Below are 72089 nucleotides of genomic sequence, written 5' to 3' on the forward strand. Positions count from 1 at the left end.
TTGAAGATGCAGGACAACCATCTAGAAGTGCATTACAATAGTCCAGTCTAGAGGTCATGAATGCATGAACTAGCTTTTCTGCATCAAAAACAGGTAACATGTTTCGTAGCTTGGCAATGTTTCTAAGATGGAAGAAGACTGTTTATGTAACATGGGAGATATGATTTTCAAAAGACAAGTTGCTGTATAATACCCAGATTTTTGACTGTAGAGGAAGTAAGAGTACATCTGTCTAATTTAGAAGTTTCATCTGGTCTCGTTGAGATATATAGTTGAGCATCATCAGCATAACAGTGGAAACTAATCCCGTATTTTCTAATGATATTACAAAGGGGCAACATGTATATTGAAAATAGCAGAGGACCTAGGACAGATCCTTGTGGCACTCCATATTTTACTGGTGATAAATGAGATGACTCCCCATTTAAATAAAGTGGTAGCGATTGGACAAGTAGGATCTAAACCATCTTAAAGCCTGCCCTTGGATACCTATATAGTTTTGTAATCGATCTATGAGTATATCGTGATCTATGGTGTCGAACGCAGCACTAAGATCAAGTAAAACTAGCAATGAGATGCAGCCTTGGTCTGAGGCAAGAAGCAAGTCATTTGTAATTTTAACAAGTGAAGTTTCTGTGCTATGATGGGGCCTGAAACCGGACTGAAATTCCTCATAGAGATTATTTTTTTGCAGGAAGGAGCACAATTGAGCAGACACAACTTTTTCTAAAATTTTAGACATAAATGGAAGATTTGAAATGGTTCTGTAATTTGCCAGTTCACAAGGATCTAGTTGTGGTTTCTTAATAAGAGGCTTAATGACCGCCAGCTTGAATGGTTTTGGGACGTGACCTAAAGATAACGACGAGTTAATAATATTGAGGATCGGTTTTTCGGCTACAGGTAACAACTCTTTCAGTAATTTAGTGGATACAGGATCTTATAAACATGTTGTTGGTTTAGATGCAGTGATAAGTTTATTTAGCTCTCCCTGTCCTATGGTTGTAAAGCACTGCAGTTTATCTTTGGGTGAGATGGATAAAACTGAAGTATTAGACACTGTAGAATCTACATTTGTTATTGTATTTCTGATGTTATCCATTTTATCAGTGAAGAAATTCATAAAGTCATTACTATTTAAAGTGAGGGAATATTTAGATCGGGTGGCATCTGGTTATTTGTTAATCTAGCCACTGTGCTAAATAATAATCTTGGATTCTTTTGGTTATTTTCTATGAGTTTGTGGATATGCTCGGCCCTGGCAGTTTTTAGAGCCTGTCTATAGCTGGACATACTGTTTTTCCACGCAATTCTTCTTCCAAGTTAGTTTTTCTCCATTTGCGCTCAAGACTACGACTTTCTTGAGAGAGTGGGTATTACTGTTGTACCATGGCACAGTACGTTTTTCTCTAACCTTTTTCAATTTGATGGGCACAACAGCTTCTAATGTATTAGAGAAGATAGTGCCCATGTTGCCAGTCATTTCGTCTAGTTCATGTGTATTTATGGGTACACAAAACAGTTGAGATGAATCAGGCAGGTCATCATGAAGTGCTTCCAACGTCTAGTCAAATCCCACATCTGCTCCTCTCTGCCTGACACCTTGGATCCATTACAATTTGCTAACCGCTCAAATAGATCCACTGACGACGCCATTGCAATGGCCATACACTCTGGCCTGGAACACTTGGAAGGAAGAGACACCTATGTGCAGATGCTGTTCGTTGATTACAGCTCTGCATTTAACACCATCATCCCTACCAAACTTATAGCCAAACTGAAAGATCTGGGTCTTAACAGTAACTTATGTAACTGGGTCTTGGACTTCCTGACCGGCAGACCCTGGGTGGTTAGAACTGGCAATCACACATCCTCCTCACTTACACTCAGCACTGGTGCCCCACAGGGATGTGTACTCAGTCCCCTCTTGTACTCCCTGTTCACTTACGACTGCTCTGCTAAGCAAAGCTCCAACATCATCCTCAAATTTGCTGACGTTACTACTATCCTAGGACTCATCACTAATGGCGATGAGACATCCTACAGAGATGAGGTTAATGCACTCACAGCATGGTTTGCTAATAACAATCTCTCTCTAAACGTCAACAAGACCAAGGAGATGATCGTGGACTACAGGAAGTCACAGAGAGAGGGTCAGGTTCCCATTCACATCAATGGAGATATAGTAGAGACAGTTAAGAGCTACAAGTTCCTTGGCATTCACATCTCTGAGGATCTTCCCTGGAGCCTACATTCAGAGACCATAGTGAGAACAGTCTGTCAGCTGCGGAGGCTGAAGAGGTTTGGCATCTCCTCTAACATCATGTCAAATTTCTACCGCTGCACTATTGAGAGCATTCTGACCAGCTGCATCACTGTATGGTACGGCAACTGCTCTTCTTTGGACTGCAAAGCTCTTCAGCGAGTGGTGAGAACAGCAGAGCTCATCATTGGACATAAACTCCCAGCCTTACAGGACATCTATCAGACTTGCTGCTTGAGAAAGGCTCGCAGCATCATCAAGGACCGCACTCACCCTGCTCATCACCTGTTTGCCACACTGCCATCTGGCAGACGTTTACGATCCATCTGATCACGGACAACCAGCTTCTATCTTCAAGCCATCAGACTGCTTAACAACCAGCTATCCTTCATCTAAAACTGGAATATATGCTGCTCTTATGTTTACTTTTATTGTACTTGCACTGCCACTTTTTTAATATTCCTTCATGTAGTTCTGTGACACTTTACAATGACTTTTTGGACATTGCTCTACTCAGGAATACAATCAGAATGTGTACTGCTCTTAAGTTTATTTATTGCATCTGCACTGCCACTTTAATTTTCCTTAATGTAGCTCTGCGACACTCTACAATGACATTTTAGACACCGCTTTACCCCAATAATCATATTAGTACCTCAGGATTACTTATGAAAACGTATTACTCTTAACACTGTCTACCTTTATTGTATCTGTTACTGCCACTTATTTGTATGTAATGCTCTGTTCCTGTCTTTTCTGCCTATGGGCACTGAAATCACTCAAAAATCTCAGTGCTCTCCACGTACGTCTATGTCTTTTATGTCTTGTTATTGTCACTGTATGCCTGAGCCTTGTCACAAGCATTTCAATGCCCAGTTTTCCCCAGTGTTAACTATGCAAATGATAAATAAATGCCTCTTGCTCTTGCTCTTGCTCTTGCTTGTTATTTGCAAATCTGTCTTTGGTGGCTGGAACAATAGTTCTGCCAGGACGATAACACGAAGCCATATAGTTAATATCATCAATATGCAGATTGAACGATACAAGGAAATGGTCAGTAACATCATCACTTTGAGGTAAGATATCTATATCAGTAAGATCGATTCCATGCGATAAAATTAAATCTAGCGTATGATTAAAACGATGAGTGGGCCTGGTGACATTTTGCTTTATTCCAAAACAGTTTATTAAGTCAGTAAACGCAAGTCCGAATGCATCAATTGTATTATCAACGTGAATGTTAAAATCTCTGAAAATTAGCACTTTATCAGCAGTAACCAACAGGTCTGAGAGGAAATCTGCAAATTCTTTAGGAGTTCTGTATACGGCCCTGGTGGTATATACACAGTAGTGTACTGTATATACCAGAGCAAGAGATACAATAGATTTCTTTTGCATATCTGACAGTGTAACATTAAGCAGAAGTATTTCGAATGATTTAAACCTGTATCCTGTTTTCTGGGTAACATTGAGAATATCACTACATATTGTTGCAACACCTCCCCCGCGACCAGTCTGATGGGGCTCATGCTTATAACAATAGTTTGGTGGAGTAGACTCATTTAGACCAATATAATCAGTCAAGCAGAGTACATCAAAACTATTATCTGTGATCATTTCATTTACAATAACTGCTTTGGGTGTGAGCGATCTAATGTTTATGAGCCCAAACTTTAGAAATTGTTTTTGTTTTATTTTATTTTTTTATTTTATTTATTTTATGTTTTTCTGGTTTAATCACGATAAGATTTTTTCTAGATCCTACATTAAATTTATATTTTGACCTTACTATTCAGGGAACAGACACAGTCTTAATAGATTGGACAGTGCAAGTACTTCTAACATTTAAGCGGGTAGAACAAAAGCCATCAAAGCAGTTATTTGAGAATTGGCTTACTAGTCATATGGAGCGTAGAGTCCTGGAGATGTTGTCCGAGAGGAGTTCCACTCTGACTCTGCTGGGGTGCAGGCCATCAGCATGAAAAAGCCTACGACGCTCCGAGAAAAGATTCCAATTATTAACAAAGAGCAGTTTGTGGGGCAGTTGTGGCTTAATGGTTAGAGTGTTGGACTTGCAATCCAGGGGTTGCAAGTTCGACTCTCGGGCCGGCAGGAATTGTAGGTGGGGGGAGTGAATGTACAGCGCTCTCTCCACCCTCAATACCATGACTGAGGTGCCGTTGAGCAAGGCACCGAACCCCCAACTTCTCCCCGGGCGCCGCAGCATAAATGGCTGCCCACTGCTCCGGGTGTGTGTTCACTGCTGTGTGTGTGCACTTTGGATGGGTTAAAAAAGCAGAACACGAATTCCGAGTATGGGTCACCATACTTGGCTGTATGTCACGTCACTTTTTTTTCAGTTTCTGTTCTTTACACGATGACAATAACCATTCATTTAAAGCTAAAAGTCTACTGAACCTTTCGTGTCCTCGTCGATACGTGGGCAGTGGTCATGACACGATGATTGTCGCCGAGGGCGTTGTGCTGCGCACTGTCTCAATCAGGCTCCTGAAGTCCCTCTTCAGTGTCTCCATCTGCTGCTGCGTGGTGTCGTTAACCTCGGCATGAAACATGACCGCTCTGGGGCTCTCGTCTGCCTTCAGGATCGCGAGTATCTGCGCAGAAACATCGAGAACACGAGCACCAGGGAAACAGTGAGTGTGCACTTTACCTTCGGCTAACGTAGCAGGGACGTGTCGGACGATGGAGTCTCTGACGATCACACCGTTGCGTTCCGTCTCGCGGAGGGGAGCGAATCGGTTCCGTGTGGAGATCTCGAAGACCGGAGGGGGAGAGGTCATCGCCCGGGGCCTAGCTCGCATCATCCGCTAAGGATGCACCCAGGGTCCATGGTGTCCCAGCGGCGGAGTGAAGGACATCTGGGAAGATTGCGTCCTGGGTGCACTGGGCCTGTGCAGAGAAACACACGGGGTAGAGGTGGTGGGACTGTTAGCAGCGCACTGTATGTGTGAATAGAGTATAAGCAATGCACGCGGGTTTAGCGGCAACCACGCTGGCGATGCTAACGGGCTCTAAACTACTAGTGGACTGGGGAAATCAAAATTAAACTAGTGATAACAAGGCGCTCTGATTGTTTTTGTTGTAGAATATGATTATAGCTTCACACATTATAGAAACAAAAATGATGGTGTATAAAATAGATTTCAAGATTAAAAAATAGACGATAAAGAATTAACATGACGGAGCTCAAACTCGAGGCAAACATATGTCTAAACATCAAATTCATTTGCCTTTTCTAGAAAATCTGGCATGAAGAGGAACTGCCGCACAGTCGACAACAGTCAGTGCTCAGTGGTCTGCGGACCATGCCATCGATGGTGGGAAGGAAATCTCAAAGTCTTCTGCTTCTTGTGCTGCAACCTATGTGGAGGCCAGACCGTAGTGGAGGCTGGATCTTCAGGCTGCGTATCGAGTGAGCATCGTGGACGTCACTTACAGAGGAGACTGCTGTCCAGACAATAGGAAAGACTTTCAGATTCGCTTCAGCAACTCTCTGCAGGACGAAGGAAACGACAATCCCAGGTGAGGCACCTCAGCGTGAGCATATTTCTCATATAAGCTTGTTTAGTTAGTAACTAATTACATTAGATTAGCCACAGAGAGGACAAGTTCATCACAGCTTTGAGCTCTATAACTAAAACAGAACCAGATCACAAAAGAATAATTTAATACATATTAGGAGAAAAAAAAATTGCACGTCTGGTAAGATTTTGTACGTGAACTTTATAAGGTTTTCAAATTTAATAATCGTGGAATCTGAATGTGTAAACAAATTGTATGCTACATTGAAACAGACTATTTTTCAGTTAAGTACAGTTATTTCTGATGTAAATGCATACAGTATATAGAACAACAAAACATATTTACTGCATGTTTTTAATTTAACCTTCTCTTTTTATATACTTTGGTCAGTTCAAGAACAATTTATGCAGTTTTATACTATTTATTTGAAAAGAATTAAAAGAGTAGTTTCATGTCTATTCTTGCATTGTTCAACTAAATTTAGTATGGGAATTAAAGTAATTAGTAATATGTAATGCACTACTTCTTACAGAGAGTAATTAGTAGCCTACAGTAATTAAATTACACTGTTGAAGATGTAATTAGTAGCTAGTAATAATTACTTTTTTTTAGAGTAACTTACCCAACACTGGTCTCATCAAGGATATCATTGATTTTTTTTTTTATTGACTGACTGACAGCGCTTGTAAGTCACCCACAAGCTGACGCCAAAGCAAGGAGATGGGCCGTTTTAACCGATAAGGGCCACAAGTCAGTCGAACTGAGCGGCTCAACTGGGGGCCTTTTTAGAGCCCCTAGGACCATGGATAAGTCCCAACACGGCACAGTCCAAGGGTGAGGAGGATTCAGTCTCCTCGTGCCCTTCAGAAATTTAATGACTAAGTCATTTCTGCCTATTGAATGGCTGGCCTCGAGAGAATGATTTGCCGCGATGGCCGCCACATATACTTTTAGTGTGGATGGGGCACGCCCCTGATCCAGCAGCTCTTGCAGAAAAGTAAGCACGCAGGACATGTCACATGAAAATGGGTCCACTTGCCATGCAGAGCACCAATTGAGGAATACTGACCATTTCTGGCCATAGAGCCGTCTTGTGGACGGTGTCCTTGCCTCAAGAATGGTGTTGCTTACTCTTGCTGGGATCCTATCAGACTCCTGTCAAGGCACCAGACATGAAGACTCCACAACTCTGGGTGGGGATGCCAAATCATGCCTTTCGCCTGTGAGAGAAGGTCCCCCCTCAACGGGATGGGCCACGGGGTCATCGTCACCAGCTGCATCAGCTCTGGAAACCAAGCCTGGTTCTTCCAGTGCGGAGCTACTAGGAGGAGGGAGCATTTGTTTTCCTTGACTCGCCTGATGATCTGGGGAATCGGGGCGATAGGAGGAAACACATGCAGGCGAGCCCTGGGCCTGTCGTGGGCCAGGGTGTCTTTATATATTAAGAAAAATGTTGAGCAATGAGAGTTGTCTTCCGAGGAGAAGAGGTCGACTTATGCCTTCCCAAAGACCGCCAAAATTCGCTGTACCATCTGAGGATGCAGTGCCAAATCTCCAGGGGCTACCTTGCCTCTGGACAGCATGTCCACTCCCAGGATCATCTTGCTCGGCACATGAACCGCCCTTAGCAAGAGGAGTTCTTTCTTTCTTTCAGAGAAGGAGGCGACAAACCAATCTGTATAAGGAGTGAGACCTGAGACTGCCTTGGTGATTGATATAAGAAACCACTGTCATGCTGTGTGAACGGACCAGGACATGGTGGCCTTTGATGGCTGGAAGGAAGGAATACAGGGCTAAGGAGACTGCCAACATTTCCAGGCAGTTGATATGTAGGCATCACTGCTGAGCTGTCCAGGAGCCGAATGCCGGATTGCCCTCCAACAGCGCGCCCCGCCCGGAGTTGGACGCATCTGTCGTGATCACTTTCCTTCTGGAGGCCACGCCCATCCTCACTCCTTTCTGAAACAGGCGAGTGGTCCTCCAGGGGGCCACAGCTTCGATACAGCAGTGGTCCACCCTGACCCGAAATCTCTTCAATCGCCAAGCGTGGGGCGGGACTTTGGCTTTTTGCCAAAATTGGAGGGGCCGCATGTGGAACAGGCCCAGCGGAGTTACAGAGGTGGCAGTGGCCATGAGGCTGAGCAGCCTCTGAAAAACCCTCAGGGGGCGTGACTGAGCAGCATCTCTTTGTGAGCGTTCAGTTCCTGTTCTGATCTGTTTAAAACCAGCCAATCGTCAAGGTAGTTCAATACACGGATTCCCATCTGCCTGAGAGGGGACAGAGCCACGTCTATGCACTTCGTAAAAGTGCGTGGGGCCAGGGACAGTCCAAACGGAAGGACTGCATACTGATAGGCCACTCCCTCGAATCTCAAGAACGGTCTGTGATGGGAGGCTTTGTGAATGTGAAAGTAAGCATCTTTCAAATCCACTGTCAGAAACCAATCCTGGGGTTAAAGTGAGCTGTTCAGATGTCTGAGATCGAGAATGGATCTGAGCCCGCCGTCTCTTTTTGGGACGAGGAAATAGCAGCTGAAAAAGCCTGACTCGCTGTTCACTGGGGGCACTATTTCTACAGCGCCTTTTGCAAGCAGTGCTTACACCTCCTGCTGGAGAACAATAGCTTCATTGTCCGGGACAGATGTTTGAACAACGTCTTCTGGAGACTCCCAGAATGGCTGCCCAGGCCGTATAATGGGAGGCAAGAGGTTTTATTTTCTCGAACGAGAGCTCACCTTAAAAAAGCGGGGAGTCTATGTTCGTATAAGTGATTGAGAGAGGATGAGGAATTTTGCTTTTTAAAGTATGTGGGACTGCTATCACAGCGGTAAAATATCCGGGCACAAGCTGCACCTGCAGGACATGACCCACTGAAAACTAAACTCTGTCTCTCAGAGGTGTTCGAAGAGGTGAGGAGTTAAGACAAGCTGTTTTTGGGGGCGTTCCAGCCGAGGCGAAAACGGGACCCCTCCTTTTCCTCTCTAGCGCCTCAGGACAGCTTTGGCTGCTCAGGGTCCAGCGCAACTCATGGGTGGGGACCTTGATGCTTCGGGAAGGGGAAGCGTTTTGCCAGCCTGGATTGCTGTTTCAGCCCAGGCTCTGTCTTCCGCTGAGGCTGATGCTGCGCTGGCTTTGCATGTTGAGCCAGTCCCAGGGCATTTAGAGGGGAAGTGACGCAGCTCCTGCGATGTCTTCTGAGCCCCCGAAAACCGAATAGCCCTTTCAGCGAGACTGGTGAGTCGAGGAAGGCCATTTTCTCAGAGTCCCTGATCTTTGTCAGCGTTAGCCAGAGGTGGCGCTCCAGCACCACCAGGCTGGCCATGGTCTTGCCGTTCGCTTGCGATGTGGCCTTTGTTGCGCGCAGAGCGAGGCCTGTTGCTGTGCGCAGCTCTTTAAAGGCCTCCTGGTGCTCTGGGCCAGACTCGTCCATACTACGGAGAAGTTTGGCTTGAAACACTTGAACGATCGCCATTGTGTGCAGCACCGAACCGGCCTGTCCGGCTGCTGCATAAGCCCTGTTGGCAATAGACGAGGTGGTCTGCAGGGCTTAGATGGATGTGCTGCATGGCCCTTTAAGCCGAGGGCAGATGGTAGGCACAGATGTGCAGCGATCGCTTCCTCCAGGGGGGTAAGTTTGGTGTATCCCCTTTCGTCAGCGCCGTCAACGGTAGAGCTGTAATCGGGCCTTAAAAGTTAGGCCCGACAGGACCCGAGCCTGACAGATTTCGGCCTGAGCCCGACAAGTACATTTTGATTGACAGCTTTTTAAAAAGCCCGAACCCGTTTACAGCCCGACATTATTCAAATGTGTGCACGCACACAGCTCTTTTGCCTTTTGTCAAGAATGAGTCATTTATACATGTTTTAACATAATTTATTCATGACTAACTTAGGCTATAGGCCACTTGGAAGTTGGAACAAAGAAATAAAATAAGTCCTTTGTAACATCGTAACATCTCAGCACTCTAAATAGGTCTAGGCATAGGCTCATTTAGCCTTTAAATAGGCCAATGCACCAATAAAAATGAGTCTTTCTTAACAAATTATATTAAGTTAAATTCTAAATTAAGATGGCTATTTGGCAATAATGAAATTACGAAAAAGGCTCCGCAGGATTTGCTTCACCACTAGCAGCTGAAATTTAATAAAAGAATAATGCCAACATTAGCCTATATACTCTGTCTACATTAAGCATTTAAGACTCAATTAATATTTAGTTATAATTTGAAAAACCTTTACTCACCAAGATTAGGCTAGGCCTACATGTTTTTGTGGAGGAAAATTATTGAATCCACTGTAGATGGCTTCAGCGTTCACTGATGGTTCGTCCAGCAATATAACCCACTGGCTCATTATTCTCATTATAAACATGGTCATAACTTTTCCACACCTCAGACTTTGCTTTAGTTGCTGGTGCAACCAAAACGTAATCGCCAGAGGCAAGCCTCCGGTTCACCTACTCAGCATACCCTCCTCAGCAACTATTTTCGCATCTTTCTCACGCTAATCAAAACACATCAACCGGAGCGCAAGCCCGAGCCCGGCCCGAGCCCGTGTAAAATGATATAAATTAAGCCCGATCCCGTTGGGTCCCATCGGGTCCCGTGGGGTTCGGGCAAAGATCTTAAGCTCTAGTCAACGGTGGTGAGAGCTGCTGCAGTAGAGGGGTTTACCCGTGCCGAGTAGGGGGCTCGCCATGTCTTGGTGAGCTGGTCATGGACGGCTGGCAAGAATGGGGCTGAGAGGTTGGGGGAAGGATTGATGGCAGGTCTCTTGCAGGAACCATTCATCCAAAAAGCCATGGGCGAGCTAGTCCAGAGCCGACCACTCGTGGCCCAGATCCTCCACGGCCTTTGCGAGGACGCGGATTAGCTCGGCGTCTGGCTTTGGCCTCGGCACCTGAGGAGGAGGGGCTGCTTCAGGCTCCTCGCTGGAATCAACCCATTCCTCCGTTCCTGACGCCGCCAAGGACACTGAGTCGTCGGCGGTGATGTCATGATGAGGATGTCCTCCTCAGACGGGCTGAATGAGACCAGTCCGCTCGCAGCTGAAGAGGAGCGCTGGTCCTCATTTGCGAAGCACAATGGTATGAGAGGATGCGGGGAGGGTGGGGCACGCAGGCAGTGAGCCGACGTGACACTGCCCGGGCTCTGCTGGAAAGGATCCGCTGTTTTTTCCTCTTAGTGGAGGAAAAAGATGGGAGGGCCTGGTGGGGAGGAGTGTAGACGGGAAAGGCTCATGCTCTCGCAGAAAGAGCACGAGCCATCTGCTTGGGCACGGCCGAGGTAGGTGGTGCACTCGCTGTGCCCGTCTTTATCATGCAAGAGTCCCCTGCACGAACCACACTCGCGGCAAGACATTTGAAGCAACGCACACTGAAATTTGCTCTAGGAAATTTCTCTTTGCTCAAGATAACTGCAGTGATGCTTACTTCGCTGCTCTCGGCTTCTTCCATGGCGGTGGGCAGAGCAGGAGCTTCTTCTACGGCTTCTTTCCTGCAGAAGAGTCAGCAAAGAGATGATCCTCGTCGCTGAAGGAGAATAATCTGATGAATGGCACTTTTGTAACGGGTTGTATATATGTTCTGTTAAATTCCTGCATAAATGGGGACAGCGCCGTCTGCTGGCGTCACGTTATATTGCGCTGTGGCGCTAAAAATATAGAATTATGGGTAATTCACAGCAGAACTTCTGATAACTGCTGTGGTAAGTCACATGTTAAACGCTGCAGAGACAATATTAGCCAAAATGCTTTAAAGCTCACAACACAATGTTTTATTTTGCTGTATTTTTGTTTTAAAGTAGTTAAGAGATGAATGCCGTTTGTTTGGCGTCGAGTGAGTTATTACATTAGGCTCAGAGCTGAATGTTAAATGTAGCTTATGTTGCATGACTTCTAATGCTATTTCTCCATCTGACTTACTGTGCGTTGTGTAGGGCTGTTTATGTCTCTGTCTGCGATGTCGTCATGCTTATCCTGATTCAGTTTGGTTTCCCCATATGCAGGTAACTGATATTGAGTTTGATGTTGACTTTTGTTATGTGAGAAATGTATGATGTTATTATAACAACTATAATGAATATACATTGAAGATATTGTACTGTTTAACATACTGAGTTTTCATATAGCAGAAATGTTTTAGAAGCTTTTACATTTTACTGTGAAAAAGACAAGGTAATGTAAAACATGTATGACTGTACTTTTGTTAAAAAAATAATAATCATACCACTATACGATCACAGTTGAACCAGTTTAATAAAAAAACGGCAGAACTTCTGATAACTGCTGTGGGCTGTTTATGTCTCTGTCTGCGATGTCGTCATGCTTATCCTGATTCAGTTTGGTTTCCCCATATGCAGCTCCACATACACAACACAACGAGGCTGATACAGGAAGAATGATAACTGCTGTTGGCTTTTTTTTTAGTGAGTGGACATCTGCCTGCCATTGAGGGACCGCTGTAGTTGTGGCTTCGTTTGGACATCGTGGACTGTGGTCTCCTGAAGAGGACATCTCTATGTTATCCTTTGCACATTAAAAAAAATAGAAGACTCTAACTGCTCTGATTTTTTTTCATTTTATTATTATTATTATTATTATTATTATTATTATTATTATTATTTTGGGTCAGTTTTCTCTTGTTAGTTGATTTTTTTTTTTTCTTCTGCTCTTATTGTTTTGAAGTGTAGTCATAATGAGCGAAACTGGACTTGATTCGCCAGCTCGTACTCCAGCTTCTGTTGGTAGGGGGAGAGGTGTACTGCAGTCCTGTTGTTGGTAGTAACGTTGCTTCAGGAGTGAATAGGATTGACTTTTCACCTGATCCCCCTGACATTACTGATATGCGTAACCCATATAGGCAACCAGTCACTAGACAACACCACAACACCACACACTGAACATGTTAGATCAAGTAGGCTCAATTGCTTTAATGATTGGAGAGCAGATAGCCGACAGTATTATATCTCGTCTTAACACACCTAGCCTGAGGTCAGACACACACAGCAACCCACATACTGGCAGTACCATTCTGACTCGACCTTCTAACATTGTGGATGTATCCCAGGCTCACTTGGTCACACACAGGAACGTCAAAGAGCCTCCTTCCTTCAGAGGGGATGGATCTGACTCAGTTGACATAGAGGAGTGGGAAGATCTGATGAGGGCTTTTGTTAAGAAGGGAAACATGAATACTGCCGAACATGTTGAGGAGATACTTGTTCACCTGCGGGGCAGAGCAAAAGACGTAGTAAAATTTTGGATTAGCAACAGTGACTCTGACACCCAATCCAGCCCCAATGCTATTTACAGTCTGCTCCGTAAGCATTTCAGTTGCAGTCAGTACTCAGCAGTTCCCCTCTCTGACTTTTACACCACTTTGCCTAATGAGAATGAGGAGCCTTACGATTACTGGTTGAGGTTAAACAAAGCAGCAGATGTAGCCTCTGAATGCCTGAGGGAGCAAGGCAAATCGTTTGATAATCCAGGAACAGAGATTGCCCACATGTTTATCCGCCATTGTCCCAGTAAAGATTTGGCTCTGACCTTTCGATCCAAGTCCATTGACAATTGGTCCGCTCATGAAGTGCAAGCTGTGTTTAATGCCCATAAATCAGAGTCCAACTTCAAACCTGCTAGCTCGACATGTGGTAGGACTGATAAAACAAATGTTTGCAAAGTTGATGTTAATGCAGTTTCTGTCACGTGCAAGGACTCTGGATCACAGCAGTGTGGATCTACATACCAGGCTAATCTAGAGAGAGTGATCGACATGCTAGAGAAAGTTTTAATGTGCAATTCCTGTGTACAACAGCCTTACTCAGGTCGACGCTATGCCAGACTCCCAAGAATTGATGGTTTAGATGCCTTACCTTGTGCTATCTGTAATGATGGAGCTCACTCTGCTCTAGTTCACTGCCTTGAACATCATTTATGTTTTCAGTGCCTGTCACCCGGCCATTCCCGACGCGACTGTCCTGTGCCACAGACTACTCTACCTCCGTCCAATCAGGGAAACTAACAGATCTGCGCGAGGGGGAGGGCAGTGTAGATCTAATTAGTCAGCCTCCCATTTGTGATACTGAGGATTGTGAGTCTGTATATGAGGTACATAAAAGTATTGCCCCTTCTGACAAGACTGTTATTTTTCAATGCTTACAGCACGTTCCCATGATTGACAGTCTGTTCTATACCCCTGTGTCTGTCGAAAATGGTCCAACGCTGAAAGCACTGATTGACAGCGGCTCTATGGCATGCACCATAAGCGAAGCAGCTGAAGCTAACCTGTTGAAAGCCAATCCTACCTTGATAACAACTTCAGCAGATAATGTCATCATTGTTGGATGTGGAGGTCACAGAGTTAACCCCAAAGGGATATATGATGTCACAGTCTCCGTTTATGGCTGTAAAATGATAATCCCTGTTCTGGTTGTGACAGGTCAGACAGAAGAACTTGGCAGCAATGCCATCAAACCGCTGTTGACTTTATTGAGGACCACCGTTGGCTACTGGAAGTTCATGAACATGCCGAGCGGAGATGGAATGGATGAATCCTTTCATTTTTTGTCTTTACTCTCCAATACAGAGAGGTGGAAAGGTGATATTGTGCCAGACAAAGTGGGTACAGCCAAACTTAAAGGCAGTGTAACATTACAACCACAGAGTGAATATCTAGTTTGGGGTAAACTCCCTAGCAAGGCTATGGTGTCTGTGGGTAGTACTGTAGTCATAGAGCCCACCCAGTCTAACTCCAGGTCTAAACAGATCTTGGTCGGCAGAGTTATCGCACCACTATTTGGTGATGGTTTAGTTCCAGTTAAACTAGTTAACCCCACTAATCGCCCTATTACACTGAGAAGGAATGCAAAAATCGCTGATATATCCCCATGCATTGAAGTAGAGGATTTCACAGAGGCTGAAAGTGTCCAGTATAACATCCAGTCCAGTGCCCAGTCCTGTCACATCGCCGAACAACCTCTACAGTCGGAAGAGGAGTTGACCAAAATTCTGAGGGACCTGGGATTGTACGATTTAGATTTAAGTGCATGTGAAGTGTCTCTCGAGTGGAAGAACAAACTCTTCAGCATCATCACAGCTCATGAGTCTATATTCTCGAGGAACAAGATGGATTGTGGCCTGGCAAAAGATTTTGTTCACAGGATCCGTTTGGTTGACGACAAGCCGTTTCGTCTACCTTATCGTAGGATACCACCAAGTCACTATGAGAAGCTGCGGACGGCCCTGAATGACATGGAGGAGAGTGGCATAATAAGAAAGTCTAACAGTGAGTACGCATCACCTTTAGTAATTGTGTGGAAGAAAAATGGTGACCCCAGGATCTGTAATGATTTCAGATGGCTCAATGCCAGGACAGTAAAAGATGCTCATCCTCTCCCACACCAGTCGGATGCACTCGCTGCTCTTGGCGGAAATGCCTTCTTCTCCACTATGGACCTGACATCTGGTTTCTACAATGTGCCACTACATGAGGAAGATAAAAAGTATACAGCTTTCTCATCACCATTCGGACTCCACGAATACAATCGCATGCCCCAAGGTCTCACAAACAGTCCCGCTACATTTATGCGCATGATGATGTCGATTTTCGGTGACAAGAACTTCACCAGTCTGTTGTGTTACCTTGACGATCTTTTGGTTTTAATAAAAAAATGGCAGAACTTCTGATAACTGCTGTGGGCTGTTTATGTCTCTGTGAATGAATCGTTCCTGTAGTTAAAGTCAGTGCTGGCTCTGAGAGGAATCACTAATGTGTCTCTGAGCTGGTCTCAAAAACTTGAAGAAGCAGTGATCCATAATCGACGTGAAAAAGGTGAGTCTGTTCCTAAGACCAGTGATCTACAGAGAATCTACTCTGTAAAATCCCCCAGTGATGTGGTTAATAAGGAACGTATGAAGATCTGTGATTGTTATTTCCAGATGCCTGCTGAAGCAGATCCCTGGAGCTTCTCTGAGGAGTAACAGCCATGAGTTACGTTTTCATTATATTATATTCATTATAAAGTTAATGCAAGATGCCAGACTAAATATGCTGTTTTTAACCCTCTGATCCATGAATTATTATGAAGGAAAAGGAAAGGTTAATTTTTAATAAAAAATACAATAACTAAATAAATGCGTAAATAAATAAAACCTTACATTTTCCCCCTCAAAATTATGCATTTTGTTATAGGGGAAAAATAGATATATAAAATAATGCTTTTTTTTTCACCTAAATTTCCTCAAAATTATGTATTACGAAAGACACATGTCTGTATTGTAACAAACAATAGCAGCAATTATTTCATGGGTACTTGATGCATCACCACTTTGATCAGCCAATTTGATTTTTGATGCTGTCATAAAGAAAATAATACTAAAACAAGAGGACCGTGATATAGAATTTTGAGTAGTGATGTAACATCACAACCTGAAATGTTAAAAAGCTGTTGAAGACCTGTCCATTGTAGTGGACATCATGTACCAGAGGGTTAAACAGTGTTTAAACAATGTAAATGTAACATCTGGTGTGTTTTCATTATATATATTTCTGGTGATAGTAAGATCTTCACTTTTGTTTTTGCTTAATATACCACTTGGATCAGGCATTTGTCCTTTACTTCATAAATAGTACATGATGTCTTCTCAACTATAACTTTCTATTATCTGTTAAATGTTTAAAGTTTAGTGTAGAGAGAGAGAGTCTTGTATTAAAGTCTTTTTAATAGTCAACACCATAACATTTATATATTGTGTGTTCCGGGTTTAAACAAGGTGACTCAGACAATCATGCAGCTTATTGCTTAAATGAAAATTTTATAGTAATAAATGTACTGATACACAATCCCAATAAAATAAATATATTGTCAGTAGTTATCAGTAAATGAGAGTTATTTCAATTGTCCTTCAGATAAAATGCTATGAAATGAGCATGTGTTCCTTGATGAAATGAAAATATAATACACACACTGTATGTACACTGATACATTTAGCTAAGTACTTAAGGATATTTATACAGAATGTTTCAAACCAATTTTATGAAGCATGTAGGACAAGATGAATATGAATATGTCAGCAGCCGGAACAATTACAATAACATCTAAAACATCTAAACATCTAAAATAAACATCTGCTTGAAAGATTCAGTCTGTGGTTCCAGATTAGCATTTATCAGCACGAGTCCTGTGAATAAAACATAAATACTGTAATAATCATATTCTCCAGCAGGTTCTAAAGAGCTTGCTGAGCCTCAGTGGAAGTGAGATTTATCATGATTCATTTGATTAACTGAATCCTAATGCAGTTATTATAGATTAATGTTCCTACCTTGTTGTTTTTTTTCTCCTCGTGTGTTACGTCCCGGTAGGGGAGTCTCGTCCAGGACAGTTTAACATCACTCAACCCCAGAGAGGACTGCAACTAAAACACACTGACAGCTATTAAAGCAGGTTTCATTAAGTGTAACCAGACTGGCCTCGTGATGTGACACACAGCAGCCACAATAGCACTTTATAACTGATATAGGCTTATGTTTTATTTATTTGTTTCTTTTTATTTGAAATATTCCCGAACATGTTAACTATATCATGAAATATTTCGATTCTCAAATATATGTAAGTAAATGCACTGAACTTTTTTACTTTTTTCCATTACTGCCACCCACAGGACAAACTGCACATTGAACCCAAAATAGTTTGGTGTGATAAGATTCCAAATTTAGGGGCCCACCCCAGAACTGCCCCTGCTGAAAAGTGGAACGGAGTATTTCTTTTTTGATGTTTTATCTTTTAAGATTTTGTCCATTTCATTTTAATAGTTTGATCTGTTGCATGTTTTCTTACCTGATTTAGAAATGTTTTGTTTACTGCAGCTGTGTCAACACTGGAGGTTAATTTCATCCTCAGAAAAACTTTTTTCCTATTAACTGCTAAAATGCAAAACATCAAACACAGAAATAAATTGTTTTTGTTTGTTTGATTGATTGATTGAATGAATGAATGATTGATTTGTTTTTTATTAATTTGATGCTTTCAGATGCAGTATGTAGGCCCAGTTTAACACAATGATTAAATTAGTCATTTAAAAAAATAAAATCAGTGCAGATTCTATGTTGGCCACCTGTGGTACGGTGGTCACGTGAGTGAAATTTTCGGGCAAAAAATGTCCATCGTCAGACTCAGTACTGTAGCGACATATGAAGCACAACTCACTCACATATGAGTCACTTTGAAACAAATCAGCTTTCTGCTGGTCAACACCGCAAATTTGCAAACTTTTATTATAATGAATGGAATCTTCCAGGCAGTGTTGCCAACTTAGTAATTTTGTTGCTAGATTTAGCAAGTTTTCAGACTACCCTTGCAACTTTTCCCCCAAATTTAGCCATTTTTAAAATTTATTTGCCAACTTTTAGCAGCCTTTGAAAAGTGACTCAAATTATAAAGACATGTATTTTTCCTCTAAATCACACAAAGAAGAAACCATTGAACAGCTAACCAACCAAGCAGCACCTCAGCCTGGAGAGAGATGTCTAGCAGTACACACATCACATGTGAATCAGTAGTTGCTACGGTAGCTGCAATAGTTCAATAATAATTGTTCATTTATGATAGACCTTGTTATTAGTTTGTACAAATAATTGGTGCTCAGTTAGGAAAGATCTGTAGGAAAATGGAAAAGATTTTTGTTTTATCATGTTTGACTGAATTATTTGGCAACACTGCTGCCCGCGAAAACTCAACTGTACTTCCAATAAGATTCCAATAAGAATCTGTGTGATATTCCCCACGCAGATTTCACTGCATGTTCAAGTTGATCATCCAAATTCAACCAACAGAAAGATGCTGGGCTTGAAAGTGACATCTTTGTGAGCTGTGCTACACTATTGACAATGGACCTATTTTTTTTTCCACGTGAAATTTCACTAATGTGACCGCACTTTAACAATCTAGAATGAGGTGTCAGAAATTACCTGTTCCATAAACCTCCACTTCACACAGCGTGAGATGTGCCTGGATGTTAGGAATGTACATGTTCACATAACGACCTTCCATTCCACCGCAATAGAAACTGACAGTACTGCGTGCTGGAACAAGTGAAGTGACAGCACATCTGCAGAGAGAAAGAGAGAAACCACGACACAATCAGCTGACCTGCTCAAATCCGGTTCTCCTGACACGTTCATAACTGTTTTCATTACTTCACCTGGGATTGTTGTTGCCGTTGTTTTCCAGAGAGTTTCCGATGCGGATCTCTACTCCAGTCGTTTGATCCAGACAGCAGTCGCCTCTGTTGGTGATGGTCACTTTGTAAATGTAGTAATAATCCAGCAGGTCCAGCCTCCACCACGGGTTGAGCTGGTTTGATGTGATGGAGCAGTATGTATGGGTTTCGTCTGGATGGGGTGTACCTGAAGGAGAGTATCTGATGCCGTCAATGGCCTTTGTAGCTCCAGAGGTGTAAAATGTGCTCGACTGTACAGCCGTTCCTTTTAATGCCAAATTCTCTAAAAACATTTAAAGAGACAGAGGGTCAAGACTCAAATGTGTGATGTTTCAGTAGATTCCAATTGGGTTAAAATATTAAATTCCAATCCAAAACACTCAATTCCATTTACTACTACATTAAAATCTGAAGTTAATATTTTTAATAGATCTGTACATACATGAACTAACTATGAGCGGTTGTATTTTATTAACCAACATTAAAAAAGATTAATAAATACTATAAGTTGTGTATTGGTTAATGTTAATTAATGCATGTTAACTAATGGGACATTAGTTACTACTTTTTACCTTCCAAGTTTTCTGAACTGCCCTGAATGGAAAAGACACCTGTTACAAAAACAAAATATTTCCATTGCTTTCTGGGATGTGGATCAAGTTTATGTTGCAAAATATTATGTAAATATTTTCATAAAGAATAGCTAAACAGGATTTATAATTGTACATCATTTGATTGAAGCGTGTCATTTTTACTCACCCAAAAGTAAGAACAGGTAAGAGAGTCCTTCCATCTTGTTTTTTAAAGACCATTAACCAGATACGTGTGATGGTCAGATATGACGAGGGTGTGAGTTTCTCCTTCTGCTCTCTCTCTCTTATACCATAAATCCCTCTTTTTATTTGTGTTTCTCTTAGCAGCTTGAGTCTCCACCCTTAGGAAATTCTGACTGGATGCTTGCTGAATATGCTTGCACACCTGATCCTGACTCAGCAGGGCTCCGGCCCTCCAGGAATTGAGTTTGACACCCCTGCTCTAGATGAACCCACAGACCTTTAGTTCATGATTTCCACTCCATCAGTCTGATCACCGATCATTTCCATGTTGTTTTGTGTGTATTTGAATGATCTCAAGCAGGATGTAAATCAGAAGCTCCACAGGAGCCCATCATCTGCTCAAAACTCAAACAAAGAGCCGTCACTCCATACAGACATCAGACTGTACACATTTCTGGCTGTTTTGCCTCAAACTCAGACATAAGCACTGCTGTAAGCTATTAGTGTTCAGAAAGACACTTTTTTTTTAGAAGGATCAACTGGAATGTTTTCTTTCAACATTATTTTCCTTCACATGGCTGATATCTTATTTTGTGAGGTCAATCACCCAACATTCAAAATATATTTAGATCTAAACTGAAGATTTATGTATTTGGATTACAGTTTTAACATTAACTTAAAAACAAATTTGTGATGCCTATTGTTTTATTCATAAATAAAACAGTTCCGTTTTTTTTTTTCCACTAAAAAAAAACATATTTTATTATTTACTATTTGCATCTATTTTATTCAGTTAAATATTAAGAAAAAAATTAATTAGTTAAACCTCTTATATTTAAAACATTAAATTTACTAGTACTATTACAGAAATCTGACCTGTGTGACTAACAAATATGCATTACGTTAAGTTCCTTAATTTTTTAAAACTGTAATCCAAATGGATGGTAATTTTATATGCAATTCAAATGCATAAATCTGTGCAACATTATTCAGATTTGATTGGTTTTCATTGTTTTGTTAATTCATATAACCAAAAGGCATAATTCTCATGCTAGCTTGCGCTTTTCTAATCATTTATAGAACAATACTGAGGTTCTTCTCATGTTATTATCTTGGGTTGTAGTATTTCTCATTGGTACGGGTGCGTTTTCCATCCTACAATCAATTTCAGATGTAAAAGAGAACTCTTTTGAAGAGATCCTATGCATTTTTGCAGCTCACAATAAAAATCATTGAGAGAAAATCAAGCTAAAGAGGAGGGGTCTGTGAGCATCAGTACAGTGTTAATTGCATCATTAATGCATATCAGAATTTATGCAGCTAGATGATTTCCCTGTGAAACTGCATCATTAAATGTGCCTTGACCCATGACATTGCAAACCGAAACTTGGATCAAGTCTTTGATCAGCTGATAAATTATGTGTGGATCTGAGGTGATTGTTTAAAGCCTGTGATGAGCAATGAAGTATCTGCTGACACAAACAGATTTGTTCTCAGAAACAGTATTCACATTCTCGAGTTAAATTGCTGACTCTGCACTTAAATTAAGGAAAAGGTATACATCTTGTGTCTCTTCAGCATGTCATCACCAGTCCTTTTCTCAGCTTGCTTCTTAACTATCAGTAAAGGAATTGAACATTATTTACATAGGCAAAATAATTTTAGCTGTACTTGTGCATCTAGTCCAATCAGGTGAAAAAAAACAAAAAACGAAAAAAAAAAAAAAAAAAAAAAAAACCTTCCCACCCAGTGAGGACAAGACAAACTTCTTGAAAGTTGTTTTCTCAGAAGGTCTTCCAGGAACCTTCATGTAAATGTGTAGGGAAATGTTCACATGCATTAGTGTGGCCAAATGAGGATGAGTTTCACAGGAACCACCTGATCATGCTGCATTTGAACAAAACTGAAAACACACCATCAGAGCACATTTGCAACCGAGTGTACTGACTAAGGTGTATGAAGGATCATGTGACACTGAAGACTGGAGTAATGATGCTGAAAATCCAGCTTTGATCACATTAAGTGATAAAAATATATTTAGCAAAATACACATACTCATCTCTGCACCAATAAAATGTCCAAGACCCTACAATTTTTTTGCCAAATTATATGTAATACCTAATGAATATAACTACTGATGTAAAAAGGAAGCCTAAAGAGTTTGTAATTTATTTAGAATTTAATCAATCTGTCAACCCTTTAAACCACATCAACAGTTCTATTTTAGCTCGATTCCATGGGAAAACTGCGAACTTGACAACCATGCGACTGGAAACCATTTGGTAATGGTTTTAATAATATCGTGAAATATTTGTGTTGAAAACGTTTATTTTGACACAGGTCACTGATTTTTTTGAAGATCTGTCTTTATTTTGAGAAAAAAATAATTGCCATATTTGTAGTTCCATCATCTACCAGCAGAGGCTGCAAGGCGCTCACTAACCTGCTGCCTGAGTGCACTGTAATGTTCACAGCTGGCTCAGTGGTCAGTTCATGAGAAGATGCAACACAGCGAGTTACAAAGTTTTAGAACACAACAGGGTGTAAAGCTGAATTCAAACCAGGATGATTTTATTTTTTTATTTTTTTTACTAGGATGTTTCATCTCAGGACAGAAGCAGCGATCAGCAGTCTGCAGAGTCTGTCCTTTGCTGGATTGAATCAGTGCTGTTAGTCTTACAGTTACAATTATTTCTTATTGTACTACTGTATATGCATGCTTTTATACGAAAATATAAGGCTTTCTGTGATGTTCTGAAAAGTGATCAGTAAATTGTTAAATTCGGCTGATGCCAGGGTGTCACCAGTCTCGTGTTGTTGACTGATATAAAGTAATTAAGTAATATAATAATAATAATAATAATAATAATAATAATAATAATAATAATAATAATAATAATAATAATAATAATATATTATTATATGGTATATAATATACAACAATAATATTAAAACACTGATCCAGCTTGTATTTTAAACATGGCGTTGTGTACTGCAAATATTGCTTAGAAATTGCATGCACTGATGCATTATGATAAATTCCTCATTTAAAATCACTTTGAATGAAGTCTCATCAGTAAAAACAATGTAATTGTCATTTCATAACAGTATACAATGTGCCTTTAGTACGCTGTGTAAAAGGTCAAATGCTTCACTTAGAAATAATTTAGCATTATAATAGTAAGATTTTCATATCATTATTATTATTATTATTATTTTTATTTATTTATTTTTATTTTTTAGACCATTACTCAACGTAATGTAAAGTCAAGTGACATTTATTTCTATAGCGCTTTATACAATACCAATTGGGTCAAAGCAGCTTCACAGTAAATGGAAAGAAACTTTTTTCTGGAAACTCAAATGGCTGCAAAATAAATCTTATCGTAATCTTTGATCATAATCACGATTTCTGCCTCACTCGATTTATTAAACCTAAATTAATCTGAAATATCAAACACAGTATGGCAAATTAACTATATTACTTGATGTATTAATTATATTTAAATATCTATTGTTGTGGTTATAAACAGCAATAAACCATTTTATCATTATTATTTATAACTAGGACTATAATGAGTGCAGTGTTCTTGTAACAGTCTGCGTGGATTTTTTTTTTATCCTAATAAATCCTAGAATTACTTCATGATGGGACATCAGGTCATTTTAAACTTAAATGTGGAAATTATCATATAATTTAAATGATGTATCCTCATCAAGTGGTATGTAAAGTTAAACTAATGTGTCTCTCATCCCTCTCATCTCTCTCTCTCTCTCTCTTTCTCTCTATCTCTCTCAGTACTCATTCATTTAAACATCCCCAGTTGAAAGCAGAATGAATCAAGAAGCGCTTGATACCAGCATGAGGGTTTTCTACAGGAGTCTGTTGCTTTTACTGGGTAAGTAAAACTCACAAACAACTTCAGTGTGTCTAATATCTTATAGTGATTTCAACTTTTTTCTTTTACTACTGTGTAAGTATTATGTTTATTTTTCTTATCTTACACTCTCAGAAAAAGGTAAAACTGGAGCAGTACCCTTTCAAAAGGTACACATTAATACGTTATTTACCCAAAATGGTACATGTAAGTACCTTAAAGGTACACATTAGTGCCTAAAGTGTACATTTTAGTACTTTTATAGCACGCAAGCAAGCACATTTTATTTATATAGCACTTTTCTAAACAAGTTAATGCAATTCAAAGTTCTTTATAGTAGACATATGTGAACCTTCTGAAAAGGGACCACCCCAGTGACAGCTTTCATACCTTTTTCTGAGAGTGTTTCCTTATAGTTTTAAGCATACCTCATTTAACAAAATATAATGAAGTTTATGATTATGTGTTTGACATTTCTTTTAGGGTTTTTCTCAGTTCAAATGAAGGTGAATGGAACAGAAGGTTAGATTTCCTAAGTTAAACACTATTACATGTCTAATTTAATTCATTTTAGTCTAACCAATCTAACTGTGAAAACTTATTATCTTCATATCTAACTGTGAAAACTTATTATCTTCATTCAAACAGTATATTTTATCTATAGTAGACTTGATTAACCCAAATAATTCAATGTGTGTCAGGAGGTGTTTATGGAGGACTGTTTCCTGAACCTGGTAGAGTAGGACGTACAGTGCCGGCTGTTCTGATGGTAAGTTATGTGTTTTTATGTTTAAAGAATTTGCCACTGATGATTTCAAATGCGAGTTTTGAGCAGGCTGGAGTAGCAGCTGTTTGTTTTATTTCTCGGATCACAAATGCAGACATAGTTTTATGTTTCGTTGCGTGATGCAACGCGAAAAAGACAGTATAAATCATTATAATCTGTAATTATGTCGCCACTGGATGCAACAAATGCCTCGTTTTATGAGGGGTTTAATGTTTTTGAATCTTGCTTTGCTCCGTTTCAGACAGTGCATCTCAATATGGTTAGTGCGTAACATTTCCATCACAGGGTATTCAGCCAATCACAACACACTGGATAGCTGGCCAATCAGAGCACACCCTCGCTTTTCAACTGATTAAGCTTGTAAAAATCTAGGCATTTCAGAAAGGTGGGGCATAGAGGAGAAACAATAATGTACATTATGAACCATTACAGTTATGGAAGTTGTGGGCATGGTCCCTGAGGGGGCACAGAGCTCTTAGCCTCTGATCTCTCAAACTGAGGTTGTTTGAGACTATACTCCAGTCCAGAGCTCCCGCCACTAGGAACACAGTATGCCTTGAAGTGGAGACTTTTCACTTCATGTTGAGACAGTGACTTGTCACAATTGGTACAGTTCTGGAGTTTCTGCAGGAGCGATTCTCCGCCACGGCTATCTCCCTCCACTCTGAAGGTATACGTGGCAGCCTTAGCTGCTTACCATGCCCTTCTGGGTGGTCAGTCATTGGGAAGGACCACCCACTTAGCACTTGTTTCCTCCGTGGCACCCTGAGGCCGGTACAGCGGACCTGGCTGTGGTTCAGGAGGGCTTATGCAATGGCCCCTTTGAACCCATTGAAGAAGTTTCAGTCAAGTTTCTCATGCTCAAGACTATTTTTCTCCTCACTATTTCCTCACCTAAAAAGATTGGGGATCTTCAGCCATTTTCCACCAAAGAAAGGATCTCCGGTGACCACGCAGACTATGAGTAGGTGGGTGGTTGAGGCCATCTCTCTACCTACGAGTCGTCTCGGTCTCCAGTCACCTATGGGGGTCAGAGCGCACTCGACCAGGAGCATGGTGGCCTCCAAGGCTTTTAACTTGGGTGTGGCCTTGCGGACATTTGTGCTGCGACAGGCTGGTCCTCTCCGGACACTTTTGTCCACTTCTATAACCTGGACCTGGCATCTAGCCCAGGTTCCCAATTTCTCTCTTCGCGATGTGCTCATGAGATACACACACAGGCAGGGACTTGATAGTATGGCGCAGTGGTTATTCTCGTTCCCAACGCGATTCTCGACGCAGCGTCTCGTTCACTCGGGGAACCATGGTTACATGGTTTATGGGGAAGTCGTGGCCTAGTGGTTAGAGAGTTTCACTCCTAACCCTAAGGTTGTGGGGTTCGAGTCTCGGGGCCGGCAATACCACGACTGAGGTGCCCTTGAGCAAGGCACTGAAGCCCCAACTGCTCCCCGGGCGCCGCAGCATAAATGATGCCCACTGCTCCGGGTGTGTGTGTGTGTGTGTGTGTGTGTGTGTGTGTTTGTGTGTGTTCACTGCTGTGTGTGTGCACTTTGGATGGGTTAAATGCAGAGCACAAATTCTGAGTATGGGTCACCATACTTGGCTGTATGTATGTATGTCACGTCACGTCACTTTGAGCGATACATTTACATGACTCATTTGCTTATGAATCTCACTACACTCAGACTCAAATAGAGGTTTAGAAGATGTTTTTATGATTTAGAATGTATGTAAAACTGACATCTTAAAGACATCTATCAGATGTTTGTACACAGCAGAAGTTTTCCGATGAAGCTGTATCTTTAACAGATATCTTGCAGATGTATGTGTGCTATCTGGAAAGAGTGTTGTCAAAGAACGAACCAATAATATTGTATATAAAATACATTTAGGGATAACGAGCAAAAGAAAACGACTCACTCTTTCGTCTTTCTCCAGATGTGCTGTAGTTTCTACTATTCCAGCAGGAGCTACCTACAGCTACTCGTGTCATGGGATGGAGGGACGTTATGTTACTGTGAATATTCCTGGAACTTCAATGGTTCTTACTCTGTGTGAAGTGGGAGTCTATGCAATTTTTCCAGGTAATTCAGAGCTACTTAACGACCTTGCAGTTTTGTCTTTTAAGCTATTCTCATTTCATAAAAGTGTTTTTTAATGTGTAGTTCTGGTCGATGTCCATAGTCTTCAGAAATATACCCAGATAGCGAGCCAGACGCCAATGGAGACAGTATATAGAAACAGTCAGTCCTGAATGTGCATTTTGAACTGTACCTGTGCTGTGCATTTGTTTTGATTTTTTAAATGTTTTAACAACATTTATGTGACAGGTCATGTCAGATTTTGTTGCTGATTTGAAATGTTATTTAAATGTGAATCTGCCAGGCAATTTTTTCAAATTCAGGATTCCCGAGTGTAAAGATATTATTTGAATGGGACTTTGTCAAGACTCGACAGTTCAGACAGATCTGATAGAAATGTATTATAGATTGAAGTAAACCTCCTGAAACACTTTCAAATATATAAATTTACTGACTAAAACTCTTTCTTGACACTGTGACATCTTCCAGATAATTTGGCAGCTGGAAGAAACGTCACACAGTCGTCAACTTATGGCCTCTGGTGCTGCTGAACATGCCATTGATTTCAATCCAGGTTTAACAAAATCATGGTCAGCATGTTCCTCAAGCAATGTTCAGACTAACCCATGGTGGAGGGTGATCTGGTGGATCTGAGTTTATATTTACAGAGCGTTAGTAGAGTCGTAATCACAAACAGACTGGACTGCTGTCCAGAACGAATAAATGGAGCAGAGATTCGCATCGGAAACTCTTTGGAGAACAACGGCAACAACAATCCCATGTGAGATCCTCTTTAAGTGTCTTAATATCCATAAAAAACCCTGAAAACACATGTGAAGAAAGACTAGAAGTCTAAATTATGTTTTTTTCTCTGTCTATCTTTAGATGTGCTGTGATTTCTAGCATTCCGGCTGGTGTTTTCCTCCACCTACATATGTAACGATAGGGGGGTCGATACGTGAATCTGATCATTCCTGGAGATTCAAGGATTCTTACTCTGTGTGAGGTGGAGGTCTATGGAGAAGGTGTGATCAAACAAGGGAAATCAAGCTATAAATAAATGGAATTTCTAATTTTGGGCTGTTGATTCCAAAACTAGTAGTCCGTTTTTGCTTTAAACTCATCACAGTTTCTCACAGGATATGATGCTTTTTCGTAGCATTTTTGCTTTCAAGAACCATTTGTTAGTTAAGTCTTATATTCTCTCTTTATCAGCAGAAAAACACCACAAACACGTGACTCCTGTCTGAATCTGAGCCGCATTACAACCATTTATTCATTTCTCAACCCATTTTTACATATGTGACAGTATTTTATACCTAATCCTGATTTCAATTATGGCCAGTGACAGAAAAAACTGCAAATATTAGCCAGATTTTTTTCTGCTATATCTTTACATGCAATTATTAACAGAAATTTAATGAAAACCATATTTATTCATTTAAATTTTTGTGTTTACGCAAAATTAAATGGTTTTCAGACTAAGTTAATAATAATTAAAAAAATAGGTAATGATACATCCTAAATACTCATTTTTGTCAGTAAAACCAAAACTTTTGACATTTAACTGCTTTTTTTTTATTTTGATAAGTGCATTGAAGCTGATATACATACATAATTTGAAAAATCCTTATCATTTCATGAAAAAGAAGAAAAAAAAAACTGTATGTGATTGATGAAAGTTTTGTTGATATTTTTAAACTCACCGTAATCAAATAATTGCAAATCAGTTGAATCCCAAGATGCAGGGATGTAATTGATTTATTGTTTATAAAATGCAACATTTCTAAGGTTGAACCTCTATTTAACATAATCTGGGTCATATTTTGTTTTACTTTGTGCACTTTTGTTCATTATTCTTGAGGAACACTATACAATCTCTTCCTTCATTTTGCACCCATTAATTATCTTAAATGACAGATGCATTTGCACTGAAATTCTGTAGATTATTGTAGACACTGCATTTAATGTCAAAAACAAAAGATGCAATTATAAGATCATGTATGTTGGTATCCTAACAATGCATGGTTATATTATCAGTTGCATTTTATTATTTGTATTTTAGCTTTGCTGTTCCTTTCTGTCTGTGAATGTTCACTCCCATGTGCTCTTTCAGGTCCTTTAATGAAGAAAACGTTTGTGAAGATGAAGCTGAAGTCCAGTTAGAGTCTGTCTGAACCTGCAGTGAGAGTCCAGCTCCTGTCACAGGTGAGAGAGCTCAGGAAACATACAGAAATCTGAGCTCACTGAGAGCACTTTTAAGAGATCTGCTCATTTCAGCTTCAGTCTGTTTTGGTGGAACGAGGGTTTTCTGACGTGACACTGCAATGGTCTCAACCACCCAAACAGGAAGTGATGCGGAAGGAAGCTGCACCAGATGAGTGTGTTCATACAAACACTGGAAAACTGGAAAGAAATGTTGATTTTGAAGTAAAATGAATATGTATAGATTACAAATTAAACGGAAAAGTATGTCTTTATAATATAATTAATCATTTTATTTACAGCTCAGTGTGCTCGAAGAAAGAGATGATGATGGGGGAAAGCTCTGCCTTGGATCACCTTCTCATCTTTTCATCATTTACAACGTCTATTTTAAAAAAAATAATAATACTTTGACATTTTTGGGAGAGTTGATCTCCAGGGGCCTTAGCCAGGGTTTTAAAATTAATTAATAATGTTTTATTTTATTTAATTTTATTTATTTATTTATTTTTTCACTGAACTACATGTGCGCTAGGACTGTCCAATTACAATTAGAATTTCAAATATTTGTCTAATTTAAATAAAAAAATTCACATTTAAATGCAAAAAAAAGTATTCAAATTCACTGCACCCTCTTGTAGCCACAGGAGACAAAAGCTTTTTCCACCTAAACTGAAATTATGAATATAACTCAAATACTACTAATATTATTTATGTATATTAATACTTAAGAATAAAATTCAGATTTAGTTTTTCAGCCATTTTGACAGCCCTAATATTTAAGAGGAACTGTTTGAAGGCCAAACATTTGGATAACAATTTAATCTCATTGCCCAGGGCTGTGGAGGTCTCAACCATTTCCACCATCTGCCCCTCCAATCCCAAACGTTTCAGAAAGATTGTGTTGTATACTTGACGACAGAGCTTCCTATGCCCCAATTCTTTGGACTTACTAATATCCAGTTCCAAGGAGCTTTCAACCAACCTGTAAGTAAACAGTGAATGCTCATTCATCATACCGATATGATGAAAAATAACATATTCTTTTCCAGGATCAATCCAAAATGTGTGGTTGTTAAGACTATTTTTCAAGTTACTGAGAAGACGAGTAGGCCCCTACTTTTTACTTATATTTTACTGCAATATAAGTAAAAAGTTCCCAAGCTTATTAAGAGAAGTAAACATTCAGAACAAAGAAACAAATATTATATAATATGTTCAAAATATTCAGTATACTGAAGCACTTTTATGACAGGCAGCGAGAAGCAGCCAGCATGTAAAGATGTCATGCAAGCATATACTGTACATTGTGCACAGATTCTCTTTACTGAGAAAAAAAAAAAAATGGTAGCTTTCTGTATTTCTTCTTCCACTGGCTGGGATTCTGTGAGAGCCGTAGAACCAAATGGAAAATCATTTTGATACTTGTACTTATATACATTTATAGAGTACTGAATTCAGTCATGCCTATTTTCGGATCTCTCTGTCGATCTTTTATATGCACTTATATTTCTGTGTATGACTAGGCTTTCTGAGACATAGAGGGTCCCTCAGAAAATTATGTGACTGTGCCACCTGGTGGCCAAATGTTGTATATGAATGGTTACTAGTGATTACATAGAGGTAGTTCGAAAATCATCCTATTGATCTTGGACTGATTCTAGTTAAAACATGTCTGCAGCAGCTGTGCTTGGCTTCCAGAATTGTTTCTATGCTGGTACTGCTATTTTACATATAGGTTAGAATGTTACTTTATTCAAATTTTGTAGTGTGTTCTGGACACTGATCCACAGTGGTGAAGCCACCGGAAGTGTTCGATATCGTACCAGTCCCTACCGACAGAGAGCATCATTGACTGACAGCCAAAACACTGACCTAAAATCACCCAATTTGAAGCGTATCAGTCACCCATAATTAGTTTTTAAGATATGTGTGTGTGTAAATTTCTATTGTTACTTCAGATATTATATGCATGTTTATAGTCTTTTTGGACTGGATGAATGATACATTTAAATTGTTTAGGTGTGTGTGGGTGGCTGTGCAACACACACACACACACCACACCACACACACACACACACACACACACAACACACACACACACACACCACACAACACACACACGCACACACACAAGTTTGTTTTTGTGAAAAGCGGGGACATCCCATAGGCGTAATGGTTTTTATACTGTACAAACTGTATATTCTATCGCCCTACACCAACCCTACACCTAACCCTACCCCTTACAGGAAACTTTGTGCATTTTTACTTTCTCAAAAAAAAATAACTTTGTGTGTTTTTTATTTGTTTTGAAAAATTGGGACATGGGTTATGTCTTCATAAGTCACCCTCTCCTTGTAATACCTGTGTCATACCCATGTCATTATACAAAGTTGTGTCCTGATATGTCACAAAAACAAACACACACTATTGTTTTTTATACACACACACACACACACACACACACACACACACACACACACACACACACACACACACACACACACAGGTGCATCTCAATAAATTAGAATGTCATGGAAAAGTTCATTTATTTCAGTGTTTGTCATAGAAGGGAGAGGTTGGTGTGGTTTATGTGAAAAATAATGTTTTTTTAAAAAACGAAGCATGAACACATGTTAGACTGCACCCCATAAACACAATCAAGCCTAGAAAAAAAAAAAGTCAACCACCCCTTTAATTTTTTAATAAGATTAAAACCTTACAATGTGCTTGTAAAATTCAGAAGACACTGTTTATTCTCAAACTGTTTTCTGACATTTGCAATAAGTGAAGGAAAAATGTGCTAGAATGCAGAGTGTATACATTTTTTGATCTTAATTCCCCATGATCCATATTCAAAATCATGCAGTACGTGAGTTTCAATCAAGGACAGCGGGAAGGACATTGCAGTTGGCAAACATTTATAGCGAGACAGTGCCTCAGGTAAGTTCTGTGACTGGGGGGTGCCGCAGGAAATGGTTTTTTTTTTTTTTGGGTTGGAAGTGCACCGTTTTTGTGATAATCGTGTGCTCCTACACACGTATATTAAGCAAAATAATTTCTGACAGTGTACTGATCATCGAACTGATTAAAATAATGTTACAAATAAAATAAAACGGAACAACAACAAAACATCATAAGATTTGACAAGATGTCCATGTTTGAACTAATTTAAACACTTCTGCGTCATGACCTATAATTCATCATCATAACACATTAATTATGCATGGTACATGCAGTTAAAACAGTTTTGCCATTTCTGTGCTCTTAAAGTATAATTTCAAAAAAAATAAAATTTTCAGGAGCATAGGGCAGGAAGCAACGCAAAGAAGATGTGTAGAAAGAAATATTAATATAGAGGTAAGACTCACTAGTTACCGACTGTGTATTAGCCCGTGATGTTTATGTAGTATTTTGAAATAGTCTTTTTAGAACATCTTAAACTGGCAACACTGACAACTTTTTGCTTGAGTTAACTGCTTATTTAATTTTACTTTATTGTCTTTAAAATAGATTTAAGCTTCTTTTTTTTTTTTGTTTTTTTTTTTTTCCAGTTTTATTACTGCTTGCTTTTTTTAATTCAACAAGTGTCTAAATGTCTTTTGAAAAAAAAAAAACATGACTAGGACTATAATCTAGCATTCATAAAATGAAATAATTAAATTTAAGCATGTCATTTTCTACTGTATGCACAAAATTTAAATGAAAGTTATGGGTATGCTAATTAGATTAACTAGCTAGCTATCTGGCTAACATCTACAAATAATTTACAAAATGTAGCCTTTATTTTGTTACCTTTGTTGTCTGTTAGACTATTTAAGGCATTTCATATTGCTCATATTTCTCTTTGTTGTAATAAGTACTTGTCACTGTAGGCATAGTTGTGGGAGTAGCTCATGTCTGGTCTCTGCAATAAAAAAATTAACAAAATAAAATACCTACAGCATCTCCGTTTATTTATTACCACAATTTATTTACTACTTATGTTAATACTTATCAGTATTTGTTATGTTATGTTATGTTATGTTATGTTATGTTATGTTATGCTATGTTATGTTATGTTATGTTATGTTAATGTTATGTTATGTTATGTTATGTTATGTTATGTTACTTAATTTAATCTTTGTGTTTGTATGTTTTAAATTTTGTTTATTGTTTATAGAGAGCCTGGGCTGGCCCTGAGTTTAACAAACGGAAAAATTAGATTTTGGCCCGATTTCTCATTTTTCGTATGTGATTTACAAATCAGTTTATGGCTTTGATATTTCATTTGCACCTGTGGGCAAATGCCCCTTTCATCCGATTGGTCGAATCATTCCACCTTTCAGTACGGCCTTTTAATTCTTTCAGTCAGAATAAGAGTCAGTACAAGACTAAAGAGTTCCATGATGATATGTCTGTAACATTTAACACTTTTGTCTCACCTGGGTTTTTCAAGAATAGCACTTATACCGTAACATTATGTGGGGATATTATTTGATCATCATCTCTGATGGGTAGTGTTTACGTAGGTAGTAACATTTACCTACCCATAACAGGTTTACATTAGGGGTTAGGGGATATAATATACAGTTTTGTACAGTATAAAAATCATTATGTCTGTAGAACGTTCCCATAGAACATAAAAAAACCAACAACCCAATTTGAATGTGCCCTATGCTTGATGTGTAGGCTAGCTGTTCATAATCTGTGATTTTGATTTCAAAATTCCAATACGCATAGCACCGAGAGGTGTCTGGATCGAATAACTTTAACTGTGCAAATGAACAATCTGCATTTTTAAGTCAGCTTATTTTACAGTAATGTTCAGAATGTGGTATTGATGTTTTTTTGCGCATAATGCCAACGACCGCACAACAGGCTAATTTATGAATATATACAGTAGGAAAGCAGAACACCATTTTTAAATGGTTCTTTAAGCTATATCGTGGTTTTGTATTAATGTTTCATTCATAGATAGGTAGATAGATAGATAGTGATAGTGAAAAGTGTGTCAGTAGGCATATGGCCTAAATTTAGCCACATATGTAAGCATAAAAAAACATACAAGAACAGTAGCCTTAAAAACAATCAAGCCCTGCTCATATTTAAAAAGTAACGTGAAAGTAACGCAAAGTAATGTAACACATTACTTTCCATAAAAAGTAAACTAAGTAACGTATTTAGTTACTTTTTTAGGGAGTAACGCAATATTGTAAGCCATTACTTTTTTAAAAGTAACTTTCCCCAACACTGGTTAATTTGCATGTTCATTCATACATACCTATGTAATATTTAACTGATACATTTTTTTTTCTTTGTTCTCCCTTTTCCATTCTCAGATATTTAACCATATACCATATAGTAAAATCATTTTTTTCAACTTTAGTTTTAAACCATTAAGATAATGTTTGTCTTCTCTCTTTAGAGTAGTGATTGCCATGTAGTCCTGACGGCAGAGTTAAGCTCCAACCCCAATCCTGGACTGCTGAAGCAGCTGATAAAGGTCTTCAGGATCACCACACACTTCCAGGCAGGTGTGGACCAAGCTGCAGTGTGTCTGGGAACCGGAATCTTTTATTTTTTTTTAAATAATCTTTAATAATATAATAAACACAAAATAATGCGACAGGCCCTCGCGGATGTTTGTCGCCGTGTGGCACACAAACAGAACCAAAACACAAAAAACAAAGTCCAGGCCGGGTCCTCTCTCATCTAACACTGTCATAACTCCAGGGAAAGAGCTTCTTCCGGAGCTCCTCCGTGGGACTCGAGACCTGTGAGTGGAGCAGGTGTCACATATTAGCATGTACTTCACCGGCCTCGCTCCGTTCCCACAACTCTCGGCCCTGCCCCTGTCGTCACAAATACATACAAAAGTATGTAATGTTATTTTACATTTTATTATTCAATTTCTGAACCAGAACACCTACTAACTCATAAACCTAAAGCATTGTTTATTTTTGTGCTATTGCTTATAATTTTAATTTTTTTCTTATTTATTTTATTTTTAATTTTTGTTCTGTTTGTTTTTTTGTTTTTAAATGTTCACTTGTCTTCAGTTGGAATTGAGAATTGTAAAACTGAATTGATATTTATAATTTTGGTATCAAAAATGATAGGGCAAGTAAAAATTTGAACCACTGTTGAGCCCTTATGACCAAATCACGTATGTGAATCTTCAGTTGATAGTTTTCAGTCACGTGACTGGTTCGAAGACCTGCCGGGAAAAACATCCATAGAACAGCAGCACAAGCCTGTCGATTTTGTATTTGTTCTCTCAAAACATTAAAACACAGATATGTGAACAAAATGCAAGTAGGCTATTGGCCATTAGCAATCCATATAAATCACCCACCGCAATATTTCAATCACTAAAAACAGCAGTACATTCTAAAAGATTTAATGTTAAAACACTTAAAGTGCCTTTAAAACAGTGGTACCAGATAGGTGTCATGCCATAAAAATATTTTAATAAGACTGAATTTGTATTTAATGTGAATTTAATAAAACATTGTAAGTTACTAATTATAACATTTCCATTGAACAGAAAAAGGTCAATGAACATTTAGCCTACTTTAACAAAGAACATTTTCACTGACTTTAGTTTAGCCAGAGTTCAAGCACTCTCAAAAACTTCCATTATAATCACTGAAACTGTTTACATTGTGAAACGAATCTATTACTTACATCCGTACTCATATCTGCACTTTGTTGTTTCTGATAAGAGAATTTGCCAGAGAGCAGAATTCAGTCAGCAACATTTTAGTTTGCTTCAGGACATGCAAATGTGTTTTAGTTTAGATGCAATTTTTCCCAGTTATGTTAGATTCCGTTTAATTGAATTTAGCTATAATTTTCAGTGTATTTTTCGTAAACGATAATAACAAAGTGAATGATTGTGTTTCCTAGATTCTTCCAGACAATCTTTCATGAAGATAGTGTTTAACTCCACCACTAATCTGTCTGAACCGACAGTAAGAGACAACGTGCTTAAAGAGGTGAGAACGTGGTGTTTGTCTCTTATCGCAGCCTGATGCATCGCTATAATACTAATGAATCATTCCTGTAGTTAAAGTCAGTGTTGTGGCTCTGAGAGGAATCCCTAATGTGACGCTGAGCTGGTCTCAAAACCTTGAAGAAGCAGTGATCCATAATTTGCACAAAAACGGTGAGTCTGTTTTTACAACCAGCGATCTAATGTGAAAGAGAAACATTGTAAAATCCAGAAACAATGTAAAACTCTGTGATTTTCATTTCTAGATGCTGCTGAAGCAGATGTCAGACTGGGAACTTCTCTGAGGAGTAACAGCCATCATGAGTTTAATTTCATTATATTATATTTATTATATCCATCTCACAGTCACTGCAAACATGCTGTTTTTATTAACTCTCTGATACATGAATAAACATGAAGAAAAAGAAAGGGGAAAAAATACTCAAGTTTTAAGATTTATTTTTGCTAAATATAAAATACAATACAATAAGTAAATGATGGATTTGTTGTTGATGATAATAGGGGGGAGAAGATTATTGTTGTTAATAAATAAAAATATAAACACGTAAATATAAAATCCCTAAACTTTCTTCTTCCCAGAATGTATTTTTATTTTATGTATTTTATAAAAAACTTGTATCATGCTTCAGATGGTTAAATAGTGCTTAAATAATGTAAATGTTACAAAATATTATAGAGCTTTGTGTGCTTTTCATGTCAGAAATATTCATAAAGAAACGTAATTTATTTACTTAATTGAAAGTACTGTAGTTTAATTCCACCTAAAGGTTTTTTTCCCCCAGATTATTTCTATAATTGATTTTTATCTACTACATGCAAGACATGCTATCAGGTCATCATGCAAAAACATTTATTTTCAAGATTTACTAATTTAGGTTTACTAATACTAATACTAATAAAATTCAAAGACAACATTAAAAGTGATCTGACATACTCTCATCCGTCTGTTTCCTTGAATTTCTCAGCATCAATTTCTCAGTAACTCTTAAAACTAATAATGAGGAGCTATTTTAATAATTCATGCTTGTCACTATAAAACACGTCCTAAGATCTTAACAGATTCAACACATAAACACACAAGCACCTCAATGATCAGAGAAAACTACAAAAAAAAGATACTCAATCGGTCACCAAACCTGTCATTACTGAAGCTGTTCTTCACACTGTGGCTGAAGCATCCGCCATTCGTGTCACTGCTGGTCATATGTTAGTTTATATTCTGCTTTCCTAGTTTCTAATTCAACTGCTCATTACGTTATCTTGTGTTGAAGCGCTCGATTTTAAGGACAAACAGGTAACGTGACACAAAATGTTAAGACTCTGATTCTGACTCCCAGCCCACATTTTCCGTGTGACGTCACACAGTGAGACAAACAGTAAGAAAATCATTGGGATTCATAGACTGCAAACTGACCGTAAAATCACTTCATCGTCGTGCTTATAGAAGCTGCTGATCCAGATTGTGGGACTTCACACAACAGGACAGGTCAGTTCAGGTTAATTTATTATGAAATAAATATGACAATATGTAATTTGTGGCGACAGTTATTGAATACAAAACATAGAGTATCAAAACCATAAAATAAAAAACAAAAGAAAATATCTTTATTAATAAAGTCTAGCAATAAAAAACTTATTTTGATTAATTGTAAATATTAATAAATAAACTGTTCTAGAATGTTAATCTACAAGCGCAACGTTTTGAATTGCAGAATGTTTTCCAGGTTTTAATGCGTTTAAACTTAAAAGTCTATGATCTTGTGACTTAACTGACACGTAAAACAATGACAAATGGACCTCAGTCATTACTGAAGCTGGGAAGGGTTCCTCTCACCTTCAGGCTCCCTCACATTTTAAAATAAAACTTTATTTGTAATAGTCTCTGTCATATTTTCACAGGCATATTTGATATAAGAACTTCTCTGGGAAATGAAGGCTGATCATCCAGTGCTGGCTGTTATCATTTGGTACATATAGATCTTTAAAATTGAATTGAAATAGTCGAAAACAATGCACATTCAAATAATCAGACTTGTTTTTGATTGTTTGATTTTGCTGAAGATAAAGGTTTATAAACGATATAGACAACTGCATTCAGTCATTTTTTTATAAACAGTGAGTTATCTTTGCTCCCTTTTTCATGCCTTTTTTATAAAAGGGAAATCACCGTTTGCCCATTTTCAGTCTACCCCATGAATCTGACACCGACTGCGCGTTTACAAAACAAATGGCAACATAATATTGGTATGCGTATTTGCCTCTTAATATACTGTTTTTTTTTTTTTTACGGTCTCATTAAATATCTATCGGACAGCCCTTTTTCTGTTCAAGGAGCAGCAGATGGCGAGCACAAAGTAGAGCACTTTGTGAGCTACCTGTCTATTATTATTTATTTAATTTATTGCATTTATTTATTATTATTCACATGCACCTACATGTTTTATAGCCTACATTTACTTAACCGAAACAGTTATCTTAATAACCTTTCTGTATTTTACAACAAAACACAACACAATGTATTGATTAATTAATCTATCATTTTTTATTAAATAAGGATATACCCATGAGTCCCACAATTTTGTCAGTTTTGTCAGAATTTAGTTCCATTAATTAGTAGTCCCACCAATAATTCACAATGTTTTTTTTTTTGTTGTTTGTTTGTTTGTTTTGTTTTGTTTTTTCCCTTTTTCTGAATTTTGCTATCAAAAAGCATGACACTACAATTAATTTTTAATAACCTAGGATCACACATTACAGCCGATATTTGTAGACTTTAGCCGCTATACAACAGTCATACGTGACAGACAGTACAGATCAGCACATCGGTTTATGCAACGTATAGCCACTTCTGGATTTTTTAAAAATGAAAGGGAACATATTACAAACATTCTTTTTACCATGGATTTGCGCTAACATTTTTTTTTTAACATTTAGCACAAGCGAAGTCCACACTTTTCTCTCTCATTCAGGCATGTTATTGCATGCATGCCAGTAAATTTTAAGCAGTACTGCTCGTTTTTTTTTGCATCTCTTTGGCAGGAAAAAAGGCGACTTTATGTGTAAAAAATGGCAAAATATGCGCGATCTCAGAAAACGTGATATTGCAAAAATCATGATTTTGCGAAAACCTGTAGCGGGACGTTAAACAGGTGCACACGCATCTTTTCCACTGGAAAGGTAAAGCTTTCTTAAATGGAAATTAAATGCAGTTGAAAAGAGCCACTTCAAACATTATGTCTAAACATCAAATTAATTTGCCTTTTCTCTAGAAAATCTGGCACGAAGAGGAACTGCCGCACAGTCGAACAACAGTGGTGCTCAGTGGTCCGCGGACCACGGCCATCGATGGTGGGAAGGAATCTCAAAGTCTTCTGCTTCTTGTGTCCTGCAACCTATGTGGAGGCAAGACTGTGGTGGAGGCTGGATCTTCAGCTGTGTATCGAGTGGTATCGTGGTCGTCACTTACAGAGGAGACTGCTGTCCAGACAATAGGAAGCTGCTTAGACTCCGTCTAAAGTGTTGCTCTTCTTGGCCTTTGCTGCCTCTGGAGACTTTTTTTGCCTGCCCCAGACAATAGCATGTTTGCATTGTTGTCGTCTGTCTGCATTGTTGTTGGTATATACAATTTGAAACTTTGGAGAGTTGTTGTTACTTTGTTTTGTACAAGTAAAAGCCCAACGTGACACTTAAGTTGAAAGTTTAATTATTTTTGGAGCAGTAGGGTGGAGGATGCCATTTCTTTTAAGGTCCATGTTTTCACCTGGTTGTTTGGCTAGAAACGGAGTAAGGTAAGACTTTTGTTGTTTATTTTTGAATTTTGTCTTTGAGAGATTAGAAAGTACCCCTTCTGTAAGTTAGATCTGTTGTGTTTGTTGTTTTGGCCTGCGTGCCCTTGTTTTTTTTTTTTTTTTGACAACTAGTTTAAAAAATCAATTTTCTAGACCATGACGAAAGTCCTGTGTGATTTTCTGTGGAGTGCTGGACAGGAGAGAAGATCTCCAGGTGGCCGGTAGAAAAGTTGTCTTGTCTTCTAGTTTGTTCATTAATTTCTTGTTGTTTCTGTCCTCGCATCCCTGACCCTAGACAAGGGAGGCATGTAAGAATTAGCCACAGAGAGGACAAGTTTGTCACAGCTTTGAGCTCTATAACTAAAAACGGAACAAGATCACAAAAGAATCATTTAAATTCATACTAGGAGAAAAAAAAAAATATGCAAAAATGCACGTCTGGTAAGATTTTGTAAGTGAACTTTATAAGGTTTTCGAATTTAATAATAGTGGAGTCTGAATGTGTAAAATTTTTATGCTACATTGAAACAATTTTTCAGTTATTTAAGTACAGTTATTTCTGATGTAAATGCATACAGTATATAGAACAACAAAACATATTTACTGCATGTTTGTAATTTAACCTTCTTTTTTTAAATACTTTTGTCAGTTCAAGAGCAATTTATGCAGTTATATATATATATATATATATATATATACATATATATATTATATATATCCTATATATATATATATATATATATTTAAAGAATTAAGAGTAGTTTCATGTCTATCCTTGCATTGTTCAACTGAGTTTAGTATGGGAATTAAAGTAATTAGTAATATATAATGCACTACTTTTTACAGAGAGTAATTAGTAGCCTACAGTAACTTAATTACACTGTTGAAGATGTAATTAGTTGCTAGTAATTTAATTACTTTTTAGAGTAACTTACCCAACACTGGTCTCATCAAGCATATCACTGATTTTTTTTATTGATTGATTTTCTGTTAAAAATAGAGATTTACAACCTTTAAGTTTCTTAAGCGCCTATGTAATTTAATATTTATTTGCTGATCGTAAATAAAGTAAAAGGCTGTGTGTGTGTGTGTGTGTGTGTGTGTGTGTGTGTGTGTGTGTGTGTGTGTGTGTGTGTGTGTGTGTCGTCATCTAGCTGTGCCGTGATCTCCAGTGATTCAGCAGCTAACATCGTCACCTACTCCTGCTCAGATCGGGAGGGACGGTACGTAAACGTCTTTTCTCGTGGATACATTATCATGGATTTCAAGGCCCTCTTGGTTTGTGAGGTGGAAGTATACGAGACAGGTGATCAAACTCCAACAAACCATTCTTTAGTTTATTTTTTAGATGCTAAGACACTTTTGTAGACAAATAAAAACAGCAAAAACTACATTTTAAATATCGTTTTCGCTGTATCGTTGTTTTAGTTTTAAAAGCCTATTTAATTTTCTGTCGAAGTACTGTAGGCTATTTTAGAGTTTCCAAAGCAGATGTATTAACTGGTATTACTGATCAAAAGGGTTTAACAACTTTAAATGTCTCAGCACTAGTATTATTGCTGATCTAGTGGCATTTTTGTTTAATGTAGGAAAAAGTTTCATAATAAAACTCATGTCTAAAACTAAAATTAATTTGTGGCCATCTTTTTTGTTTGTTTTTGGGACATGCAAATGTGTTTTAGTTTACTTTTACCCTAGTTATTACTTTGTCATTTTACTTTTCGTTAACAATAATAACACAGTGAATAGAATGATTGTGTTTCCTAGATTATTTTAGACGATCGTTCATGAAGATAGTGTTTAACTCCACCACTAATCTGTCTGACCCGACAGTAACGGACAACATGCTTAAAGAGGTGAGAATGTGATGTTTGTCTCTTATCGCAGCTTGATGCATCGCTATAATACTAATGAATCGTTCCTGTAGTTAAAGTCAGTGCTGGCTCTGAGAGGAATCACTAATGTGTCTCTGAGCTGGTCTCAAAAACATGAAGAAGCAGTGATCCATAATCGACGTGAAAAAGGTGAGTCTGTTCCTAAAACCAGCAATCTACAGAGAATCTACTCTGTAAAATCCCCCAGTGATGTGGTTAATAAGGAACGTATGAAGATCTGTGATTGTTATTTCCAGATGCCTGCTGAAGCAGATCCCTGGAGCTTCTCTGAGGAGTAACAGCCATGAGTTACATTTTCATTATATTATATTCATTATAAAGTTACTGCAAGATGCCAGACTAAACATGCTGTTTTTTAACCCTCTGATCCATTAATTATTATGAAGGAAAGGGAGAGGATTATTATTTTTTTTTTAATAAAAATACAATAACTAAATAAATGCATAAATAAATAAAAACCTTAATTTTTTTTTCTTCCCCCAAATTATGCATTTTGTTATAGGGGAAATATATATATAATATATATATATATATATATATATATATATATAGTATATATCATATAGATATATATATATATATATATAAGGTTTTTTTTTTTTTTTTCACCTAAATTTCCTCCTCAAAAATTATGTATTTTGAGAGACACTATTGTATTGTAAAAAATAATAGCAGGAATTATTTTATGGGTACTTGATGCATCACCACTTTGATCAGCCAATTTGATTTTTGATGCTGTCATGAAGAAAATAATACTAAAACAAGAGGACAGTGATATAGAATTTTGAGTAGTGATGTAACATCACAACCTGAAATGTTAAAAAGCTGTTGAAGACCTGTCCAACATTTGGTGTGTTTTCATTATATATATTTCTGGTGATAGTAACTATAACTTTCTATTATCTGTTAAATGTTTAAAGTTTAGTATAGAGAGAGAGATTCTTGTATTAAAATCTTTTTAATAGTCAACACCATAACATTTATATATTGTGTGTTCCGGGTTTAAACAAGGTGACTCAGACAATCATGCAGCTTATTGCTTTAATGAAAATTGTATAGTAATAAATGTACTGATACACAATCCCAATAACATAAATATATTGTCAGTAGTTGTCAGTAAATGAGTTATTTCAATTGTCCTTCAGATAAAATGCTATGAAATGAGCATGTGTTCCTTGATGAACTGAAAATATAATACACATACTGTATGTACACTGATACATTTAGCTAAGTACTTAAGGATATTTATACAGAATGTTTCAAACCAATTTTATGCAGCATGTAGGTGAATATGAATATTTCAGAAGCCGGAACAATTACAAAAATCAATGAATTATAAAAATGAACAAAGAAAAGACTTGAAAGATTCAGTCTGTGGTTCCAGATTAGCGTTTATTAGCACAAATCCTGTGAATAAAACATAAATATTGTGATAATCATATTATCCAGCAGGTTCTAAAGAGCTTGCTGAGCCTCAGTGGAAGTGAGATTTATCATGATTCATTTGATTAACTGAATCCTAATGCAGTTATTATAGATTAATGCTCCTACCTTGTTGTTGGTTTTTTCACCTCATGTGTTACGTCCCGGTAGGGGAGTCTCGTCCAGGACAGTTTAACATCACTCAACCCCAGAGAGGACTGCAGCTAAAACACACCGACAGCTATTAAAGCAGGTTTCATTAAGTGTAACCAGACTGGCCTCGTCATGTGACACACAGCAGCCACAATAGCACTTTATAACTGATATAGGCTTATGTTTTATTTATTTTTGTATTTTTATTCGAAATATTCCCAATCGTCTTAACTATATCATGAAATATCTCGATTCTCAAATATGTGTAAGTAAATGCGTTTTGCACTTTTACAGATTATGTTAGTTGAGCTACAAACCTGATTCCAAAAAAGTTGGGACATTGTACAAATTGTGAGTAAAAAAGAAATGGAATAATTTACAAATCTAATTTACAAATCTCAAACTTATATCTTATTCACAATAGAATATAGATAACATATGAAATGTTGAAAGTGAGACATTTTGAAATGTCATGCCAAATATTGGCTCATTTTGGATTTCATGAGAGCTACACATTCCAAAAAAGTTGGGACAGGTAGCAATAAGAGGCCGGAAAAGTTAAATGTACATATAAGGAACAGTTGGAGGACCAATTTGCAACTTGTTGGGTCAACTGGCAACATGATTGGGTATAAAAAGAGCCTTCTCAGAGTGGCAGTGTCTCTCAGAAGTCAAGATGGGCCGAGGATCACCAATTCCCCCCAAGCTGCTGCGGCGAAAAATAGTGGAGCATATCAGAAAGGAGTTTCTCAGAGAAAAATTGCAAAGAGTTTTTGAAGTTATTCATCATCTACAGTGCATAATATCATCCAAAGATTCAGAGAATCTGGAACAATCTCTGTGCGTAAGGGTCAAGGCCGGAAAACCATACTGGATGCCCGTGATCTTCGGGCCCTTAGACGGCACTGCGGCTCACATACAGGAATGCTACTGTAATGGAAATCACAACATGGGCTCAGGAAAACTTCCAGAAAACATTGTCGGTGAACACAATCCACCGTGCCATTCGCCGTTGCCGGCTAAAACTCTATAGGTTCAAAAAAGAAGCCATATCTAAACACAATCCAGAAGCGCAGGCGTTTTCTCTGGGCCTAGGCTCATTTAAAATGGACTGTGGCAAAGTGGAAAACTGTTCTGTGGTCAGACGAATCAAAATTTGATGTTCTTTTTGGAAAACTGGGACAACCATGTCATCCGGACTAAAGAGGACAAGGACAACCCAAGTTGTTATCAGCGCTCAGTTGAGAAGCCTGCATCTCTGATGGTATGGGGTTGCATGAGTGTGTGTGGCATGGGCAGCTTACACATCTGAAAAGGCACCATCAATGCTGAAAGGTATATCCAAGTTCTAGAACAGCATATGCTCCCATCCAGATGTCGTCTCTTTCAGGGAAGGCCTTGCATTTTCCAACATGACAATGCCAGACCACATACTGCATCAATTACAACGTCCTGGCTGCGTAGAAGAAGGATCTGGGTACTGAAATGGCCAGGCCTGCAGATCCAGATCTTTTGACCCATAGAAAAACAATTGGCACCATATAAGAGGAAGATGCGACAAAGAAGACCTAAGACAGTTGAGCAACTAGAAGCCTGTATTAGACAAGAATGGGCACAACATTCCTATTCCTAAACTTGAGCAAATTGTCTCCTCAGTCCCCCAGACGTTTTGCAGACTTGTTATATAAAAGAAGAGGGGATGCCACACAGTGGTAAACATGGCCTTGTCCCAACTTTTTTTGAGATGTGTTGCTTGCCATGAAATTTAAAATCAACTTATTTTCCCTAAATTCTTATACATTTTCTCCGTTTAAAATATTTTGATATGTTCATCTATGTTGTATTCTGAATAAAATATTGAAATTTTGAAAACTTCCACATCATTACATGCTGTTTTATTCACAATTTGTACAGTGTCCCAAGTTTTTTTCGGTTTGTATAATGGGCTATGGGCAAAGTAGCCTAATAGTGTAATCTATGTAACTACGCTTATTACACGTCTCTGTGGAATACTTTGATTCTGATTGGTCAGTCGCAACATTCCGATGTATGTTATCCCCGGATAACAACCTGTAAAAGCTGATAACACAGGCTCATCCAGGTAATAGCAGTTGGTGCTGTAATCTTGATGAACATTTTTTTTTCTTGGTGGAAGCTTTGCGTTTGTTTAGCTAATAAAATATTAAAACTCTATTCAAAATGGTGTACAGTTGTTTTAATTATGTCATCCTGGTATCGCGGTGCTTTTTCGCTCTCTTTTTCATACAAACGCAGCTGCTGCCATTTTGCTACGATTGTTTTTTGTACGCTGTATTGGTTTATAAGAGAACTAACAAACTGGTAAGGTTTTAAAACATTTTCGTCTTAATTATTTTATTGCCTTAATTATTTTGTGGTGAAATGTTGTGTAATAAATGGTTTGCCTGCACCGTTCCCTTAAATGTCCATCTAGTTTGGATTTGCCGCTTGCTCACAACTGCTATCTTCATGGAAGCTTTGCGTTCAAATATTTCAACTCAAATCAATATTTTGCATCTAATTGTTTACCTATGTTGCAAGTAGTCGTGTAATAAGCGGGATAATGTACATCCAGCTGGTTGTTCTCTCAGAATAAACCCCTTCATGATGACGCTTCGCGTCGGGGTCCTGATCACCCTGTCAGGGTTTATTCTGCGAGAACAACCGGCTGGATGTATGTGTGGAAATAAATATCATTACATTCGCACGTACGCACATCTGCACTTTGTTGTTTCTGATGAGAGCAGAATTTAGTCTGCAAATGCGCACACTGAACAAAACTGATTGGTTATTGCATTCATAAGCTCAACAGAATCATGTGAGATTGGTTTGAATGCACAGCGCTGTAAAAATGTGTCTGTCTCTGATTCTGTGCAAGTCAGCGAACGCAGATTTAGCAGAGGTTTTACTTTTTTCCATTACTGCCACCCACAGGACAAACTGCGCATTGAACCCAAAATAGTTTGGTGTGATATGATTCCAAATTTAGGGGCCCACCCCAGAACTGCCCCTGCTGAAAAGTGGAATGGAGTATTTCTCTTTTATCTTGTAAGATTTTGTCCTATTTAAATGATTTGATCTGTTTGCATGGTTTTCTTACCTGATTTAGAAATGTTTTGTTTACTGCAGCTGGTGTCAACACTGGAGTTTAATTTCATCCTCAGAAAAACTTTTTTCCTAAAAACTGGTAAAATGCAAAACATCAAACACAGAAATAAATTGTTTTTCTTTGTTTGTTTGTTTGATTGATTGATTGATTGATTAATTATTAATTGATTGATTCTTTTTTATTAGTATTAATTTGGATGCTTTCAGATGCAGGATGTAGGCCCAGTTTAACACAATGATTAAATTAGTAAAAAAAAATTAAAAAAAAATCAGTGCAGATTCTATGTTGGCCACCTGTGGTACGGCGGTCACGTGAGTGAAATTTTGTGGCCAAAAAATGTCCATCGTCAGACTCAGTACTGTAGTAGCGACATATGAAGCACAACTCACTCACACATGAGTCACTTTGAAACAAATCAGCTTTCTGCTGGTCAACACCGCAAACTTGCAAACTTTTATTTTAATGACTGGAATCTTCCAGGCAGTGTTGCCAATTTAGTAATTTTGTTTGCTAGATTTAGCAGCTTTTCAGCAACTTTTGCAACTTTTGTCCCAAATTTAGCTATTTTTTTTTGCCAACTTTTAGCAGCCTTTGAAAAGTGACTCAAATTATGAAGACATGTATTTTTCCTCTAAATCACACAAAGAAGAAAAAACCATTGAACAGCTAACCAACCAAGCAGCACCTCAGCCTGGAGAGAGATGTCTAGCAGTACACACATCACATGTGAATCAGTAGCTGCTAGCTGCAATAGTTCAATAATAATTGTTCATTTATGATAGACCTTGTTATTAGTTTGTACAAATAATTGTTGCTCAGTTAGGAAAGATCTGTAGGAAAATGGAAAAGTGAGGCTAACTTTCTGCCAGGACATTGTTCGTGAAGTTTACAGACATTTCCTGTAACCCTACACAAAATGCAAAGCTTGATTTAAAATACAGGTAAAATGCCTGTGAAAAATCAATAAAGAAAATTTGTTCATGTTAACACAGTACATTTTGCCCGATTTTTGTGTATTCTACACAATGACGCAATTTTGCATCATGTAATGACATCATCACCCAATGACATTGCAACGTCATTTAGCAACTTTTAGCAACAAATCAACCTGCCTTTAGCAACTTTCCTGAATTATTTGGCAACACTGCTGCCCGCGAAAACTCAACTGTACTTCCAATAAGATTCCAATAAGAATCTGTGTGATCCGGAGTTTCCCACGAGGGTGAAAAAATTCCCCACGCAGATTTCACTGCATGTTCAAGTTGATCATGCAAATTCCACCAACAGAAAGATGCTGGGCTTGAAAGTGACATCTTTGTGAGCTGTGCTTCGTACATCTCTACACTATTGACAATGGACCTATTTTTTTTCCATGTGAAATTTCACTAATGTGACCGCACTTTAACAATCTAGAATGAGGTGTCAGAAATTACCTATTCCATAAACCTCTACCTCACACAGCGCAAGATACCTCTGGATGTTAGGAATGTACATGTTCACATAACGACCTTCCATTCCACCGCAAGAGAAACTGACAGTACTGCGTGCTGGAACAAGTGAAGTGACACCACACCCTGCAGAGAGAAAGAGAGAAACCACGACACAATCAGCTGACCTGCTCAAATCCGGTTCTCCTGACACGTTCATAACTGTTTTCATAACTTCACCTGGGATTGTTGTTGCCGTTGTTTACCAGAGAGTTTCCGATGCGGATCTCTACTCCAGTTGTTTGCTCCGAATAGCCGTCTGCTCTGTTGGTGATGGTCACTTTGTAAATGTAGTAATAATCCAGCAGGTCCAGCCTCCACCACGGGCTGAGCTGGTATCCTGTGATGGAGCAGTATGAGGCTTCACCTGGAGCGTATCTGATGCCATCGATGGCGTTTGCAGCTCTCCAGGTGTAATATGTGGTCGACTGTACAGCCGTTCCTTTTAATGCCAAATTCTCTAAAATCATTTAAAGAGACAGAGGTTCAGGTCTGAAATGTGTGAAGTTTCAGTACATTCCATTTGGGATAAATAATAAATTTCAATCCAAAACACTCAATTCTATTTACTACTACATTCAAATCTGAAGTTAATATTTTAATGGATCTGCACTTACATGAACTAACTACGAGCAGTTGTATTTTATTAACCAACATTAACAAAGATTAATAAATACTATAAGTTGTGTATTGGTTAATGTTAGTTAATGCATGTTAACTAATGGGACATTAGTTACTACTTTTTACCTTCCAAGTTTTCTGAACTGCCCTGAACGGAAAAAGACACCTGTTACAAAAACACAAAATATTTCCATTGCTTTCTGGGATGTGGATCAAGTTTATGTTGCAAAATATTCTTTAAATATTTTCATAAAGAATGGCTAAACAGGATCTATAATTGTACATCATTTGATTGATGCGTGTCATTTATACTCACCCAATAGTAAGAACAGATAAGAGAGTCCGTCCATCTTGTTTTTTTAAAGACCATTAACCAGATACGTGTGATGATCAGATATGACGAGGGTGTGAGTTTTCCCTTCTGCTCTCTCTCTTATACCATAAATCCCTCTTTTTATTTGTGTTTTCTGTTAGCAGCTCAGTCTCCACCCTTAGGAAATTCTGACTGGATACTTGCTGAATATATTTCACACATCATAGGACCTCCAGAACTGCTTTTCTCAGCACATCTCTCAGGCCAAGTCTGATTTACTAAACAAATCTGGCAAAATGCAAATTAAAAGTTTTTTTTTGTTGTTGTTGTTGTTATTTCAGATTGATTTTCATTTTGTCATTTTCATTTTTTTTGTTTGTTTGTTTGTTTTTTCATGCTTGTCTGCATCCATCCACAAGTTTCATTTTTAGTATTGTTTCAAATTAAGATCATTCTCCTCAAAGGAATCATCTAAAAAAAAAAAAAAAAGTTGAATCAACATAACAATGATGTTTGTACTCTAGTAAATAGTCTAGAAACACTTGTGTGATTAAGAAGATATTCAAAGTAAGGATGCATGTTTAAAAAATAAGGAAAGTGTTTAATATTATGTATCATTGCAGCTTGACATGAACATTAACTGTTCATGTGGAGGGAAAGTATCTGTGTTTTTATTCCCATGTATATTCAGTTATACACACACACAGTTGTATTTTCAAGTTTTATGGGAAATTTGAGCTGTTTTCCTCATGGGGAGCAAAAAAACAAAAAAAAAAACAACAACAATACAAAACAATGTCTGTAATTAAGAATAAATCCATGCAGCCTTTCATCCGCTCTGGTACTGTTTCCTTGTCTGACACGGATCATCAGCCTGTTGTGATCTTGCGAGATACTGGTTCAGAACAGTTCTTAATTCTGAAGGGGTGGCTTACCTTCTCAAAAATTTGCAGACCAGTTCTGACGTACTAATACATGGTATCAAGATGGGGAAGTCAGGTCTTATAATGTTACCAATATCAGATTTCCCGGGGCTCTAACCAGCTGCTTACCTTGCTTATTGGTTAAGTCCGCCCCTGGCCTGCCAGTGTGGCCAGGTTTCTTTTTAAGTTATAAGCTCAATTTTGTTATTGGGGATCATTTGTAGGGAGGAGGATGCCAATTAATTTGAAGATTCATGTTTTCTCCTGTGTTTTAATAGAAAGGGAGTAAGGGAGGAGTTAGTCTTTTTCTTTTGAAGCTAGGTAAGGTTCTTTTCAAACCCTCAGTAAGAGTTTATTTTGTTTATGTGGCATGATAGTTAAGGATAGTGAATGGTGAATGGCTGGCTTCTTGACGTCATCAATTGATGCCTGTTTGAGGACTTATAAAAGTCAATAGCGTATGTTACCTAGGCAGGCGTCATAACCCGGAGGTAGTTTGACTTCCTGTGCTTCGGCTAAGTGTGACTGTGGGTCACTTCAGGTGGATTAAAGTCCTGTATGGTATCTGCTTGCTTTATTTTGGTTCTAGTTTTTAGTTGATTTGCATGTGCACCTCTCTTGTCTTGTTAGGAGAGCAGCTGGGTGCAGTCGCTTCTGTTCTTTGTGTTTGTTTCAGCCCTAGCTTGTGGTTCTGCTTTGCTGCTGAATGAGCATCTATCTTACTCCAGGTACGCATTTGATGTATTCTGTTTGCTTATCGGCCATGGATATAGTGCGAGTCTCAGTCTGTGTTTTTATTTCAGTTGATGTTGGGTGGCAGCTGAATATACAGGCTGAGAGTTTTAAACATTCGGATATATCCAGGTTCCCTCAGCGGTTGTTGGGTAAGTGGGTGTTTGTTTTCTCACTCTGTTTAGTAGATTATTTTATGTTAATCGTTTTTCTTTTGTATAGATCACAGTGTGGATATCACTGCTGTCTCATTTTATGTGTTTCTGTGTGGTTTGGGTCAGGGGCGTGTCTAGAGCATTTTAAATGGGGTGGCCAGTCTGGGACACTGGCTCAAAAGAGGGTGGCCGGGGGTGGGGGGTTTATGGTTTGTGGCACGATGTATGTTAAAATAAGATAAAATGAAGGGTCTAGATAATCAGAGATATACACAACAGAATTCTCAACACGATAATAGTAAGAGACTTTAATTCACAACAATGCCAACAACTCTGCTCTCTCCTCTCCTTACATTCTGTTATTTCAAAAGATGCTGGACTTTGGCTGATGAATCAGCAGGTGCGTCTTTTGTATGCCCAATTAGGAGAGAGACACCTAAAAGCAAGCGAGAGAAAGATGAAGATAAACACAGAAAAATACATCACCAGATGTATCAAATGGAAATTCTCGCAACAACTGTGCAAATCACCAAGTACATAGTGTAGACAGCTGTAGAAAGTTGCTTTTGTTCTTTGTCCAATGATGAATTACACTGTATGTCATAATATCTTCTGTATGTTGACTTGATGTATGCTAACTATAGTAGCTCTAGATCAGGGATGTCAAACTCAATTCCTGGAGTGCCAGAGCCCTGCAGACTTCAGATTCAACCCTAATTAAACACACCTGATCCAACCAATCAAGTCCTTCAGGCTTATTTGAAAACTACATGGTTTCTGTGTTGGAGCAAACGTGGAACAAAACTCAGCAGGACTCCGGCCCTCCAGGAATTGAGTTTGAAACCCCTGCTCTAGATAAACCCACAGACCTTTAGTTCATGATTCCATCCCATCAGTCTGATCGCTGATCATTTCCATGTTGTTTTGTGTGTATTTGAATGATCCCAGGCAGGATGTAAATCAGAAGCTCCACAGGATCCCATCATCTGCTCAAAGCTCAAACAAGAGCCATCACTCCATACAGACATCAGACACATTTCTGGCTGTTTTGCCTCAAACTCAGACATAAGCACTGCTGTAAGCTATTAGTGTTTCAGACACTTTTTTTGAGAAGGTCAACTGGAATTTTTGACGTTCAACCTTATTCTGGCTGTCATTGAAGGATCAAACTGGAAGGTTTCGTTCAACATTAAGGCTTTTCCTTCAAGACACCTTTTTTTGAGAAGGATCTTTTGTGAGGTTCGTTCAACCATTTTTCATTCAAATGGCTGATAGGTCTTTTGTGATTGAAGATTTATATTTATGTATTTGGATTACACAGTTTTAACATTAACTTTATAGAATTTGTAGGATTTGAGGGATCATACAGGTTTGAGGTTTTCTGACCAATCCCCCGCTGGACCAATTACTTTAGGAAACAGAGACTGTAAAGCAAATATGAATGTTGACTTTGGTGATCTCATCATTCAGGACTGTAAGTGGAAGAAAGCCGAAAAGTCAAAAAACAAACGAAAATGAAGAAGTGTCGCAGAACAAAGAAGAAACCTGGAGTACCAGCTGGACATGAATTTCAAGCTGAGAACTGTGATAAGGCTGATGCGGAAGCAGGAAACTTTGAGGAAGAAAATGGATAAGAGAAATGGCTGAGTATAATAAGATTCATCTCAAGCTGCAAGCATTAACAAATGGTTTATAGTCTTTAAAACTTAAAGCTTCAGTTCTAAAACTGGTAGAAGTTTCAAATGAGAGGCGTGATCACACCTTCCTTTCTTTTTGTTTTTAATTTTTTAAAGGTATTAATCTTTGTGGTTTAAGTTGCTATATGCTTTCTTTTAAAGGATAGAAAGGATGCAGTTGCATTTTCCAATATACTTGGAGAGTTTCTTGGGAGAAACTGCAACCTAGCTGTGTTAATTTTGCTATGCATGCAGGTGTGATTTCTGTGGTTGAACAGAGCATACTTGTAACTATGCATAAGAGGTGTTATAGATATTTCTATGCTAGCATTTACGTGTGTTGCTGACCACCCCTGCCATTCTTCCATTTGAACTTTTGACACTCTGTATTAGATGTGATGAAGGTCATGTACTTTGTTTGTGTATGAATACATGACATGATTACCAAATAAGGGAGAATTGAACTTTTGAATGCAAATTATATTCTGGCTATAAAAGGTAGAGAAAAGCTGGGTGCGTGGCCGCACTTCGATGGTGAAGGCATATTCGCTAGTTATTAGTTATTGTCTATTAATAAATCGAAGCCATGACAAATGGTGATTCAAAAACTTTATTAAAAGAAGAGTCTCTGAGTAATTTATTTATGAGTAAAATATTATTCTGAATTGAACATTCTTACGAGCCTCAAGCAGCCCGAACTCAGCTGAGCAGTTGCGGGGGTAAGGGGAGGATTCCACGTCTTTTCATTACAGATCCTGATCTCAGAGGTAAGGGCAAATTATTTGCAGCTATTAATGAGAGTAAGGAATGTGCATTAGACATTAAAAGGGTCTTCCTCGGGATATAAATACAACATTGTGCCCAATGTGTGAGGCATCGAATAGTAGGAAAAAATTCAGGAATAATAAGAATAGCAAGAAGTGCCAGTCTAAAGTCTTTACACACCCACGCCCACAGCGACGGTCCAGAGGGACTTAAATGAACACACTGGCAGTCCAGAGGGACTAGTGTGTATAGAGTGACGGTCCAAAGGGACTTATATGAACACACTGGCAGTCCAGAGGGACTCATGTGTATAGAGTTACGGTCCAGAGGGACTTACACCAAGTAACGTGCACACAGGCTTATAATAGACCGGAAAAGAAAAGATTGAGAGCTCAGGGATTTAGCGTTGTAGGAAGAGACCCAATTTTGACATAATTCAAGGAGAAATTAAGGCTCAGATGGCAACTAATTCCCTAGTTCTGAGGGATCTAGGTGGAAAAATTAGCTGGATAAATCCCCCCACAGTGCCAATGCGGATCCGAAACCTCCGGAAATCAGGATGATTGCCTCAGTGGTAAACATGAGGGTATGTGAAGGAGCAGAGGTTCCGCCCTTTATTTTCTCCAACAGAGGCTGGAGAGAAACATTCCCCAAAGTCAGAGTTTTCGACGAATCTGGGGGGTATTTAGAGATATACCGACCCGAAGTTGGGATACCTTTGATGAAACAGACCAGGGAGAGGGATCCGAGCAAGGATCCATAGCTCCAAGTTTTAGACCCCATATGTCCAGGGATTTTGGCAGACACCTCGCTAAATCAACGGGCTAAGCAAGCTATATTAGCCCAGAAAGACCTGGCATATAAAGGCGTGCTTGATAATTAGAAGCGATGTAGGCAAAGATACATTTCAGGAATATTATTCTGATGCAGCGGCGGGAAAGCGAAACCTCATCTGGCGAATTAGAGGATGAGGAAGAAGACGATCCAGATTATGAGACTCTGGTAATGGAAAGGTAATTTCTTTGAATTAATTCACACTATATTTTAGGGCATTGTGTATGGTGTTACTGTTCTTGTATATTGTATATGTTTTATAACATGCTTATGATGGATCACTGGTTAATATAACCTTTACCTATATGTTGTTTGGTATCTGTTGAGTTTGTATTTTCATGATCTAAATGAGAGCATATTATATGTTGATGCTTATGCAACACATTAGTTTTATAAGAATCTTAAAGATTCTTCTTCTTGAAACCCCCCGATCTAACATTTCATATGCAAGAAGACACCATACTAGGAACATAGAGTTGTAAAACTTCCCTCCAAAAGGTAACATCCTCATTGGCTCACTTAAAATCCTGAGGGTGTGACATCATCCCCTATATAGATCACTGATTACCAGATCAGGCGGTGTTTTTTAGATTCAGGAATTCCAGAATAAGATGTTGAGCTGAGAGCCTTAAAAACCACCCTAAGCTTGCACCAGGCTTCGGCCTTGACATATTCATTCATCAATATACCTCTGATTCAAACTGGTCTTTTCATCAACTTACTTCAGCAGAGACCAACTGGAGTGCATCAGGACTCTTTTTCAAACAGGCGAGACGTGCAAGTATCAAACTTAGTCTTATTAACTGATTCATAAAGTATCATATGCACCTTTTACAAAGGTGTGTTTGAACTAAGAAACTGGTGTTTCCTTCAGGCTGTAGATCTGCTGAATATCAAATTGTACCATATCTTCATGTCTTTATTTCTCTCCTCTTTACTGCTTAAGCTTTTAAACCCTCTTCCTATGGCAACTGTATGCGTGTGTGTGTGTGTGTGTATGTATGTTAGACTAATTTAAGTGTTTATGTAGTCTTATTTGTATCACACTTGAGGTTGTTCATTGTTTGCTCATAACTGAAGTGAACTAAATCATGCAGATTTTAGCTACATGCTCTGAGTAGTATTGTACAGTAAGAAAGTTATTTTCCTTAAACAGGAAAAGTAACATTCTTAGAATTGACAGACAGTTGACACTGAGAGGTCAAGTAAATATGTACAGCGGATCTAAATATTTATAATTTATCATAACTAGTTATGACTGATTATTCATATTTCCCCCTGAGCTGATTCGCTACACCACGTTTAAAGTGGACACCGGAGCCAATCTGAGTGTCATCCGAGGTTCTGAAAACACGATGAATTAATAAATGTAGCGGACCGTAGAGGATTATGATGGAAATTCTAGAGATAAGCATGTTTGGAGAAAGGAGGAAATAAATGTGATTATTGGACAAGATAATCTACTTTGCCCCGATGCCTTATAAAAAATAGGAAGAGCAGGATTAGTAGACCGAAATAAAGAGATTGAAAGGATTGTCAGGGAGTCAGAGTTGAGCGATAAGGGGGAGCTGGAAAGAATCCTGAGAAAATATTTTAATAGTTATGCACAAAGCAAAAATGACTGTGGTAAAGTACATGTTGAGTTTCAACATGTAATAAAAGGAGGGATTCCCCCTCCTCAGAGACAATACAAAATTAATAGTGCTGCAGAGGAATGACATCCGCAAGACTATTAAAGAACTGACAGAGCAGGCAGTTATTAGAAAACTATGAAAGTGCGAATCCACGCCAAACAACGCTCCGATCCAAGCCGTCGCCAAACCGGACGGAAGTTGGAGGTTAGTAACTAATTATAAGGCATTAAATAAAAGTTACAGTTCCAGATACGAGGTATTTGATTGTTTAACTTAAGTGAGACTTGTGGAGACATAGGCAGAGACAAGAACTGGCTGTCTAAGATTGACTTAGCGAACGGGTACTGGAGTTATCCACAGCGGAGGAAAGTTGCGGCGGTATAACTGCTTTCACTTTCGATGGTGATCAATTTGTCTATCGATGTTTACCACGAGGTTAACAGAATGCTGGAAGTGTATTTTAAAGTTCAATGCTCGAGATATTGGCAGGATTACCTTGTTACTGTATCATACCCCATAGATCTGATTTTAATTGCAGAATTCTTTAATATAGAGATAAGAAAAGAAGAGAAAAAAGCAAGTGATTAAGGATTATTGTTTGGGCAGCTTGTATAACAATGGTATTTTACCAGAAGTTGACGAACAGCCTGCGGTTGCGACAAATGCGGTGGCTGAAGAGCTTGCTTCTGGTGTAAATACTATTGAAAGTGCAAGCTTTGATCCGGCCTTATCCATTCGTCTAAAGGAAATTAGACTTGAAGTTTAAAAAGCAGGAGAATGAGAGATTTACGGTTAAAACTCAGAGTAGTAGAGTCAGAAACTGATAGAGAGGTTAAACTCCGTACTATAGCAGTACGGTCGGCGGAGGTGAACAGGAAAAATATTCCCACTCCGCGCTCGAGATCTACCTCTGTTTCTTCTCCTCCTGCACCCGTAATCTCACACATAAGGGGTGCTCAGGAATTTGATGTCAGCAAAATACATCAAGCTTGTGCCTCCCTTCCGCGAATCAGAGGTTGATGCCTACTTTGTCGCTTTTTGAGCGCATCGCGGGTAAACTTAACAGGTAAAACAGGTAAAGCTCAAGAGATTTGCGCGTCATTACCAATTGAGCAGTCTCTCGATTATGATATCCTTAAAACCGCTGTTCTCAGAGGCTATGAACTAGTTCCTGAAGCCTGCCGGCAAAAGTTTTGGGTGCATGCAAAGTCAGAGAGACAGACGCATGTAGAATTTGCGAGAGAGAAAAGAGTAATGTTTGAAAAATGGTGTCTCTCCAGTAAGGCCACTACTTTTGAGCAATTACAAGAATTGATCTTACTGGAGGACTTTAAAACCTGTCTTCCCGACGGGGTCGTCGTTCATTTAAATGAACAAAAAGTAAATTCGTTGTTGAATGCTGCTGTGTTAGCAGATGAGTTTGTTTTGACGCACCGCAATGTGTTTCCGTCTGCCCGATCCTCAAACATGCCGTTTGCTAATAAAAACACTATGCGAGATTTGTCACGTGTATCTCAGTATATGGCAAAAAGTAACGGAAATAGGGACAAGCCTGCCTCTTCAGGTGGAAGAGACAAACGTTCCTGTTTTTATTGCCTTGACGAAGGGCATCTAATTGCTGAGTGTCAGGCTTGGAAAAAGAAAAAATACGTAAGGCTTCAGGAGGGGAAAGGCCAAAACAATAAACAAAAGGTTCCTCTAACTAAGGTTTTAAGTATTTCTTACCTATCAAAAGAAAAGAAAAAAAACAGAGATACTTCCCTGACTTCCTCTCTAACTCAAACACAGGGAGAAAAAGGGTAATTTCTAAAATAAATGACATCCACCTCCATACAAGAAAAAATATTCCACTTCCACTTAAGCAGTTTAACAAAAAACTTAGACACTCTGCTACTTCTCAATTAACTTCACTTTAACACTATAGTGAAGCAATCAACCAACACTTAGGTAGACAAGAGTTTAAAGCACAACACTGGAACTAGAAGATGGCAGTTGCAAAGATGGAACACCTCAGCCTCTCTCCTTGGACTGCAGCTCCTGGGGGTTCCTGGGGGTGAAAGAACTGGCACAATGTATTTTATAAGTAGAGCAGATAGAATTCCGATAGATTGGAGAAATACAAGGAATTGTCCAGAAACCTCAAGAGAGGGTGAAATATTTGAGGGGGTTCATATAGGTGTGAGGTTTTCTGACCAATCCCCCGCTGGACCAATTACTTTAGGGAACAGAGACTGTAAAGCAAATATGAATGTTGACTTTGGTGATCTCATCATTAAAGGACTGCAAGTGGAAGAAAGCCGAAAAGTCAAAAAACAAGCGAAAATGGAGAAGCGTCGCCGAACAAAGAAGAAACCTGGAATACTAGCAGGACATGAATTTCAAGCTGAGAAAACTGTGATAAAGGATGATGCGGAAGCAGGAAACTTTGAATAAGAAAATAATGAAATTGATAAGAAAGATGGCTGAGTATAATAAGATTCATCTTGAGCTGCAAGCATTAACAAATGGTTTAGAGTCTTTAAAACTTAAAGCTCCAGTTTTAAAAATGTAGACGTTTCAGATGAGAGGTGTGATCACGCCTTCCTTTCTTTTGTTTTTAATTTTTTAAAGGTATTAATCTTTGTGGGTTTAAGTTGCTATATGCTTTGTTTGTTTAAAAGGGTAGAAAAGGATGCAGTTGCATTTTCCAATATACTTGGAGATGAAACCACAACCGAGTGCTGTTGTTAATTTTGCTATGCATGCAGTGTGTGATTTCTGTGGTTGAACAGAGCACTACTTGTAACTATGCATAAGAGGTGTTATAGATATTTTTATGCTAGCATTTACGTGTGTTGCTGAACCACCCTGCAATTCTTCCATTTGAACTTTTTGACACTCTGTATTAGATGTGATGAAGGTCATGTACTCTGGTTTGTGTATGAATATACATGATTACCAAATAAGGGGAGAATGCAGGGAAGAAATGCAAATGATATTCAGGCTATAAAAGGTAGAGAAAATCTGTGTGCGGGGCCGCACTTCGATGGTGAAGGCATATTCGCTGTTATTTTCATTTTTTATTACTTATGAGTTATTGTCTATTAATAAAGCGAAGCCCCATGACAAATGGTGCTCTGAAAAAAAAAAAAAAACTTTATTAAAAGAAGAGTCTCTGAGTAATTTATTTATGAGTAAAATATTATTTCTAGGACCTGAGCAGTCCTGAGAGCCTCAAGCAGCCCCACCTCAGCTGAGCAGTTGCGGGGGCCGGGGAGGATTTTTTAAACAAAGGACTATAGATTTTTAATATTAGCCATAGACACTCCTGTTTGTAGTCATAGGTGTGTTTTAAACAATTTACCTATTCTTTGACTAAATATTTGACTGTCTTAACTTACGTGCACAGATAGTCGGGATGAGACATGTAAAACATCCACAGTTTCATTTTGTTTTTACTTTCATTTAAGGTTTATCTAAAATGAATTCAAGTTTCCACTAACATTTAGTTGATGCCCTTAGGCCATCCACATTTACATTTAGTTATTTTGCAGACGCTTTTATCTAAAGCGACTTACAATTGGGGAATACATAAAGCGATTTTCTTAAAGAGGCAAACAGAAACAGGAAGTGCTTGTAATACCAAGAGTTAGGCATTGTTCAAATAAGTACAAACTAGTAAAAGAAGGAATAAATGAGAAAGACAAAAGTGTTTTTTTTGTTTTGTTTTTTAGAATGAAGTCAAGTAGCTTCGAAAGAGATGAAGAAACTGAGAAATTCATCAGTGTCTCAGCAATGGATGCTCTGCAGTGAATGGGTGTCGTCCATACAGCTGATAAAAACATCACAATAATCCACAAATAATCCACACCACTCCAGTCCATCAATTAACATCCTGTGAAGCGAGAAGAAACACATTAATTATTAAAATGTTTTAAATATATATATATATATATATATATACATATATATATATATATATATCTATATATTATATATATATATATATATATATATATATAATTAATCCATAATACACTTCCTCCAGTGGCAAAAGTCATCTCGTCTGAATCAGGAGAGAAATATGCAGATCCAGCACCATTTACCAGTGTGTTATACCTGTGTATATTTGTGGTCTTTTTCTTTCTTTTATTCTTTTCCATTTGTTTGATGACATATTGTTTATAAATGTAAAACACTCTACACCTATAGTCATTCCAATTTGATTTGTATAGTGCTTTTCACAATATGCATTATTTCAAAGCAGCTTCACAGAAACTTGTAATATTAATGTTAATACCATATTATTATATGTTAAATTCCAGTCAGAATAGAAATAAATAATTGTCATTGGTAAACATAAATAAGGTTTTTCTCTTAATCATATTCAGTGAACGTAGCAGCATGGGGAACAGCCAATCAGTCAACAGTATATTCCAGGTTTTTTGTTGAAATTGTTCTGGTTGGGATAGAATTTAGGTGTACTGATAATTTGTCAAAAACAGGTCATAGTTTTAAGCTGGATCTGCTGAAGGCGTACAGCGTGAACAGAGTGACCATCACTAACAGACTCGACTGCTGTAACACCAGGATAAACGGGTCAGAGATTCGGATCGGAAATGACTCATCAGATGTTTTCAGCAATCCAGTGTGAGTCTCTGTGATATATTTTATATAGCCAACAGGAAATTCTGGCCAGTTGGTCGGTACATCACTGAAAATAATGTAAACTTGCAGTTAAGTGAGTCAGATGTCGATTCAGTTCATTGAAGGATTCGTCTGACAGAATCAACTCTTGTCTTTTTGAGCGATTCATTTACATGACTCATTTGCTTATGAATCTCACTAAACTCAATCTGAGGGTAAGGAAAAAAAAAAAATCTAAATACTGAGAAAATCGCCTTTAAATTTGTCCAAATGAAGTCCTTAGCAATGCATATTACTTAATCAAAAACTGAGTTTTGATATATTTACAGTAGGAAATTTACCAAATATCTTCATGGAACATGATCTTTATTTAATATCCTAATGATTTTTTGCATAAAAGAAAAATCTATAATTTTGACCCATACAATGTATTTTTGGCTATTGCTACAAATATACCCCAGCGACTTAGGACTGCTTTTGTGGTCCAGGGTCACATTTGACAGAATAAGTCCCGCCTTCTAAATAAAAGAGCCAGTCGCCAATGGGTAAAGTCATCGCGTGACTGCAGCTCCAGTTGGAGGCTCTGGTTGCCATGTAGAAAGAGTCAGTCCTGAATGTGCGTTTTGGACTGCACCTGTGCAGCGCATTTTTTTTTTTTTTTTTTAACAACATTTATGGGACAGTTCATGTTAGATTTTGTTGCTGATTTGAAATGTTGTTTAAATGTGAATCAATTTTTTTAGATTTCACGATTCCCGAGTGAAAAGATATTCCTTGAAAGGGGCTTTGTCAAGACTCGACAGTTCAGACAGATCTGATAGAAATGCATTATAGATTTAAATAAACCTCCTGAAACACTTTCAAATATAAAATTTGCTCACTAAAACTCTTTCTTGACATTGTGACATCTTTGTCACAATGTTGTAACATCCAGATATCCAGATAATATCTGGACAATATTGTGAGATCCAGATAATTTGGCAGCTGGAAGAAATGTCACACAGTCATCAGCTTATGGCCTCTGGTCTGCTGAACATGCCATTGATTTCAATCCAGGTTTAACAAAATCATGGTCAGCATGTTCCTCAACCAATGTTCAGACTAACCCATGGTGGAGGGTGGATCTGAGTTATATTTACAGTTAGTAGAGTTAGTAGAGTCATAATCACAAACAGACTAGACTGCTGTCCAGAACGAATCAATGGAAATACATTGGAAACTCTTTGGGAGAATAACAGCAACAACAATCCCATGTGAGATCCTCTTTCAGTGGCTTAATATCCATAAAAGTCCCTGAAAACACATGTGCAGAAAGCTTAGAAGTATTAATTATGTTTTCTGTGTCTCTCTTTAGATGCACTGTGATATTCTAGCATTCCAACCATTTATTCATTTCTCAACCCATTTTTACATATGTGACAGTATTTTATACCTAATCCTGATTTCAATTATGGCCAGTGACAGAAAAAAATGCAAACATGAGCCAGATTTTTTCTGCTATATCTGTACATGGAATTATTAACAGAATGTTAATGAAAACCATATTTATTCACTTATATATCTGTTTATGCAAAGTTAAATGGTTTTTCAGACTAAGTCTAATAATACATCCTAAATACTTTTTTTGTCACAAAAACCAAAATTTGACATTTGTTTTTTTTTTTTTTATATAATTTCATTAAACCTGATATACATATGTAATTTGAAAAATCCTTATTTCATGAAGAAGAAGAAGAAGAAAAAAAAAAAAACTGTATGTGATATAAGTTTTTGTTGATATTTTTAAACTCACCATAATCAAATCATTTGCAAATCAGTTGAATTCCAAGATGCAGGGATGTAATTGATTTATTGTTTTTAAAATGCAACATTTCTAAGGTTTCATGCGCTTCACTACATAAAAAGCACAACACTAAACCATATCCATCCTTATTGGTAGTGAACCTGTATTTAACATCATCTGGGTCATATTTTGTTTTACTTTGTGTACTTTTTTTCATTATTCTTGAGGAACACGATACAATCTCTTCATGTTGCACCCATTAATTAATCTTAAATGACAGATGCTTTGCACTGAAATTCTGTAGATTATTGTAGACACTGCATTTAATGTCAAAGACAAAAGATGCAATTATAAGATCATGTATTTTGGTATCCTAACGATGCATGATTATCTTATCAGTTGCATTTTATTATTTGTATTTAGCATTTGCTGTTGCCTTCTTTCTCTGTATGTTCACTCTCATGTGCACTTTCAGGTCCTTTAATGACGAAAACGTTTGTGAAGATGAAACTGAAGTCCAGTTCAAGTCTGTTTGAACCTGCAGGGAGAGTCCAGCTCCTGTCACAGATGAGAGAGCTCAGAAAACATACAGAAATCTGAAATCAAATCGCATTGATAGCACTTTTAAGAGATCTGCTCATTTCAGCTTCAGTCTGTTTTTGGTGGAACGAGGGTTCCCTTTCGAAAGGGAACTCCACGCTGCGTCCTCTAGAGGGCGCTATGGGAACGCTGTCAGCGTAACCGGTGTCTGAAGCATGAATGAAAAAACGACAATGAACTTGACATTGGCAGGCGGAAGCCTATGACTTAAGCTAATGAGTGACTGCAGATATAAAAGGGCACTTGTAGAACACATCACCCTCTTTTTTGTCTTCAAGCCTTGTGTACTAAGCATGTGCGTTTGACTCACGAGGGAGTGGATGCGCTCACTGTTTGCATTCGCGGAACTACTAGAGCAGAGATCTGTACTTGAGTTTTTGCCAGCGTTTGCACGAGCGTGTTCGCCTCTCGGTGGAGTTGAACAAGCTTAATGCGATGCATTTGCGGCGGTTTCTGTTCTTGCCTGATTCTTGAGGGAATTTAGTGTTTGATCAGAATGTACGGCTCTCATGGGAGATAGCCACGCTGCGAGAGGTGATTGCATTGAGAATGCCTGATTCTTTTGAAAATTTAGCGCTTCTCACCCGAGTTTCGGGTCTCGTGGCTGCCGAGGCAGTTAATCAGGCCGATCACGGGTATTGTAGGCAGGGCATGGAAGGAATCTGACGTGGAATGCTTTTTTTCTTGCAGAATTCCTTTTGTATAGATTTATAGAATAGGAACGGTGTATAATGTGGGTTATCTACATTATTGGTGAAGGAGGCTCCTGACTTGAAAAAATAAAAAAGAAAGTTGCTTTTTTTTTTTTTTTGAGTTGTTAGGCTCTTGTTTGAGCCTCCTCTGAGCCTCCTCATCTTCTCAGCCCAGGTTGTGAGGCTCTCTGTGAGCCTCCCTGATCAGCGGTTCTTGAGGGGGATATGCTGAGATCACAGTTCCTGGTTCTCTCAACGGAGGTCTGTGGAGCCGCTTAGACAGAACTATTAGTATGTAGGCTCTATATGAGCCTCACTAATTGCGTCTAGCATTGAGTAGTCAGGTCCTCTCTCGTTTAGAGAGACATTACGTTGAGACCTCCACTCTTAAGAGCTCCTCAACTAGGTGGGTGTTGGTAGGCTTCCTCTCGTTTAAGAGTGTTATCCTGCTGAAGCCTCCGCTCTCCATAGCTATCCGCTTAGACAGCACTATTGGTTTGTAGGATCCTTTTTTTTTTGTGAGCCTCACTAACTGTCTTTAGCTCTGAGTGTTGTCAGGCCTCCTCTCGCTCTTGAGGGTCGTCATGCTGAGGCCTCCACTCTTAAGCGCTTCTCTAAGAGGGTTGAGTGCTTGGCTTCCTCTCGTTTTAGAGTGTCATCCTGCTGAAGCCTTCGCTCTTAAGAGCTCCGTCATGGGCAGTGATTGAGTTTGTAGGCTCTTTCTTTGAGCCTCGCTTACTGCCTCCGGCGCAGAGTGTAGCCAGGTCTCCTCTCGCTTTAGAGAGTCGTTATGCTGAGACCTCCACTCTTAAGAGCTCTCCTGCCAGGGTTGAGCTTTTGTTAGGTTTCCTCTCCTTTAGAGAGTCATTATGCTGAATCCTCCGCTCCCCAGAGCTCCGCCTAGGCAGTATAGGGGTGTAGGCTCTTCTATTTTGAGCCTCACTAACTGCCTTTGACGCTGAGTGTGGCTAGGTCTCCTCTTGTTTTAGAGAGTTGTTATGCTGAGGGCTCCACTCCTAAGAGCCCAAACTAGGATTGAGCATGTTAGGTTTCCTCTCACTTTTAAGAGAGTCATTCTGCTGAAGACTCCACTCTGCATAGGTCCGCTTAGACAGTACTATTGGTAGGTAGGCTCCTTTTCTGTGAGCCTCGTTAACTGTCTTTAGCGCTGAGTGTAGTCTGGTCTCCTCTCGGTCTAGAGAGTCGTCATGCTGAGGCCGCCACTCTTAAGAGCTTCTCTAGGAGGTGTAAGGATCCACCCGCCAGCCCAAAAAGCGGAATCCAGCGGCCTGGTCGAAGGTTTAATGCGTATTCGGTTTTTTATTGGCGCTTCTGAATTTATCAGGATTTAGTTTGAATTTTAGTCTAGCTCCGTGTTTAATCTGACTCCAATTTCACGTGATCATTAAATTTGGGCAATATTTCTATCAAAAGCTGATCACAGATATCGATTTTTATTAATTTAGATATTTGAGTATTCTGAAAATCCCATACTTTCAATTATTCGTTCACTGCAGACCCCGGTATTGCTTTAGAAGTAACATTTCGGCCAATTGAATGCTCTTCCCGGACACAAACTCATCAGTTCTGATCTTAAACATTGGATGCAGGGTAAATATCTACCTTTAAGTCGGTCGCGCCCTGCTTACTCGTACAAAAAGCATAGTTTTTATATATTTACGAAAACTGCAACTTATTTAAGACAGTGATAGTCAGAAATCGAAATGGACTCAATTGATGTGCCCCATGCTCTATGTATTAGAAATTTAGTATGTTGATGTGCTGTATGTAGATTTGAGGTAATACCTCCGCTTTAATCTACTAGAAATAATGAATTAAGAATAATGCAGAATAAATCAAATATAACAATTTATTATCAGTCAGGTAAAATTGTATCGTGCCAATTACATAATGAATATAATTAGAAGCCAATTTAGAAAGGATAGTGTAATTGTAAATCACATTGTAGTTGTGTTGCAACTTTGCTTCTGCACAAAGACACTGTAGCCATATTGGGAACGGCCAAGTGATCCATGCAGGAGGCACACAAATTTAACATAGTCACACATGTTACAGTTATCCTAATTTAAGAAACATGGTCTAAAATGCATAGCAAATCACTCAGGTGTTTTAGAGAATAAACTTAACTAGCCAAATGTGTACATGTAGTAGCACAAACGGTCTAAAATGCATAGCAAATCACTCAGGTGTTTTAGAGAATAAACTTAACTAGCCAAATGTGTATACCTGACTTCAGGAAGATACATAGTATGGAGCATATGAAATACGCTCCACAATAAATCGCCCAGTAGTGTTTTGTCACTTCCCTAAATACTCAGACCCAGACAACAAAGAAATCTTCAAATCAGCTGTAGAAACATAAAAGACCTTTTGGTTCTTTAGATTCCAGCACATCCAGGGTCACACCTGGCTGGAGATAATCATTCTCAAAGACCCCTAAAGGGGGACACACCACCTTCACAGCAGAACACAATTCTACAAAAGTTTTTCAATCTTTCTTATAATGTAAAGTGACTACTGTGAAATTGAGACCAATTTACCAATCGCACAGAGACCTTTAAAATGACACCAAACATGAAAAGTTTACAATCATGAATCCTGAAGATATAGTAAATGTTTTATGTGAGCGTAACAACTTTTAGTTGCCTGGACCATGTGCCCTGGGGGGAAGGATGGGTGAAGGTACCAAAGAGCAAATGGTCTTTCTTCCAGATCTTCCTATCTGTTTGTTTGGCTCCACGAGGAGATCAAAGCCCATTGTTTTGGTGCATCTGCATTTGCATTGCGAGAGTTCCTGAAAGTCTGGCTTCACAAAGAATTCATTTCATAAGGAAATAATTTCACTCCTTACACTGTCATGAATCTGTTTGAATGGGTTTATCTAGGACAGACAGCAGTTTCACTATATTTGCAGCAATTTCTAATAATTATAAACACAATGTGCATTGATTGTGCATTGATAAGTGCACTGACTATGCTTTACAATAGCATTTCTGGGGAGCGATTAAGAAAGAGAATTAATCTTTCTCATACTCTTTGGCAGTCAAAAGTGACCAAACACTTTAAGTGTAACTTTGTAATCAATTAAATTATTGTACTATATTTTAGTTCTGTTTAATATTTTTAGGAGATTTTTGGTAATAAATAATATGTGCTATAATTATGATCATGAATGACCATTTAAAATATAATTTTTTTAATACACTTATTTATATTATAATTAGTGTAGTATTTAGGGTTAAAAATAGAGGAAAACGTTTTTAAATTCAAGTGCAAAGAGGCAAATTAGAGGCATTTTATCGGCCTGAAAAATAATATTCAAATGTAATGCTGTGGTTTAATCAGTAGTATACCCATATGACTGTTTAATAAATATACCCTGCATAAATTTAGCTCTACTCTAGTTGCTCAAGAGTTTTTGCTGGTCATGATTACTTATTTTTTCTGAGGTTTTGCATTTGATGTATATTAGGACAATATCAAACACTAGATTTTTGTACGTTTCTTTTTTTCTTTCTATTTTTTTTTTTTTTAAAAAAAGGTAAATTACTTACATCCCAGTTTTATTTTATGATATTCACCATTATCGTACAACATAAGTGAATATTATAAAAGGCAAGCAAATACGGAATTTAACCCAAGAAAAAAAGTTTAAAATAATGTTTAAAAATACAAGGCAACCAAATGCATTCAGTGAAACTCTTTATTGTATTGCTTGAATGAACAATCTTCATTGAAACTCATTAAACCTCCTACAGTAAGAGAAAGATTGCAGAAAGGCTATAAACTTAGACAACTAGCATCTGGTTATGGGTCATTATCAAGGTATTTCTCACGTTTTATAACTGCAATTAATAGTATACCTGTCCCTATTATTTAATGATAAACTAATTATAACATATTTCATAAAATACCACTACTGGTCAGATTTCCGAGAGGTTCAACTATTGCGTTAAAATCTCAAAAACATTATGTCATTTTTTTTTCAACATTCTGGCGAGTGTGCTTGAGAAACACTGAAATGTATGGGACTTAAATGCTGGAACTATTTATGCCCTACTCCCTTCGAAGGGCAGAGCCCTTGAAGTGTGTTCTTTGAAGGGTACAGGGCGATACTGGAGAACGTAATGCGTAAGTATTGCGTAGTCACACAATATGGTGTTTACCCTAAATGATCCAATAGAAGCTGTGAATTTTAATTTATCCTTCATTCATAACTTATTTTGCCTCATGTAAGAAGAGCTAAAATAATAAAAAAAAAGTAAACAAAGTATGTTTATTCACATATTGTTCTCGTCCACGTGAGTGTAAATGTCAGCATTATCATATATGTCTAAAGGATGAAGGTTTGACGGTAAAAGAAGAGCATATTGACAAAGTTTCACCAGGGCCGGACTGGGACGCAATTTCAGGCCGGGAAATCTCACCACTCATCTAGGCCACACAGAAAAAAAGGGGCAAAAATTGTACTTTTTTATGGGGTACAACAGCTTGACACTGTAGGTACTCTTAAAAAAACATCTTTGTACCTTTTTTTTTACCCCTAATAAGTACATATACCATAGAGTTATAATTCATACCCCTAAGGTACTAATTTGTAGGCCTAACTATTAGGGATAAAAAAGGAACAGATATCTCCTTTTAGGAGTACTGATCCAGTGACAAGCTGTTGTACCCAGAAAGGTGCAATTTTGGCCACTCCCCCTTTTTTCCTTCTTTTTTTTTTCTTTTTTTTTTTGTATATAGCCTATACATCAACAACAATTTCTGAAACCAGACAACCCTATTATTTGTCTGGCCATCACATAAAAAAGCTCTAAATCCTTAGTCTGGGCCTGTGGAAAAATAATTAAAGTTTCTCTCTTGCACTGAACTTTCACTTCCCTTTCCCTTTTCTTCATTTTCCCCGATATTTGATGCTCTGATCATAGGCAATTCAGAATCAGATTTTCTTTTTTTTTTTTTTTAACTAGCAAATTGGCTGACTCTGATACTGATTAAAGCAAATTTATTTATTGTCTATTTAGCTATATATATAAAAAACAACCTGGCCTTAAACAAAAATATCTGTGACCATTTGAAATTAGAGGCAACCACTGCATTTTAATCACAATCCAAACAATGATACTACACACATGTTGCACGAGCAGTTGTTTTTGATTTGAGTTAGATTGTATAATTCAGGATTTAAATTGAGAATGAGAACAGAATGGTCTGACTTTAGTCTTTATTTTTTATTGTTTTGCTACATAAAACCATAAACTGTATAAAATAAAACATTTGCATGAAACAAAAACAGCAGGTCTGAATGAGGTCATTATTTTTGTTTTCTTTGCACACAAAAAAAGTGTTTTCGTAGCGTCATACAAACAATGGTTGAACATTGATGTCACATGGACTATTTTAACGATGTCCTACTACTGGACCTTTCTTGTGTCTGTTTTCGTGTTGCTGTATCTCAGATTTCAACACAAAAAATATCTTTATTTGTGTTCCAAAGATGAACAGGAGTCATATGGGTTTGGAACGACATGAGTATGCAAGTAATTGAATGAATGAATTTTTCATTTTTGGTGCGAAACTATCCCTGTAAGCAGGTGCGTTTATATCATTGTTGAGTTAGGAGGCTTGATGGAGAGAACATATACTGTTTTACCACACACACGCTCTCTCTCTGAGCTAAGTTGGATGTCCACCATCACTAACATCATTACCACTAAAAGTATGTAAATAAGTAATTTTTGTTATGTTCAGTAAAGTATTCAGAAGAGATTGAAATTGAAATTGGATTGTGTAAAGTGTGCGTTGCATACCCAAGCCATCAGCAGTTGCTGTAACATGCATTTTCTTTCAGTTTCACAAAATCCTCTGTGTTGATCAGTTCTCGTTACAGTGCTGGCATCATCACCTTTAGCTTCAATCAATCAATTAAAATAAAAAATCCATCTATTTAAGTATAATTAAATTGGCTGTACAAATCCTTTCACCCTGAGTGTTAAGAATCTTGTCTAGTTGAATCTCATTTAAAATGAAGTGGAAATAGTTTAAATTATGACAAAAAAACATGAGGACTGATCGATCATATATTTTACTGTGTACCCGTGGCATAGCCATTATTTCAGAAGTGAGGGGGACAGGAATGGCCAAATGTAATTATAAATACCTGTTTTTTTTTTTTTTTTTTTTGTCTAATTGACAGGTTTTATTTATTAATTTTTCTTATCTCTTACTTTTAATTGGCTAAGAAATCAAATACACTGCTGGACTATTACCAATAATTTGTATTCTGTATTTTTCCCCCTATATTTTCCTAATGGCAATTTTCTGATTTGTTCATATAGTACAGTTTTTTTCCATTTTTATAACAGAATAAGGCAGAAGATGCATTTTATGGTTTCTGTAGACTACTGTCATAAATGCTGTGTCATTTAGCACTGCATTAATCAGATACTTTGTTTATTACCTGGAGATGACTTGAAAAATACAGATAAACCATAAACCTGCGTGAGAGCAAGTATGAATGAAACACACTGCTTGAGAGTATTTAGCGCTCTGTAATGTTCACATCTTCTCCTTTTGGATGCGAATGAAATGACAGGACATGAATAAGTGGTCATTTGCACCAACAGAAGGATGGATACTGAAAGTGTCTTTTTCTTTTAATTTTTTTTTTTTGAATTGTGAATATCCACTTTATCAGCATTGTTTTGTTCTCTGCTGTTGTTTAACAGCTGTGAGCATGCTGATGGATGTATTTTATCATTTTGTTGATTTTTGCTGTATTCGTGCTGTTTTTAAAAGATTTAAAGGTTGTGACACACTTATTCTGCTTGGTGTTGCTGTCACTGATCGTTTGGTCCTCAAGTCTTAAAGACATGTGTAGTAGTTACATACTCAAGATACTGAATTGAATTGAACATTTAGGTGTTGTTTTTAACCAAAAAAAAATAAATAATAAAAAAAAAAAAGTCTGTGCATACCCTCAGATGAAATTCTGCAGGCACCCCTGTGCCAGATCCAGCATAGATTATGCATATTCTATATTCTAGACCGTATATTCTATGCCAATGCTGTGAACCATGTAATATTTTATCATTAATAATAAAACTGTCTTCAAAGCAAATGTTGTTGTTGCTCAACACAGCTTTGCAGAAATCAGTTTGTTTCAGTTTTCATGGACACCTTTATTGTGATGAACATTGAGGACTGGAGAATATTCAAGCTTGTAAATGAAGAACATCAAAGCTGATCCGAAGAGAGTTTAGGTTTCCCCATCATCATCATCTCTTTCTTACAGCACATTGAGCTGCAAAAAAGTTCATTACATCATAAAAACATCACTTTCCAGTTAATTTGCAATATATGCATTTTCATTTTAGCAATTTTAATTCAAAATCAACATTCCTTTTCAGTTTTCCAGTGTTTGCATGAACACACTCACCTGGTGCAGCTTCCTTCCGCATCACTTCCTGTTTGGGCGGTTGAGACCATTGCAGTGTCACGTCAGAAAACCCTCGTTCCACCAAAGCAGACTGAAGCTGAAATGAGCAGATCTCTTAAAAGTGCTCTCAGTGAGCTCAGATTTCTGTATGTTTCCTGAGCTCTCTCACCTGTGACAGGAGCTGGACTCTCACTGCAGGTTCAGACAGACTTGAACTGGACTTCAGTTTCATCTTCAGAAAAGTTTTCTTCAGTAAAGGACCTGAAAGGGCACATGAGAGTGAACATACATAGAAAGAAGGGAATTCAGTATAATTAGAGGTTGTGTAGCGATCCCCAAAAATCTTAAACAAAAGTACATAATCTAAAACAATAACAACAACAAAAAAAACCTAGATGACATTAAATACAGGTTCACTTGCAATAAGACATGGTTTAGTGTTCAAGACAAATGTGTTTCATGTAGTGAATAACTGAAAGCTGAGAGCATGCAACTATTGTAGTTTCACATTTTCAACTAATAAATTGCATAATAATAAATTGAATAAAAATGAAGATGTAAAAAAATGAAGCTGTTTATAGATTCCCAAAATGTTAAATCTGCTTGATCACACCTTTTCCATAGACCTCCACCTCACACAGAGTAAGAACCCTTGAAGTTCCAGGAATATTCACAGTAACATAACGTCCCTCCATCCAGTTACACGAGTAGCTGTAGGTAGCTCCTGCTGGAATAGTAGAAACTACAGCACATCTGAAGAAAGACGAAAGAGTGAGCTGCGCCTGTGCTTTTGATGCTCATTATTAGTATGACATTTAGTGTAGCCTATTTTATATTATTAGCTCTTTGTTTTGCAATGTGTTATGTATTTTATAATTTGATATTTCCCCCCAACTTATTTAACATACACATTTTTTTTTCAGCTAAGCAAATGTGAAATTATTTGTCACGGCAGTGAAACGTTATTATTACGCATAGAAAATAAAGTTTTACTGTTATCCTCCTTGCCTGTGTGACGCTTCAGAGAGGAAGAGTGCCATCAGATTTTGTAATGATATGAACATTCTATGTAGATTTCTGGAACAGTGTTTAGTGTTGTATTTGATTGTAGGTGGTGGTAATTCATTCTGTGATTGGTGGAGGTGCAGTTTTGTGGGGGGAATTATTTTTGTAATGTGAGACATTAGAAGACAAATAACATCAACCATCTGATCATCAGGTATGTAAACCAATGTTTCCTGCCATGGCAAATGAAACAACAAATTACCTGATCTGTGAATCTGAGTTGACAGCCTGTATTGAATGTGATGGAATAAATAAAGTGTATTGTCAATAATACTGCGAAACGTTACTGGGTTGTCCTCACGCGCTGGATGCAAAACAATACACATACAACACGAACAGCAAACACATAACTCTTATAACTCTTACACATAGCACACTAATACGCTTCTAATATCCAAATCCGTTAAAGGATTTTTAGGCTGCATTAATAAGGTAAACCTGAAACGGGAACACTTCCCATAACACCTGATGTACTTGCTACATCATTAGAAGAATGGCATCTACGCTAATATTAGTCTGTTTCTCTCTTATTCCGAGGTCACCGTAGCCACCAGATCCAGTCTGTATCCAGATCAGATGGTCACTGCA

The 72089-nt window shown here is 38.1% G+C and overlaps 1 protein-coding gene, 1 long non-coding RNA gene and 1 pseudogene across 2 annotated transcripts; 1 reads left to right on the forward strand and 2 right to left on the reverse strand.

Moving 5' to 3' along the window:
* Nucleotides 1-16497: 16497 nt before the first annotated feature.
* LOC122145515 (fucolectin-1-like) lies at nt 16498-19773 on the reverse strand. The gene is made up of 7 exons (XM_042759271.1): nt 19751-19773; nt 19597-19667; nt 19007-19307; nt 18774-18913; nt 17644-17729; nt 17129-17221; nt 16498-16984 (listed from the first exon to the last, which is right to left on the reverse strand). Exons 1-7 carry the CDS (start codon nt 19771-19773, stop codon nt 16973-16975), a joined length of 726 nt encoding a protein of 241 aa, XP_042615205.1. The 3' UTR covers nt 16498-16972.
* Nucleotides 19774-25488: 5715 nt separating this feature from the next.
* On the forward strand, nt 25489-41709 carry LOC109068746 (annotated as a pseudogene).
* Nucleotides 41710-69939: 28230 nt separating this feature from the next.
* Nucleotides 69940-70848, reverse strand: LOC109062886. Its single transcript, XR_006160392.1, has 3 exons — nt 70606-70848; nt 70437-70533; nt 69940-70301 (listed from the first exon to the last, which is right to left on the reverse strand). It is a non-coding gene; the product is annotated as an uncharacterized LOC109062886 (long non-coding RNA).
* Nucleotides 70849-72089: the final 1241 nt, after the last annotated feature.

Source organism: Cyprinus carpio, chromosome A7 (genome assembly GCF_018340385.1).
Source record: "Cyprinus carpio isolate SPL01 chromosome A7, ASM1834038v1, whole genome shotgun sequence".
Classification (NCBI taxonomy): Eukaryota; Metazoa; Chordata; class Actinopteri; order Cypriniformes; family Cyprinidae; genus Cyprinus; species Cyprinus carpio.

Coding starts and splice junctions, on each gene's coding strand:
- LOC122145515 (XM_042759271.1), bottom strand. CDS start 19,773: ATGACACGCTTCAATCAAATGAT. Junction 19,668..19,750: donor ACACGCTTCAATCAAATGAT/GTACAATTATAA, acceptor TCCACATCCCAG/AAAGCAATGGAAATATTTTG. Junction 17,222..17,643: donor ACAAAACATTTCTAAATCAG/GTAAGAAAACAT, acceptor AGTGTGTTTTAG/TTGCAGTCCTCTCTGGGGTT.